The following is a 72,089-nucleotide window of genomic DNA, read 5'->3' as shown; positions in this document are numbered from 1 at the left end:
AACAGGTTTTATTGTAATAATGAGAGGTTTGTACACAAAACATGCTTTATTGTAATAATGACAGATGTGTACACATTTGTGAGTATTCAAGAGATTAGTTGATGGCATTGTTTGCTACATCCTTGGTCATGGTTCTTGTCTTATGTGAAGTAAAATTTAAATGAAGGTGTCTGGTTAAACAGTAAGGTAGAACAGACTACATGCTGTTGTGTTAAACATCTACCCAGATGTCAGTGGAAGGTCATGGAAAAACCCTAACATTTCAACATTTTTAGGACTGGTTTTATTACTCAACAGTCCTGGAGTGCCTTGTTTCTATTACATCAAGGTGCATTGTTAATAATTTGATTGTTGTTGTTTTGTTGACCTAGAACTGTAAGTACTGTGCAATAGAGTCACTACAGTCACTGCATCTGTGGCTTAACAACAGGGCTAGGTCATTTGATTTTGCAAAACTATTGCATGACATTTCCTTAGCAAAATCTCACTTAACAGCTGCCTTCATTGTACAAACAGTCCTGTGGGTAATTCCCTTTTTGCACTTCAGGGCAGTATCTAAATAGCTATTTCTTATTTTCATTTGAAACTCCCAGTAAAGATTGTTAAGTTTCTTCACTAGTGACAGAGTACAGTTTTTTGTTGTTGTCTGTCTCTGATTCATTGCAGTGTTATAGTAATCCCTTCCACTCATAATATATAAATAAATGCATACATACATACACATGTATATACATAAATAAACAAACATCATTAAAACTATTCAAGGAAAATTTGAAAACAGCAGAAATGCTTTCCTTTAACTTACAGCTACTTTCTGGTAGGGATATAGCAGGTTAGAAAAGAAGCAATAAAATAAAAGCAAAAGTAATTGCATTGACTAGAATTATGATTATAAATGTGCAACAAGACAGAGTCTTTAGTTAGTTTATTGAATGATTAGTGTGGGTCATATTATATTTTCACTAGTCAGTCTTTTTTAATTTTAGCACCTTTATTGAATTAACACTTAGGACATAAGGAAACATACATTTATATAAAAGAAAAATCATATTCACATATTCCCAGTTGCAAACATTATACATCACATTGTAGTCTTTTGTATATTTATCATCAATCCACATTACACAAAGTGATCAATTCCTGCCTTCCCTTAAACCTCACTCCTCCTCCAAAACATTATTCTGTATGTTTTGTTCCTATGATTTCCATTTTTTTCCTGTGGCAGTTGCTTCTACCCTTTTCTAAAGATTCCACTTCCAGTTTATTTATCTCTGGTACAACAGTCAATGCTTCAAATGCAATTGCTTTAGACTTTGATTTCAATTTCCTAGTACTCGTTTTTTTGGCAGCAACTAGAATTAAACTTAACAAGGCCTTACTATGTTTAGACAATTCAGATCCTGTATCTCAGCTCAAAAAAAAAATTCTTAATTATACCCATTTGCTCAACCAGTATTTTGACAGTGTGCTCTGTAGATAATATTTAAAGTCTGCCAACTCATCACACTCCCAAAAGATATGTTCTCAGTTATCTCTTTCTTCCCCATCACACCTCCAACATTTGCCATCTATTGAGGAAAAATTCTTTGGAGTCTGCTTGGGGTTTTAAAATACCTATGCAAGTCCTTTCAAACAAAAATCCTAAATCTTCTAGACTTTGTTGCATATTTAGGAACCATTCATATGTCTGTTTGTTGCTTCCTTGTGAATTACTTACCCAGTCTCTCTTCCCTATCTTTTCTAACCTCTTCTGATTGATCCCTATATTTATGGTGCATATTTTATATAACCTACTAATTATCCCTTTTTAACAGCAGTTTTTTTGTTCTAGATTCAATTAAAAACTCTTCCAGAGTAAGTCTTTCAATTAGGATTTCCATATCTGTTTCTCTTTGTCTATACTCAGATATCAATCCCTGATTGGGAAGGCAGTCTCTAGCCTGTAGTAAACATTTCTGCTTGGCTTCTTCCCATCTATTACATTTCCTTATCTAGTTATTTGGTTACAATACTGTGGTTCATTTGCCAGTTTTCTCCAGTAAATTCCAACCCCCTCTTGCCTTTTCTATGTATGCCTAATTGCAGTCATCCCTATTAGCAAAATTTCCTTTCTCAATTCTTGTGTTGGCTTAGTTCTTAGAATACTTTCTGCCACTTATGCTGTTGTTATTCTCCTTAGGGATGTGCATCCAAAATCCCACTCTCTCCTTATTTCTTGAATCCCCCCACTTCATTATCATCCCTTTCCACTTCAAATTATAGCTTTCTGCTTGTGCTATGTATATGACCCTTAACTGTGTAGCTCTAAACTATCTCTTCAAATCAGGTTATCTTAAACCACATTGTTCTATTGGATGGATCACCTTATCCCACTTGACCCTTGCCCTCTTCCCCTCTGAGATAATATCCTTTAACATACTGGCCATAACTTCTCCTCTGGATGGTAAAAATATCCTCGACCTGTATATAAAAATAAAGGGACTAAAACATTTTCAGTGGTTGTATCTTGCTTTCCATATCCAGAAACAAGACCTTCCACTTCCTCAGTTTTGGTATTATGTTTTGTTTAATCTTTTCTCACATATCCTTAGCTACCATAACAGAATCCTTTTTATTCCATATTTCTAAATGCATCATTTTATAGTCTCCCCATACATATGGGTATTGCTGGACCAGTTCATGTGGTAGCACATTGTTTATAGTTATAACCTTTATAATAAATTTTATATCCTGAAAATATTTGAAACTGTCTCAAGATGTTTCAAAAGTCTGGTTTTGTCAGGTACAAAATTATATTGTCTATAAATAAAGCCAAGTTGTCATGATTAGCATACCAATTATATCCTTGAATTTCCGAGTCCCTAATTTTCTTTGGCAATGGCTTTAAACATAAAGCAAATAACAAATGGAAAAGAGGACACCCCTGCCTGGTTCTTCTGTTCAGACACAACATGTCAGAAATCAATCCTTCAACTTTACGTTTTGCCTCCAATCCCTCATATATCCTCCAAATTACCCTTATTATTGTATCAGGGAATACAAATGCTTCTATTGCCCTACTCATAAAATACCAGCTAACCCTGTCGAATGGTTTCTCTGTATCAAGACGCATCAACAACAACAGTATTTTATTACACTCTGCTTCCCTCTGGATCATCATTGTTCTGTTAATGTCAAATGTTTGCCTCCCTTCCAAGGGGCTGATGGACCTTTACCATAGGATCATACGATCATAAGAAGTTATTAGGCTATTGGCCCTGAGGCCCTTATTAGCCTAGCCAAGAGTTTAGCTCATGTATAGACAAATCAGGACCCGATGCCCCTGTCTAGCAGAGACATGGGTGGAATCCCAGGGATGTATTTTCTATTTCCCATCCAGTTATCCAGGATGCACTTAAAAAGGGGTAAAGAGGTACACTGCTTGACATGGAGAGGGAGTCTATTCCACAGATGAGGGAGTCTCTGGGACACAAATCTGTCCCACCAACAAGTCCTATTGAAGTCACAGACCAGGTTGAGGCCGTGTGTGTGGGTTACTCGAGTGGAGCTTGACTTGCGGATATGCAGCAGTCGCATCAAGGCGGGGTCTGAGATTGCCTTTTATGCCAGACAGAGGTCACCTCTGAGAAATCAATATGAAACAGCATAGAGGGATAGGGCTTTTAGCCTATCTGTGTATGGAAGATTTTTGATGCCCTGGATTCTCCTGGTGAGGAACCTCTGTGGTCACTCCAGCTGCTGCATGCGCTTTGCGAGGTACATGCCGAATGGGGCATTGTACTCAATAATGGGCCTTTAAGGGAAGAATAAAGGGATGTTATGACCTCCTTGTCCCTGGATGAGATACCCTTACTTATGAGGTGGGCCATATAGAAAGCTTTCTGTACAATGGAAGCAACATGGTGGTCAAAAGTCAGTTTGCAATCAATCTGGGTGCCCAAATCCCTCATGAATGACTGCGTGCTTAGGACATTATTACTAATGTGATAATTTGTGGGGACATCACTTTCTCCAAAGGGAATGATGATGCATTTTTTGTATTTAACTTGAGGCCATGTTTCTGGCACCAGTCATTTGTTTGGGTGAGACCCTCTTGGAAGATGTCCACGTCACAAGGGGAATTGATGATAGTGCCCATCTTGCAGTCATCTGCAAACTTGGTCAGCCTTAACCCACTGGTTTTGGTCTGCACCTCAGAAAAGTGTATCCCAAATAACATAGGCCCCAAGACTGAACCCTGGGGTACGCCACTCGATATAGGTCTACTGCTTGAGATGGCTTCCCCTATTTTGACCAGGTGCATTCTATCAGTGAGCCAGTTAGCTACCCATCTGGTAATATATGAGTTGATGTATAGTTGCAAGAATTTATCTATTATGCCCGAGTGGGGAATAGTGTTGAAGGCTTTGGCCAGGTCAAGGTAGGCATTGTCCACTGTCTAACCCTCATCCATGGCTTTGGTGACTGTCTCAAAAAAGTCGACCAAATTTGACAGACATGACCTCCCCTTGACGAAGCCAAACTGTGTGGGATCAAGTGTTTAGAGGTTGCCAATGTCCTTGTTAATGAGGTCCATGATAATCCATTCTGTGGCCTTGCAGATCAGGCTAGTTAGGCTGCTGGGTCTATAATTTCCTGGGTCAGTGGATGCTCCTCCTTTGTGTAGAGGGATGACAGTGCTTTCCTCCAATCAGCTGGGACAAAGCCAGTACTCAGGCTTTTGTTGAATAGGGTGCCTAATGGTGCTGCAAGTTCATGCCTGAGTTCATGTAGAATGCAGCCTGGGATGTTATCGTGTCTCATGGAGGCTGTATTTTTTGCCTTTGAGAGTCTTCAATTATTACAGTCACCACAGCTTTCTTCCAAGACGCTGGTGCTTCTCTTCCTTTTAAAATACCTTTAAACAAAACCTTCCAGAGCTTTATCACTTTCTTCCCTCCCAGCTTCTAAGCTTCCACTGGAATACCATCTATTCTTGGAGATTTTCCTGCATATTGCTTGTATTTCACCACTGTTATCCCATCTCCTCCTATCTTAATTGCTAATTGCTGAGCCTCATCTACTTCTAACACTGGTATACCTAAGTCTCCCATAAATATTTCCATTTGTTTTCTTTCTTGATTTCCTCATTTCTTTGCTGTATATAAATTTCTGAAATATCTCTAATACCTTTGCAAGATCTCTGGTTATTTTTCTTGTTATAAGGTCTGTGACTCAAGTTACTGAGCTGATGTAAATTAATCATGTGCTGAATCACAGCACTGTACACTGTGACCCACGTGTCTCAGCTAATGTAAGTTAGCCACGTACTGTGCCCCAGCACTGTGACCCAAGTGTCTCACCTAATGTAAGTTAGCCACATACTGTGCCCCAGCACTGTACACTGTAACTCAAGTGTCTCAGCTAATGTACGTTAGCGACGTACTGTGCCCTAGCATTGTACACTGTGACCCAAGTGTCTCAGCTAATGTAAGTTAGCCACATACTTTGCTCCAGCACTGCACACTGTGACTCAAGTGTCTCAGCTAATGTAAGTTAGCCACGTACTGTACTCCAGTACTGTACACTGTGACCCAAGTGTCTCATCTAATGTAAGTTAGCCACGTACTGTGCCCCCAGCACTGTGACCCAAGTGTCTCAGCTAATGTAAGTTAGCCACATACTGTGCCCCAGCACTGTACACTGTGACTCAAGTGTCTCAGCTAATGTAAGTTAGCCACATACTTTGCTCCAGCACTGCACACTGTGACTCAAGTGTCTCAGCTAATGTAATTTAGCCATGTACTGTGCCTTAGCACTGTACACTGTGACTCAAGTGTCTCAGTAAATATAAATTAGCCATGTACTGTGCCCTAGCACTGTACACTGTGACTCGTGTCTCAGCTAATGTAAGTTAGCTATGTGCTGTGCTCCAGCTTTGTACAACTTACTTGTACTTATGGTGTACACCCATTATTGCCTGTGGTTTCAACAGGGCTGTTACTGCCACAGCAGATGTTTGTGTGTGTGTGTGTGTGTGTGTGTGTGTGTGTGTGTGTGTGTGTGTGTGTGTGTGTCTGTGTGAGGGAGAGACAGAGAAAGAATATCCTAGTGTTGGTGTGAATATGTATGTATTGGAATGGGTGTGTGTCTGCAGGTGCCTTCATTGGGGAAAGAATGCAGTTGCTTTTATTTGTATTAAGTGTTCAGTTTAGAGACATGCCAAGAGTCACTAATGAGTTTTGCTCAATGCAACCACCTCATGTCTCAGAATCACTTGTTTTCATTGCATCATTACAACAGTACAACAAAAAGATTAGTGTCACAGTAATATTTTCTCCGAATGTACAATATTTTTATAAGTACATTTATGAAAGCACTGATTTTTTAATAATACTACATAGCAGATGAAATTAATAAATTTAGTTTTGTTTATTTATTTATTTATTTTTTTGCATAATGTTATGTAATGTATTGAAGGTGTATTACTTTTTAAATATTAAAATACTGAAATCATGCAGGCTTCTATAAGTAACAAGTTGCTTGGTTTATGAAATAGAAATTCTGCACATGTTCATAAATACAGGAAACTATACAAGGTAAGTTTACTGACACTCAGCACCATTTTCTTTTCCAGAATCATGATATTTAACAAAATGTAATTAAAGTATTGGTATATTTATTAGCTGAATTAATTAATACAATGTGGGAATTAAAATGTCAAATGATGGGATGGATTCTACAACAATTTGTAATCACGATTAGGTGCTATCACAAAGCTGTACAAGACAAGTATGGATAGTATATACAAAGGAAAAAGTACACAGACAGTCACATTCGGCACCAAGCACTAGATTCTGTAAAGATGTGACTATTGCAGATGTTCTATAAAACCAAAGATATAACTGGAAGAAAATGGCAGATATTTCTATTGCATTCTAGCAGGAGGCATTGTACAGCAGCTGCAATGCAAGTATTGCTAGGAGAGCAGTCATCAGCTGCTGCTTGCAATGGGGAGGCATTTGGGAAAGTATGCCAGTGATGACTCCATTAGAACTGCTAACGTCACACCCTGACACCATGTGCAAAAATTGGAAAAGGGATTGTGGATTGATGGATGGATGGATGGATGGATGGATGGATGGATGGATGGATGGATCTGTACTCCACTCATGATTTTGAAAAGCCAGTGGAGTGACATAATCCCATTGCAAAGTGTATTATGGGGAACAGTTGCATCTGAAATGCAGATCTATAGCTTGGCTGGTTGGAGGTCTGGGCAATGCTCCCCTTTTAATGTCTTCTGCCTCACCCTAAAATGTGAAGCTGAATATTGAAAAATGGCCTTCTGCCAGGCAACAAAGAACCATTTATGTATCTAGTATGTATATGCAAATGTATACTCATACCATTGCATCTCTGCTATGCAGTAACAGATATCTATAATAGCTCCTTCCAGGGAGGGCAGTGACTATAAAATTAAGTTCGACAAAGAGCTGTTATAGGTTCATAGGTTCATAGGTAGGTACTAGGCTATCGGCCCAAGGGCCTACATAAGACTAGCCAGCAAGGTTCCATAGCTTACACCACCCAAGAAAGTTATTTTCCTGTGCCACTGTCCAGCAGAGACACAGAAGTGATCCCCGGGGTGTATTTCCTATTTCCCATCTACTCATCAAGATTTTTCTTGAAGAGTGCTAATGAAGAACTTTGCTTGACATAGATGGGTAGCTTGTTCCAGAGTATAAGAAGTCTCTGGGACAGGAATCTATCCGTCCAGCGTGTCCTGTTTATTGTGGTGACATGGTTTAGGTCCCTAGAGCGTGTAGCTCGGAGGGATTGGGATTTCTTTAGGTGTAGCATGTCCAACAGCTCTGGGTTTGACATAGCTTTATATGTTATGCAGAGATCACCTCGGAGTAGGCGATATGCTACGGAGTAAAGCTGGAGTTTTTATTGTGTATTAATATAATATCACTTTGCTGAACTGCTTTGCTGTACTCTAATACTGAGTTATGCTAGGTTCTTGCAACAATTGCTAACACTTAAATGCTGGTGGCTGTGTTTAAGCAGCTTAGTGGCACAAATGATTGTTGCTATTGTTTTGATTGACTAATTGACACTACAACTACTTTGCTAATCATGCCCTCCAAACAGCTTGTACCAAGGGCACCCACCATCTTTTCCCCACCCTTGCTATGGCTTTTGTAGAATATTCCAGTGCTTTAAGTGACACCCATAGGATTTTCACAGATGGCAACCTTCCAATTCTTCTAGTAGTTCATGGTTTCCATTTGTCAGGAGGCTGAGAACCATATTAAGTTCCTAAGAATATTATCCCATATTATTGTAGCACTTTTCACATTTCAGGATACACTATTTGCACCTTCTTGAACTCCACAAAACACATAAACATAGTAATGGCAAACTTCTCTTACACCCTGTAATATGTATGTGCAAGAACGAGAGAATTTAGCTATTCTTTCCAAGTCAAAACACAATCCGCATTGCTCTTCCTGAATCAAAGGCTTAACTCTTGGGCAATATTTTCTTTCTGGCATACTGATGTGGGCTCTGCCAGGGAAACTGAGGAATGTGATATCTGTATCGTTGAAGCATACCCTCCTGTCCCCTTTTTGAAAATAGGGATTGCTCTCCCACTTTGCCAATTCAGAGGTATTGTCCCAGCTTTTCATGCAACATCGAAAAGGCATGCTAACAGCAGAAATTAGAAATCATCCACTTCCACACCCTCACTGCAGTGACCTCATCTACTAAAATTAATTATTTTTGATTGTTTGCTTCTAGTATTATTAGCTCAGAGGAAGGCATGTCCATTGCTTTCAGAAATTCCTCAGTGTTTGTTTTACCTCTTGATAATGGTCCCAGTTGAAACCAATGCTGCGAACAGCCTGGGAAATATCCTGCCCTCCCTTCTGAGTCACCAGATAGTTTGCCAGAATCTCTTTGAAAGTCTCTGAAAGGCATTCTCCTTGGCTTTGCAAAATTCTTGAGATACCCAGACCTTCATATTGGTAACTTCTGCACTTAATTCTTTCCTAGCTTGTCAGATCCAGTCAGTCAAATCCACAGGTTCTTTTGTCAACATTGAATGGAAGGCCTCTTTTTTTCACCTGATATCTTCCTTAAATTCTGGTGTCTTACAGGGTGCCCTAAGATTATTGCAGTGACAAGCACCAGCTACCTTTTGGCCATAGCTGCTTGCAATCTCCTCAGTTATAGATGTCTTGAACAGAATTCATTTCAGACTCCATGTCCCTTCGTAAGATATTTGGCAGAAGCTCCTCTGGGGATGGGAGTTGAACTTTTAACACATTGAAGCAACTACTGAGCATATTTCACTGTGTTTTTTTTCCAGCACTGGTCAGTCGTTTGACCCCACTGACCACCAAGTTGCAATTTGACATCTCAATATCTGTGTTGACCTATGTATCAATAATATATGGCCTTACATCTGATGACACAGCTAGAGTCAATTTTTTTACCTTTGGTGTAAGATGCTATGGTAATAATTATGCTTATGCGCTTTCTTGTATTGAGACATGGCATTTGTTACCGACAGTCTATGAGTAGAACAGACATCATTCAGACCTTTAAGTTCACAGGAGAAATAAGTGATTGGTGTGATGTTCAAAGCCATGAACAAGATAGAATTTGGTGGGAGATTTTATGCTTCAGGTAGAGAGTATTACTTTATTTTAGTTAGGATCTTCACAACTGTAATATGAGAGCCCTCAGAGCTCATTTAGGGAGGCGTACTTCAGACAGTTACTTAAAGAACTTGTCTTTGAAAAGGCATCAATAAACCTAGAACTGTTGATAACAGTCAGCACTGTATGCATCATTCAGACCATCAGTGGTCGACCAGTGACATCTGCATTGTGTGGCTCATTATATATGTGCTTGCACATTCGAGCCACACACTGACTTAACAATGGAGAAACAACTTGAGAGGGTAAGACTAAAACATAGACATTCTGAAGGTGTGAAGTCTTTGAGATGGACAGACAGAGAACAGCAAGAATAAAAACTAACCAAGTCGTTTTGTCAAACTCTGACAAAATGATAAAAGGCTAAGTAAGCACATAGCAGTCAGGAAATTGTATAGCAAATCTACTATGCATTTTAGCCTCTTCTGCATGTGTTAACTTTAGTTTTTTACACATTTGTAAGGGGAAAAATGCTATAGGAGTTATTACAATAATTTAACAAACACATCAGGATGAAAAGAGGATGTGAAAACACAGGAGACTACAGCTGTTTCATCTTGTTGTTAAAACTATTCATTTAGGAAGTTGTTCAGTTTTGAACGTATTCAGGCAAATGGAAAAATATAAAGAACAAAAAAAAATTAAAAAAATAAGTCTTATAATAAGGGAAAACATGATTTTGTTTATTCATTGGATAAATACAGATGATATGTAGATTTCAGTTTATTATATTAACATAAAATTTAATTTTTTATTTATTTATTAATGATAAGTGACTTTTTTGTATATCTCATTTAACCTGGAGGAAATTACTCCTTTGATTTAATACAGGCCAAAAAGTAAATTACTATATTGTTTTTCTTTTATTTTTTTTTCTTTCTTTACTGGAGCAGGATCATTGAGATACAAATGTGCAAAATACACATTTGTTCAAAGTGAAGCATTCTATATGCACTACAGTACCAGTGGTTGATCTTATGTCCATAAAGATTAGTACAAACTTTTATTTTCCCCTTCCACAGGAGCACAAGGCAGTTGTCAGTTCTGTTGTGAACATTTTGGGTTACATCTTTCAGTGGCTGAAATGCTATTGTCTGAAATGTATAAGATCCAGAACTCTGGGCTTTGTTATTCGTGACATTTTTAAGAGATTCCATCCTTAAGTCCTTTATGGATGGAAACAGAAAGTTTACCCTGGGGATCACTTCAGTGGCTGTGCTGGACAGAGGCACAGGGAACTAATCTAAGGGGGCGGCAACAGCCAACACATTCTGGCTAGGCTTATAAATGCCTTCAGGCAGATAGCCTAGTACCTACCTATGAACCTGAGTGTCATGTGGTCATGGAATTTTCTGGAATTTTTCGGGAATTTTTCTGGCATTGCACAACTCTCTTAAATACTTGATTTCACTGACTGCAGCCACACAACAATAAAAGCCATTCCCTTGTCATTGCAGAGATGTGTATTTACCAGAAGGAATGGCAGTCAATGTATTGTGAAGCACTGCACATGGTGGTGCACAGCATAATATTAGGCATGGTGGTCTCCTAGTTGAGAGTTTTGAGATCTGCCTTCACATTTCAGAGCACCTGAACAAGAGTGTCTATGGAACAATTTCACAGATGGCATAGGAAGTAGCTAGTGATGAACAGCAGCAACATGCTGGAAGGCAGCATGCAGTGTGGTCAGTCATACCTGACATGACGATGTCTGGTACATACTTATGTATGATGGCATGCCAGGGATTCACACAGCAGCACATAAATAGTATGTCCATGCATTTACAGTTTCTATGACATTACCTACATGGGTCAATTGGATGTGTTCATGCCCTGAATATCCTTAACATTCTGTAGAACCATAAATTTAACAGTGTCTTACTGTTACATGTTTCAAAACTGCCGTCATCTGTATGGGTATTAGCATGCCTAAAGGACAGATTTAGGTGTACACAACCATTAAGAGTAAGAAAAATATACCACAAAATTTACAAAGGTTACTTACATGCTGCAGAATGGTACGGTCACCCACATCACGTATTTCATGTAAATGGGATGTACTACTCAGATCCACCTCTAACATGTCTGCAGCTAAGAAGAGGTTCAGCTTTCCTATTTCCAGAAATCTGCTGACATGAAGAAGTGACTAGGTTTGGACTCACTGTCTGTAGGTATGGGTTAAGGGACACAATCCAGGTATAGATCTTAAGGGCTGGCCACACTGTTGGATGGACAAGACTGGGTAAGAGACCAGGTATTGCAGAGACCATGGGCTCAACCACTTCCCCAGGTACATAATTAAATGCATGCTGGGAAGTCCAAAGGTCATGACCATACACACACCGACCACATTTCTGACCAGCTATCAATGCACAAGCCAAGTTGTGAATAGTATGTGCAAAAGATGCCAGACGGAGGTGTTGAGACAGATGGCCTAAATCTAGTCAGATGGAACAATTCAAGCCTACTAATTTTAATGGAAATGTATTAAATGATGTTGAAATTTAGTTAACACAACACAGCTACATCATTAAGTATGTATTATAAATAGATACAATGTCAATATGCTATATAAGAAGTTGTTTTGTGGTCAGGCCATATATTATTATCATAATTCCTGTTTTAAGCACTATAAATATTTCTTGTTGGAGACATGATATTAAAGTTTCAAAGATATTGAGTATGTATTGTCCAACATAGGTGAAATTTATATCAGCTGCTTGGGCCAAGTTGTGGTTGGAAAGGATCTTTTAAATAGTTCACTTACCTGGGTAACAAAAGTAAATAAATAAATACACTGCTGGATAGTAAATAAATAAATACACTGCTGGATAAGCTGCTTCATTATTTCATGTATGGCCATAAATATACTTTTTAATCACCATCGTCTGTAATTGGGAGCATACATAGCATATCATGTAAGACCTCCATAAAACATGTAAGGGAGCCCATTATATCCATTATGGAAGGCAGCCACTGGATGGCTTAAGAATGTGCATTATGAAAGGCATTTCACATATCCCAGGTAACTCCTGATACCCATGTGTTCCTCTCCCCCCTGCTTCTTCCCCAGAGGATCACTTGCTACAGAAGGGACACAATGTACTGCTGTATCTCCCCACCCTGTATGTTCACATATTCATCTTCATGGGGGATAACTGAACACAGATACCTGCTGCATTTCAGTGTCCTCCAGACCCTAACAAAGTATGTTAAAAAACATACATTCTAGCATATACTGATACTTCCTAGGTATCACATGTAGCATTCTTGAAGGCCTGGCAATTACATGTGTACATACGTATTCACTCATTAAAATGTGTACTCACACAGCAGTAAAAGTAGTAACACTTAATGAGAACACATAAATAAATACATATTACATCATCATAATGTGTTTGAACACCATGGACCTGACTCCTTGGGTCTGAGGAATGTGCAGATCATAAGATCATAGGAAGTTATTGGCCCTGAGGCCCTTACAAGCCTAGCTAAGAATTAAGCCCATGTTCTGACAAGTCAGCACCCGATGCCCCTGTCCAGCAGGGACACAGGTAGAATCCTAGGGGTGTATTTTCTGTTCCCCATCCAGTTATCCAGGTTGTGCTTAAAAAGGGATAATGATGTACTCTGCTTGACGTGGAGAGGTAGTATATTCCATAGAAGGGGAGTCTCTGGAACACAAATCCGTCCTGCCAACAAGTCTTATTGATGTCACAGACCAGGCTGAGGTCATGCATGCGGGTTACACAAATGACGATGTTGATGCATTTTCTGGCTGGCACTAGTCATTTGTTTGGGTGAGACCCTCTTGGAGATGTCCACATCACTAGGAGAATTGATGACAGTGCCCAGCTTGCAGTCATCTGCAAACTCAGCCATGGCCTACTGGTTTTGGCCTGCACCTCAGAAAAATTTATCCCAAACAACAGAGGCCCCAAGACCAATCCCTGGGGTACACCACTTGTTACGGGTCTACTGCTTGAGGTGGCTTCCCCTATTTTGACTAGGTGGGTTCTGTCAGTGAGCCAGTTTGCTACACATCTGGTAACATATGGATTGATGCTTAGTTGAGAGAGTTTATCTATTATACCCAAGTGGGGAATGATATCGAAGGTTTTGGCCAGGTCAAGGTAGGCGGTGTGCATGTCTTTCCCTCATCCATGGCTTTGGTGACTGTCTCAAAGAAGTCGACCAAGTTTAACAGGCATGACCTCCCCTTGACAAAACCAAACTGTGTGTGATCAAGTGTTTGAAGGTTGCCAGTGTCCTTGTTAATGAGGTCCATGATAATCTGTTCCATGGGCTTGCAGATCAGGCTAGTTAGGCTGATGGGTCTATAATTTCCTGGATCAGCCGACGCTCCACCTTTGTGCAAAGGGATGACAGTGGCTGTCCTCCACTCAGCTGGGAAGAAGCCGGCAGTCAGCCTTTGGCTGAATAGTGTGCCTAATAATGCTGCAAGTTCCTGCTTGGGTTCATGTAGGATGCAGCCTGAGATATTATCAGGTCCCATGGAGGCTGTATTTTTTGTCTTTGAGAGGGCAGTGATGACTTGCTCCCTAGAGATAAGGGGAAGGGGGAAGGTGCTGGGGATGTCCTGATTTACTGATGGGGAAACAGTTTTTGTTTTTGCTGAACCTGTCTGCCAGCAGGTTGGCTATATCTATGGCGTTTTTGCATGTGGTGTCCTTGACCACCATTTCTGAGCAGATCTGAGTGCTTCCCTTGAGATTGGGGAGATGTGTGAAGAAGGCCTTATGATTGTCTTTAGTAGATGTGGCCAGTTTGGACTCAAAGTTTGCTTTGGAGGATTTCACTACTGCTCTTATTTGCTTGTTCAGGCTAAGGTGAGATTACTTCCAATTAGGCACCTGCACATTCTTGGTCTTAGACAGCAATTTTTTCCTTTTGTTATAGAGTTTATTTATTACAGATGTCCACCAGGCCAGTTTACTCTTCCTTGAAGAGGAGAATTTTGTCCTGGCAGGTATTCCTGATTCCATGCAGCTATATAAATGCTCATATAGTACTTTGGTGTAGGTTTGGACATCTGTTCCAGTTCCTATGGAGAGGGAGGGGGCTGTAAAGCTGTTACCTTCCCTCAGGAGGTTGTAGTCAGCTTTGGAAATGTTTTTTTTGTTTGAACGTAGCTGGGGAGGGGGGGGGTCAGAGGGAGATGGTAACTTCAAAAGTGACTGCTTTGTGGTTGGATCTTACCAAGAAGGATGAGACTGAAGGGATGGTGCAGTGGTATTCATGTTGGTTAATACCAAGTCCAAGATATTATCACCCCTTTGTGGGGGTGTCAACAAAATCAAGGTATCTCTGGCCATTTGTGGGTTGGCATGAATAGTTCTTCCAATCTATGGATGGATAGTTAAAATTGCCCAGGATCAGGGTAAAGGGTTGAATCTTGATAGATATGACGAGGAAAAGATAGGTGGAGTGGGCATTTTGAGTCAAAGTTGGGGGCCTGTAGCTAGCTATGATTTGAATAGGGGTCCTGTCAATGGTTAACTGCACCTGGACTGTCTCGTGCATCATACTGTGTGACCAGCCTGGAGATGTGTTGTTTGTCTTTTATATATATTGATTCTGCACCTTCTTTTGCTTTGCTGCCCACGGTTTGGAGTCTGAATGTATGATAAGATGAGTAACCAGGTAAGGCTGTATTGCTCTCCGCAGCTTTGAACCAGGATTATGTGACTGCACACATGTCAGCATCTTCCAGGGTTAAGAATACTTGCAATGTGTGCAGTTTCATGCTTAGACTCCTCTCCAAGTGTATAGCAGCATGACATTTAATTTGCATTTTGATAACATTTTCATGTTGGTAGTTTTGACCTCATGGCATAGCCTAAAAAGCACTATAGGTGATCCAAGAGCCTTTGTCAGAAGCCTGAAGACCAAGGGAGACAGATGCAGACCATCTCTGGTAAAGCATTGAGGTCTATCGATCATGTCTTCTCATGCTGTCAGGTACTGGATCCCCTTTCAATGACACCAGAAACTAAGCCAATTGTTAAAGTCAATCATTTTCTGTTTGTATTGAGGCATCATGTTGGGTGATGGTAAAATGCTGCTTAAAGCTAGGGGCACACATGCCTGGGACACATATTCAGCCATCTCATTCATATCTTTCTTCATATAATCCGGGGAGGTACGTCTCAAGTCATTCACGCCAACATGACTATGACAGAGTCATAACAGTACCTGTTGTTGAGAGACTTGAGTGCATGTGTGATATGGTGGATTCTGGCACCTGACAAACAACTAACCATGACTTTCTCCTTATCCTGCCTGGTGAAGGGCACATCTGTGTGTCTCACAATGGAGTCTCCTATGACTAATATGTTGGGTTTATGGTTAGGCCTTAGTGGTTGTGAGACACAGGTGTGTGGACTATGTGTGGTGTGTGGTGTGGTGGGCTGTGGAGTTTGCATGTGTTTTTTTATCTCTGAAGTCTTTTTTGTTTGGGTATGTTTTTGTTGAAAACCTCCGCATATGTGGGTGTGTGTTGTGTAGGCGTGGGTGGTGTCTGAGGTGTGGTGTTTGTATGGACAACCTTTTCAGTGCCAGATATACTGGCCAGTGAAGGAGAGAGCATAGACTCTATGTTTTTAATGTAATTGCATCTCTCACAAATTGTGTTCCTAGGTGGTAGGAGTAGAGGGTTGTCTGTGTACATGAGGCAGTTGCTACACTGTCTCAGCATGCCCATATCTATCAGACTGGCAGGAGAAATCATAGGAAATTGTCCATACATATTTGTCAGAATCTGAGAAAGAGAGGCCAGAGAGAGCTAAAGGGGTAAAGGGTGGAAAGTCTAAGGTGAGTACTACTAGATGATCACAAAAGTACTACTAAGGGAAAATTTGTAGCTGGAATGCCTTGCAATGGATTAAAAACAGTGCAGCTGTGGTGCATGACTCACAAACAAGCCCAAATTAGCTCAAATGTGGGGTTTAAATACCTCAAGGAATAGAAGATTCTAGTAACACAGAAATCTAGCTAATCCTGCTAGCCCCTGCTCTCTTTACCATTCAGCCTGTGCTAAACAAGATCCAGGCAGCCTTGCTACTCTGACTAGCAGAGAGGATACGCCCCTACCAACACAAGATGGCTCCCAGAAACACATTCGGCAAACACAAGATGGCTGCTAGGAACACAGAAGGGAAGAACAAACAGCTCTGGATGCAGCAAACATGTATCCAGACTATGCTATTCAATGTAAGGGTTAAGAACACAGTAAAACTCACAGAACAGCACAGATTAACCACTTACAGACAAAAACAGAACTTACAGTATGAAAAAAATACAGTTGAACAGTAATGAAATGCAATAAAATGCAGTTAAACAATAATGAATTTCAATAAATAGCAATGAATGAAGTACAATTAAACAGTAATGAAATGCAGTTAACCAGTAAACTGCTTTAAAACAGTACAAATGTAATAAATTAGCTATAAGGCACAGATACAAATGATAGGCAAGTGCAAATGCAATAAAATAAGTGAAAATAAAAGAAAAAACACGTAGACTGATCTTGGAGCCTCAGGAATTTTGTAAAATGTCCCAGACATCATGCACCTCAGCAGAGTCTGGCTTAAACAAGCCCAAACCAGCTCAAATGCGGGGTTTAAATACCATAAAAATAGAAGATTCTAGTAACACAGAAATTTAGCCAGTCTTGATAGCCCCTGCTTTCTTTAATAATCAGCTTGTGCCAGACAAGGTCCAGGCACCCTGCTACTCTCACTAGCAGAGAAGATAGGCCCCTACTAACACAAGATGGCTGCCAGAAATGCAAAAGGCAAACACAAGATGAAGTAGCCAAATATGTTATGGATACATCAAAATGATAAAAACTAGATAATGCCCATGTCATGTGATGTATAATTACATACCTGATTGTATAGGTAGAGCATTCATCACAGTGTAACTATCTGGAGTACTACATATTGGGCCATAACTGCCCAGTGACACCAGAAAGGAGTCACTGAGTATAAAAGGGTAAGGTTGTGGCCCTCCCTGTACCAATTGCCATGCCACTACACATGTCCACAGTGATGGCAAGCCTGCAGTGTGTGGCCATGATCTCCCACCGCATTTACCCAATGGCCAGTGCCCTCCAACAGGTTGTCACACTGTTGCTGTGATCCATGCCTTCCCACAAAACACAGATAATTCTGCATGAATATTTCAGCAACATTTCATTCTACTCTGCAGAATCATTGTCCCAAAGAAGATGTTCTGGTCTGAAATCCTAAAAATATATAGAAAGACAGAAAAACTGTCTAGCAAGATAACCCTACATTCAACATGTTCAGCAATTCAATGGTAGATATTAGTAAGCAAAAGTGCACTCAGTTTGATAAATAACAGTATGTATATGAATAACAATACCATAATCTGAATAATATGACCATACAGCCATGGCTACACGTGATCTGTTTATGTAGTTGTATTTGTTGTCTGGGCTAGAGTGATGACCCAAAATGAGTAAGCAGATGTTTGCCATGCATAGGTACACACAGTGGTATATGTATTAAGAATATATCTTGACCAGGGAAACTAATCCACATATACAAAAGACATAAGTGATAAATAATAAATAAACAAAATACACAACAAATAGGAAAAATATTAGAAGTTATATTACAGTTGATTTGCTGGACTTTATTCACATTCATTGCATTCTTAAAAATATGACAATATTTTAATCTGTATGTCAGCATATTGGTAAGTGTTGTTATATATGAAGCTAGTTTTTCAGAAAAATTAAATATGGGTTTTCAGTATGTATGGAAATTACTTTAGAACCATTTTAATCAGTCACTGCTTTTCATGAGATTTCTAATGTGTCAAACAACTATTAAAGCCAGGCAACGCTGCTCACCAGCATCATGTTGTGTCATGCAATGTGTTTCTGTAAGTATGCTTTAACTAATCCCTGTTGAAGTTTCTTTTGAACTCATCCGCCTCTGGCCTGTCAGTTTGTCTATTAAGGTTAGTGCTATGCCTTGCTGACGGACTTCATCCTTTAGTCCTGGGTTTGCCTTTCTCAACCTCCACTTGCAATCCATGTGATTCTGATCAAGTCACTTAACCAGGCCATACTCCTATGTCACTAATGAAAAAGGACACTTGCTTGTAGTGGGAATCCCTTCTCAAGAAGTAAATTAAGAAAAGCCTTACAAATACATCAATGCCAAGCATTTTATTACAGTATATAGACAAAGTGACTATATGGTAAAGCAGTAACACTAATTTTTTTTGTTGTATGCAATATATGCCCTTTGCTGATAACCTAATTATTAATAATATAGGTTACTGCAACTTTGTGCTGCAAAGATACATCAGAGTAGCTTATTATGTTCAGGGGTTCAGGGGATAACCCTGTTACTTCAAAAGATCTTGCTGTCCTAATAACAGCAACACTTAAAAAAGAGTATATGTCACTGTATTTTTCATTATGTAACATGCAATCTAACATCTCTTATGGTAAAAATTCATTAAGACCACTGGTGTCATATTTAACTGAATATGAGAAATGAGTTTTTAATCTTAAAGGCTGTGCTTTCCAAAAGTTAACTACTCATTTAAAGAGGTGCTTGCTACAACTAAAGGAAGATCTATGGGGTATGATCTAATTACTGGAAGACTGAAGAGGATTAGCCTAATATCAGACTACAGGAAGCAATTCACAATATTTTTAGTTTCATTTCTTGTCCCTCTAAAGCAGTAACATACCTCTCAAATATTCCTCATCATGAGGAATGTTCATATTTTATTTTTACAAAGTCCATGTTCAGATACATACCCGAAGGGGGTATTACGCTCTATAATGGGTCAAATGAGGGCCGGGTACAGTGATATGGTTACTTTTCGGACTTAGTTGCCATGCCCTTGCTTATAAATTGAGCAACAGAGAAGGATTGTATTACTACCTTGGACATCTGTTGGTCGAAGGCTAGGTTACTATCTTCATGAATTACCAGATCCCTGATAAGTGAATCAGCTTTTAGGGGTGTTTTATTGATGACATATTTACCAGGGGTGGCTGACTTCCCAAAAGGTACTATAATGCATTTTTTGCACTGAGTTTTAAGCCATGGCTTTGGCACCAGGTGTTTGTCTGTGTTAGACATTCCTGAAGAATGTTCTCATCTTGGGTAGATTCAATGAATATTCCCAGTTTGCAGTCATCTGCAAACTTGGTTAGCCAAAAGCCTTTGACATTGGCTTTCACATCTGAGAAGTTGATGCCAAAGAAGGGTGGGCCTAGCTCAGAGCCCTGGAGGAGTTCACTGGTGACCAGCCACTTTTGGGGGCTGGCCTCACTGATTCTAACCTCCTAGCTATCCAGCGTGTTTGAAAGGGGGTTATACCTAATTCCATAAGTGTGTTGACAATGCCCGAGTGGGGTATTGTATCAAATGCTTTAGCCAGATCTAGGTTGGCAGTATGCACCATTTTCCCCTTATTCATTGCCTTTGTGACCTTTTCAAAAAAGCCCACCCATTTCAGTAAGCATAACTTTGCTTTTACAAAGCCAAACTGAGATGGATCCAGTGTTTGGTGATCTCCATTGTACTTGTTGATTATTTTCATGGCTTTGCAAATAGGATTAGTCAGACTAATGGTTCTGTTGTTTCCAGGATCTATTGAAGGTCCTCCCTTATGAAGGTGGATGACTGTCGCAGTCCTCTATTCACACAGCATAAAGTCTGTTTTAAGGCTATAGTTAAATAATGATTGCAGGGGTCCTGATAAGTCATATTTTACACTGTTCAGAAGGCATCCTGGGATATTATTAGGACCTATTGAGGCCATGTCATTGGCTTTAGTGAGCAAAGCCAGTATATTCTTTCTTGTTATAGTTGGAGGGGCTATATTTGAAGGTATTTTGGGGGGATGGTTGGGGGTGAGAGGGAAATAAAGTTGGAATTGAGTTTGTCGGCTAACAGGTTTGCTATATTGCAAGGCTTGGTGAATGTGGCATCGCTACTACCAGTTCAGCACATTGCTGTGTGCTGCCCCTGAGGTTTTTGACATAGCTGAAGAAGACCTTATAGTTATCATTCACCTGGGAGGCTACCTTAACCTCAAAGCTGGCTTTGCTTGACCTGTTTAGCCTTCTTAGTTTCCTATTTAGTTTGTTAAGAGTTTTTATCTTTATGCAAATTACCCTTCTAGATTTTTGCCATCATTTGTTTCCTTTTGTTGTGTACTCTGTTTAATTTGGGATACCATTAGGGTGTTTTAGTCTATAGCTAGTCCTGTGCTTACCTCTGGTAGGTACAGAGCCTCTATGTAGCCACTGACATGGTTGTACAGAGTTTCTGAAAGCAATTCAGCATAGGTTGCTGTGGTCTCAGGGTTTAGAGGGGCATTGAATTTTGACAAACCATTACTTAATAAAAGGTAATTTGCCTGGGAAATAGTTCCTAACTGTTACTGGCATTAATGGTATTAGGGAGTTGATTTTGAATTTGAAGAAGAGAGCTTTATGGTAGGATCATACAAGGGAGGACAGGACATTGGGTGGGTGTGTGTGCAGTATTTTCCCATATTTGTGAGCTGTCCATTATGCTGGAGCCTCTAGTGGACATATGCACTGTTTGGTCAATGGTGTTTGTATTTACAAAGTCCAGGAATCTCTGTGCCTGTAGATTTGAGGCTGTGCAGAATTACCAGTCTATAGATGGGGTAGATGGGGTAATTAAAGTCTCCCAATGTAGGGTGTTAAGTTGGATGATAAGTGTCTCCAGAAGATCTATGGTATGCGTCGGGAACTTCCTGGGACATGGAGGGTGACCTATAACTGGCTAAGATATGGTACAGGATTTTGTCTATGGTAATCTGCACATGGAGGAACTACAGCATGTCATCCTGTTTCACCATCCTAGAGGTAATCTTGCTACTGATGTATATTGAGACACCCCCAGCTATAGCCCTCATTTGTGCAGCTAGTGGACGAAAAGTGTGGAAGGCACTGAAACCTTGCACTGCTGGGGTACTCTGAAACACTTTAAACCATGTCTCAGAAACCGCATAGATGTCTATATCCTTGAGGGTGAAGATGGCTTTGAGGAAGTGTATTTTTGTTATTTAGACTTCTGGCATTGAGCAGTAACACCTTGAGGTTCAGTTGAGCTGGTTTTGCTATGTTGGTAGGTTTGTTTACTTGGCATTGCCAAAAAAAAGCCATTATGCATGGGCTAAAACAAAGAAAATAGTCTGTGTAACACTATGCAGTTATGAATGATGTTCTCTTTAGTAGCCATCAACACTCATGGTGAAGTGATGCCGCTGTGGTGTCATCACTTTGTAGCTGCTGCATGATGTTGCCAGTGCATATGATGTCAGAATGCATAATCGCATTGTAATTCTTGGTAATTTGCTCCTACCTGTATTCTGTGGCTGCTTTACTCTTATGTGCTTCCACTGGAAAAGAGACTTGAAAATTTCCTCACAGCCTCTTTGTGGTCTGTGTGGTCATATTGCTGGATCTGTGGGATAAATTAGCCCATTGCAGTGTGCCTTTTCTTAATTGAATGACTTTCTTCCTACTGAATATTTTTTCCAGAACTTTCTGCAGTACTGCCTTACTATAACCCTAGTGTAAAAAGAAATGAGGTACACGGTTCTTACTGGTATATTTGCAATTAGAGAGAGATTGCCCTGCTATAACTGAAATACTAGCATGTTCTTCTTTCGGCTTTTTCCCGGTTAGGGGTCGCCACAGCGGAACTCTGGTCTGCCAATTATTGTCAGTAGATTTTTTTACGGGTGCCAAGGTGCCAACTCGATGCCCAACCTTCAATGTAGGCATGCCCATTCTATGCATGTCTTTCGAATGCCACTTGACCGCGAGGAGGACATACAGACTCCACACAGAAGATGCTCCAGCCGAGAATTGAACGGGAGAACCTCTTGCTGTGAGGCAAAAATTGCTACCGCTACACCACCGCGGCTTACAACTGAAATACTAGCATACAGAGATGATTCAGTATATATTGCTTTTACTTATCATTACTGAGTTGCAACATGGTTAGGAAAGCAGTACAACTGATTACTTCATGGCACATTGGAAAACTCTGTATACAGCTGTAAATGTAGGAGTTGTGCTTGCTATATGATGGCACCTTCTTAACTCATCTACAGGATGGGTGCCCCTTTTAGATTTTGGTGAAGTATACAAACAGCTGCATTGCACCTCACTCATCAACCTTATAATATTTCTCAAAGCTCTCATAGAAGTGCAATGCTGAAAGGTCCAATTTCTGCTAGGAAAGAAAATGAGTGGTCACACAGTGACTGAAGTGGATGTTCATTTCACATGATATTTTGTTTAAAAATATACACACGTTCCACATAATATAATCAACCAGTACTTGAGATCACCAGTTGGTAATGTCAACTGCTATAACTCAGTTCAGTTAGTTTTTCTCAGAAGTTACACTGAACAGGAGTCCTATTGCACATGTAATGTTTGTAACAAGTATGAGACATCAAACATGCAAATTACATACCTGTATTTCCATCCAGAAGGAGGAGGTATGCTTCAGAGTGAAATGAAACATTGTACTATGGAAGGCGTCCAAAGTGGTTTGATTTAGGGGTGGCAGGTGGGAATTGTCCTTTAAGGATGGAAAGGAGCTTCACTGTCGTTGGATGACCTGAGCACAAGGACATTCAGTATGTTGACAGAAGCCACCAAAAACTGACATGCTGATGCCATTTTGCATTCTAACATCAGCTGGGGGCAGACACTTCTTTCTCCTCTTCTTTCCTTTCAAGGGCTTGTGACAACATTGTGAAAAGAGGTGCAAGTGGTGTTCATGAATGTCTCGCATGTGTTTTATCATGGCTTTCCATTTGTCAACAACCACTTTCAGAGTGCATGGGTTTGTGGTGACTGCAACCTAGTAGACCTGATTCATTGCACTTATAGGTTCATAGATTAGTACTAGGCTAACTGCCCTTGCGAGCCATTTTAAGCCTAGCCAATTACCCTTGTGAGACTCAAACCCTGTACCTTGTGTTTGTAAGGCAAACACCTTAACCAGTAGGCCACCCTCCCTTTTTTCATTCATTGTCTGACAGTTTCCATTTGTTTTACTTTTGAGATGGTGTCAGTCTTATTTTGCTGCCCTAAACAGTAGTGAAGTCATGGGATGAGCAGTCATAGACATTGGTGATTTACATGATGTCTCACTTTCTGCAAAGAACAACAACGATTAGCAGTAACAATACACCTAACAAGCGATGGCGTTCATGAAAAAAGTTACTTTAATGGACATTCTCTGCAATTCTTGAATTCACACAATTATATAATGCAGCCATACTACAAGTAAATGGATGACCACTGCTTCAGCATTTACTGTCCCCTAACCCTTCAGTTTGTACAAGACACGCATTAATGGAATGCATTCTCACTCTTGCTGTACTATACTTTTATGATTAACACACGGACTTTAACCATATTACATAATATTACAGAAATATTGATTCCTGTAACACAGATACTTTACGACCGCATCACCTTTGGCTATGTGCCACACATCATAGTAATGAAAGGCACCTCCCATAAAGGTAGTTTTTGTGGGCCAAGCACAATGATGATTCTTTACAAAGGAATCTACTTTCAGTCACTGATCCTCTACATGGCATTTAAGGTACCTTCTAAGACCTTAGATCTCTTTGTTGAAGTTTTTTTTTTACTGTTTTAACATAAAAAGGGTTTTTGAAAGAATTATGAACTGACCACTGCTGGGGCTAAAAAAGAAACAAGAGTTTTACTATGTATAGGCAAATTTGTGAAATTCCTCATCCAGTTCTAACGTCAACATGACTGAAAGAATCAAGCTTTGTAGAGTGACCTAGACTCTCACAGTGACCATTCCATGTAGACTGTAATGTACAAGGCAGTGACCACAGTTCATTCATCATGGTCTGTTGATTGTAAATCTTGTGTTGTGAAACTGTAGAAAACAGAATTTCTTTTTGAATGATTTCGCAGTTGAGTGAATGCTAAAGACATGCAGGTAGGTGCATGCACATGTGGGTGTTCCTTCTTTGAAGGTTGGGTGCCGGGCTGGCAACTCGACACCATAAAAATCCACTGCCCATCATTAGTGGACCGGTGATCTGCTGTGGTGACCCATAACCGGGAAAAGTCAAAAAGATTTTTTTTTTTTCAAAAGTACTTTGTATGTTCAATGTTAATGTACTCGATTCATATTCTTTTAGACACTGTATGTCCATAAAGAAGAACTGCTGCAGGCACTGCAACATTGCCAGGAAGGTACTGGCCACTATATGCATACCTCTCAACTGTACAGATTTTTGCAGAATGTTCAGAATTTTGGCTTATATTTTTGGCCTGTTTCTATTTTTTCTTGGCAAATCACTGGGATGATCTCAGGATTAAAGTCACTATATAATGACATACATCTGAGTTTCAGAAAATGTATTGTAAAACAAATCCTGTTACTCTAGCAACTTTCTAAGTTTATAAGAGCAATATTTAAAATATGTCCATATTTATACCCCCATTTTGTCAAGCTTTGTCCAGATTTTTTTGCATTAAGAGGTTGAGAGGTATGACTATATGGCTGACCTCATCAAGACTTCTGTTGTCTGTCCTGCCTGCACTCTGATGATACCCCTAGGACAGAACCATGCCATCCTAAAGGATCATCTGTAGAGAGTCACAATTCCTGCAGGTTTGCTCAAGTTGCTCAAGACAGATCCTTTATGCATGGTAACAGATATTCATCATGTAACACACACACACACACACACACACACACACACACACACACACACACACACACACACACATGACTGCATTCAAAAAGTGATGAAATACTATGTTCATTCTGCCCACATGAGTATGCATTGGAAAGTAGTCATCAGTGTAAATTAGGAACACTGCAATGTGGTCTCAATGGTATTGAAATCATTAATAGAAATATTCCATCCATGCACAACTTGTGTGACTGATTTTCACTACACAGAAAGGAAGCACTTGAGAGTGCTCTCCTTGGCACAAGGCTGACATCCTGGTAATAATTGTATAGCTACCTAGATACCCAGTAGTAGACATTAATGATGAATGAACTAAATAATGAATGAAATTTCAGGGTAACTTGTCCAGTCATCTGATGTGTGCAAGTGTTTCATTCTATGCTTTTATAATGGACTCATCTCCAGGTATGTAGTCACAAAGTCATCCTTCTGATGTTCCCATTCTTTAGGAAAGGTAAGTCCTGGTGGGTGAAGATAAGGGTCCTGAACTATTCGGTGGTGAACAGTAATGATCATCATGTCTCTCAGCTGGAATAAGGTTGCACTGCTTGCTGACATTGTGGCATCTAGGCATCAGTCTGCACTGCACTCTGAGCTCCCTCCTACAAGGTGTAGATGTTTGTGTTTACTCTCAAGCACTGATTCACTGTGTGTGGTGCTTTTCCTTTTCTCCATGGTTGTACAATCATGGAGTTTGCTCCCCACATCCAACTTACTTATATATGCTTAGTCCCCCACAGGGGTGTGCAAGGGTGCTATCCCCCCTGAAAAAAACATGTTTTTGGGTATATTTATTGAGAAATTTTTTTCAGTGAAATGAGTTTCCAGTTTTATGAGTTTTCAGTGAAATGGGTTTGACCATTTGGGTTTCTGCAAAATGAGTTTCCAGTGTTATGATAGGGAGCCATAACCAACACAACACAGTGCAAAATGGTAAAAGGATAACAGTAGGAATTTGCAATAAGAAAGTGCAGAGAAATGATCTCATCTGAACTGTTATGTACTCATAACAAATACCTTTGTTGGCTTCGAGAAGACTTCCATATTACTGAGTTCTGTGGTAATAGGCTGTTGTAATATGCAGTACTCACTGTGGAATCAGAACATTGAACGCATGGAAAGGCAGTGTTCCAACAAGGCTCTGAGCACCACAAGTACTCCACACACTGGGACTGCTGTCATTGTCAACTTCATCAACCATGTTCATTGGTCCCTGAATTGGCAAAGGGTGCAGGTCATGCAGCTGGGACAATGGGTTGTCATATCCCTGAAGAAAGAAAGAAAGAAAAGACAAAATCAGACATAGTAGCTAATATAGGCTAGTACTTCTCTCAGTAGCATGCAAGCCAAAACTATGATTGAAGCTACTACTCTGTAATGCTGTGTATAAGCACAAATGTACATATCATGCCTGTGGTGAGCAGTCACCATGTTATTCTAACTCTACTGGTAAGCATTATTGCTTCCTTTATCAAAAGGTGGGACACACAGTGCAAATGCATGCAGATGATTAGGGCATGGCCAGACACCACTACCTCAGGGATACACAGCGCAAATGCATGCAGATGATTGGACATGGTTAGACGCTACTATCTTATACAGCCTTCTATCCAGTACTCCTGTCTGAAATCTGTGATGAAATATGGAGAAGAAATAAGAAAGTAAATGTTATATACAATGATGTTCATTTTTGTTACAATATGCTTTGCAGAGTACATCACATGATAGAAAATTTAACAGTGAAGACATCTCAAGTATTTAGAAGTACATCAGGTAAGACAGTTCAATTCAGTTCAAGGTCAGGATGTATAACTTATCTCTGTATGCACATACATATAGATATGCACTCGCACATACATATTTAGTTATGTTACTGAATAAATATACACGTGCAGCTGTATATACCCATATGTATATGCATTTGTATGTAAATACATACACATTGTACATATAAAAAATAAATACACATACATACGCACGTGCACACACACACACAAATGTATATGAATGTGTTTGTGTATTTCCTTATGTATATAATTTTTTGCATAGCTATATACATGTGTAGCTATATACACGTGTGTCAATTTCTATGTATGTTTCTATGGCTTACGTGTCTGTCTGTGCATATATTTCACTTCATATTCAGTATCAGGATGCTACACGTTTTGTTTGGTACTGCAAACACACAAGTAGATGATGCAATTCATTGTCAATGTTCAATAACAGAAATTGGATATTTCCCACTATAGGTAAATGACTGCTGGATGATGACCTGTCAGTTTCTCACACTTTCACCACTTGATGTGGATGACATCACCTATGCTGTGGGCTCAGAAGATGTTCTTTTCTGTGATTAATGTGGTCTGATACCTGGAACAGCAGTATACTTCATTCATAAATACTGAACACATTTCAATCACAACTGCATTCATTTTTCAGAATTGTCGTCAAAAAAATGAACTGATCAAACATGAAAGGGATACTGCAGACTGCCATTCCCATTCCTGTCAGACTGGAAAAAGTGCACCCAGCAGTGAAAACCCTCTGGCAATCTTTCTTTCTTTGGCAAACTTGAAGAGAGCAATGTTATCACTAGATGTGTTTTTGCAGCACCCAGCCACACAGTATGAGACCATTGTTGCACCTGTATGTCAGGGCCCTCATCAGTGTAAAGTGAAGTATTGGAGGAAGGTACTTTTCTAATGACTGTTTCATGTGTTCAGTACAAAGATGCTTGACTACCATGGAATAATTATGTGTATTTGTACTGAAAAAATCAGTTCCAAGTGAATGATTGCTATTTAGGATCTGTTTGACATCTAACCTGTCCTGACAGGTATCTCCCTAATGAAATAATGATGTACTAAACCTGTGTTGAGTGCATTCCTCAGTTATGCAACTTCAACCAACTATAGACATGTCAGTACTGCAAAAAAAAATTCAGGGATGAAGTAGCTTGATAAGTCAACCCCTCTCTCATGACCACCATGTGAAAAATGTTGTGAGAAAATGGTATTTAGCACAGTTAATTGACAAAAGAAGACATCCATCCTGGAACGAGGTAACCACTCTCAAGAATAATCACAGCAATTACTTAGGAAAATATCACATTTTGGATTTATAACAGTACAGACAGGAACTGATCAAGCTATTAAGAAAGGCTGGAAGCTGTATGCATTTATTCAATGTGAACTGGACTTCTGAGGCTAGACCTCACCTGTGTATCTCCTAGACCATGTAATTACATAGCTGGTGTACATGGGCCTCCAGTAGCTATGTAACTGCAATGGCTGCACCATTATCTCAAGCAGAGACCTAACTCTTCAGCAACACATAAGTATTAGACAGTAGAAGGACATGTGGGCAACAAATCAACTTCTTAACTGAGATATGATGAGTTACTGCAGCTCTACTATGGACTGACTGGTATGGTAGTCATGCATAAAAGAGGTGCTGCCTGCAGAAGGCACCTTCCTTAAAGGTGGCCTTCAAGACCCATACACTGATTTGTCTATGATGATTAGTTACAAAGCAGTCCACCTTCAGTTGCTGATCCCTTACAAGGTCAATGTTGTTTCAGCTTTCACCTTATTGCTCTAACACAAAAGCATGTTGTTGAAAAGGTTATGAGCTGACCACTGCTGGAGCTAATAAATAAACCATATTGTTTAGCTATATACTGGAAAGCTTACCTTTACAAAATATACTGAAATTACTTGTCCAGTTTTAACCTCAACAAAAAGTCAAACCTTGGAGAGTAAATTCTACTGTCACAGAGACCATCCCTGAAAAGTATAACCTGCCAGGCACTCACCACAGTTCGCTAATTATAGTCTTCTGATTGTCAATCCAGACTTGTGAAATCATAGGGAATAGAATTTCCTTCTGATTTTTTCAAAGTGTAAATGATCATTATGTACAATAGTCTTGGCATACCTACCACACACGGCATAAACCTACCAGTGTCATGAATGACAAGAAATACAAGTGTGGATTTACAGGTATACATACATACTCTGTTTCTGATCTTGATCTTTCTACTTACTGTACCCTTCAATGAGTAAATGACATGGTCACACATATATGATACTACCAAGCGTAATGTACGAGGCATCAGTAGACGTATTGCATGAAGCAAGACTGCTGCAAATGCAATGTCATCACTTCATGGAACATTCTGGAGTTTAAGTCACTCCTTAAAAGGGTGGGGCATGACACTGACATGCAGAAAAAGCATCCCCTCCAAGGATAAATCACTGTCTAATGCAGGCATATTGCTTATATAAAAAAAAAACAAACAAATGAAAAAAATGATCATTGTGCTTTGCCATTTTTGATTTGAGGAAGTGTATAGCTGGGCAGGCACCAATGGAGTTTGACACATGCTACTAAAACAACTGTAGAGGATGACTAGCACCTGACAGTAATTTGGGGGGGGGGGGGTGAGAAGTAAATACTTAGCCTGAGGAGTGAAGTATTATCATAAAAATTCAGAAAAACACTGGTTCAAAACCTTGTTTTCAAAAGTGCAACCTGGCTCATTCAATGCAAAGGAAAGTAATAATAAACACAATGCACATACGTACTAAAATATATGTAGGCTGTCACACACAAGAAAAACAAAAAAAACCCATGAATAATGATCGTAAATGCACAGTCATTACTCAGAGATGCATTATATTGTACTTCTATTTTTGTTTGTTGACCAGGTAAGCTCACTGGACAGTTTCCCTTTTCTAGGGTGACTCAGGAGCACTCTCTGGTTAAGAAACTTGCCCAAAGTCACACAAGTGGCAAATGATGGTAGAAGGAAACCAGCCCTTTACCATGATCACAGCAAGCAACTCACAGGAAGCAACTTGTCAACAGTTGAAAGCTTTAGTCCTTTGCGCTAGCTGGCAGACATCATATGAGTAGTTCCACAAAGACAGTAAGTAATAGTGCTGCTTTAATGATACGTCCAAATCAATAAAACAAATCTTTGCCCTGCTCATGCTTCTGCTGTGCACGCCAGCTGTTTACTTGTATACCCATCTGTTATCCAGAGGAATCAATGGTCATGATATACACAGAGTAATGTTATTTATTATTTATTCACTTATTTATAGTTGTTAAATGCATTGAAAAACAATAAACACAAGAAAACAAAAATATTAACAAACAAGGAAACAAAGCACATGAATATGTAATTGTTTTGGAATAGTAAGGTGTAATGTGAAAGCATTATCATATTCGTTTATTTACATAAAAAATATAAGTAAAAGATAAAAAGAGGGAAAATAAGTCAGAAAAAGTGGATAAAAGTATAAAGAGAGAGGAGAAGGTTTGAAGAAAAAATGGGGTTCCTATTAGAATGATGAAAACGCCGACATTTGTCGAATGCGTTTTCATCACCACATGTAGGTCGAACAGGCAAAACAGCAAAGCGGCTGTTCAGCGAATTCTTTCCCTGGGAAAGAAGTCACTTGACCGCTTTGTTGCTTTGCCATGTTCTGAAGTGTAGTGTGGTCCCTTGTCCGGTATAGGTCTCGAGTGTGAATGTGCAACAGTTACTGACCTTAGGGTTAGGGTGCAAGTTAAGGTAAGTGCATATGTATGAAAGTGTTTACTGTTTTTTACTTTGCGTTAGATGTATGGTTGAGTTACATGTGTATGTGTTTTCAGCTGTTTACTTTTGTTTTGGGAGGTAGAATTGGGGTTAAGGTAAGTGTGTATGTGTTTGGAGCTGTTTATGTAAATGTGCGAGAGTTACTGACCTTAGGGTTAGGATGTGGGTAAGTGCATATGTTTTAAAATGTTTACTGTTTTTTTCGTTAGATGTATGGTTGGGTTACGTGCATATGTGTATTTAGTTGTTTACTGGTTTTTGGAGGGGGTATAATTAGGGTTAGGGTATGTGTGTATGTGTTTGGAAGTGTTTAATTTTTTGGGGGGGGGGGGGTTGAAACAGCGATTTCTTTCCCTAGGAAAGAAATCGCTGTTCTGTGGTTTTGACATTTTCAGCTTTTGCTGAAAATGTGTCAGTGAAACATCTTTCGCTGTTTTCAGTGTTTGGTGTTTCAATATAGACCCAAAAAATGATATTTAGTGTTTTGATGGAATAAGAGAGGAAAAGATAAAGTAAGTAAGACTGAGTGTGTTACAAGAGAGAGGATATGGTCGAGGCAGTCAGTATGTTAAAGGAATAGAAAAGGAAGGAATAAGCCAATGAGGATTAACTGTATTACAAGTTAAATGAGGTGGGTTTTGTGCCTGTGTGTGTGTGTGTGTGTGTGTGTGTGCGTGTGTGCGTGTATGTGTGTGTGTGTGTGTGTGTGTGTGTGTGTGTGTGTGGGTTGTGCGTGTGCGGGTTGTGTGTGGTCAGTCCTTCTCAACTGAAGGAAATGTGGTGGATGGTTTGGAGATACAATGAGGTGATTAATATTTAATATGAAGTGAGGGATGTGTACTAGGAACGGCGTAAGCACAGGCCATTTTAGTGCTGGGTACATTTTTAGGTTGTTAAGAAAAGTGATTAGTTTCATTTATAATGTAAACTGGAATGCTCTTCCATAATTTGGCTACATAGACCCCTTATAGTGAGTCATCACACTGGTTGTTTCATTTAGTTACTAGTGAGAGGTTATAACTTACAGATTTACTCTTATTATTAGTATGGAAGCCTATATATCTGACAACCTTGTGGTTGTATTACCCACTACAGTGACTTACAGTGTCTTGTAAATCAAGTCCAAGTGTGTCTGTCATTCATCTCCCCCCACACACCTTCACTGCTTCCTGGCATACCTCACAACTGTCCATGATTTAATGTAAAAATATGCATATCTCCACTGTAGTCTGCAACGGAAAGCAGTTTCCAACCCTACCTCTCAAATGACGCTGATCATTAGGGGCATCCTAGACTGTGGCTAAAAGCTTACACTGCCACTCCTAATCCTTCCTTAAACTGTTGGTTTTGGATAAAACTGTGGACGATTACACACAAAAAATGATATTCACTAACACATACACTAAGTGTACACAATTCTGAGTGAACATTCAACACAAGCATAGCACACACATTCTTCCTCCTAATTTTAGTTTTCCTACTGATGTTCTTCCAGCCATAAGTAGTAAGAGGAATTCATAAAGGTTACCACAAAGTACAGACCACGTGTACACTTAGTGTAATCTTTCTGAATGACTAAAAAGCACAAAAAATGTGGTAGGGATGTTCTTGAAATCAGATTGTGTACACTTAGTATAGACATTAATGAATCTGGCCCTAATGCTTTATTATTCACATTTTATTCCTATGTTAATTTGTAAAATGAATATTTGTTTATTTATTTGACTTCGATTACCAGGAAAATCCAACCAGGCAAAGCTCATTTTTATTGGAAGGCATGGGGGTGAAAAGATCCACATTACATAAATTTTAATAAGCTGTTGATACGTTCAGAGTTATATAATTTAACAGCTGATACCATGTTCCATACACCACATAATATTTAAGGGATACATCTCTAGCTTGGGTAATTCACACAACAATAGAGCACTCACCACTTTTTGCAGAATATATACATCATCTCAATGTAATATTAGCAGACAGCAGATAACTTACATGCATATTTTATACAATCAGTTAAAGTCAGTCGATAGCCATAACCAGGAGATTGCTATTCTAAATGACAGACAATTTACTAATATTTAGTTGATTACACTGCACGATGTAGAGATTTGCTAATCAGGATAGTAGAGAGGCAGTACTATTATACCAACAGGTATGATTTCATTAGGATAACATTAATGGGATAACAGGGTCTTGGTTATGAGGTTGTTACAAAATGCAAGACCATTTGCTTGAGAGATACATCTTCAAAGAGATTTTAAACTGTAGATAATTTGAGATATTTCTGGTATTGGGTGGGATCAAGTTCCAGAGTATATCAACCAACACAGTATTTAAACAGTGATCATTATGATTTCTGGAATTTTGGGTAAGTACTAAGTGTTGGTTTACAGAGCATAGTTTTTGCAGCTGCATACCAGTTTAATAACTTTTGGTGTCAGTTATCTATCTGGGGTATGCAGGAGGTTGTAAGCAGCCATGATATGAGGAAAAAGCTAGTGGTTAGATAGCACCAGACAGTTAAGGGAGAGAAGTGTCACATAATGATGTATTCAGTTAATGTGGTTACTTGCAAACTTTTCAGTCCTATTATTAGATTATTCCAAATGAACTGAGAGAGCTATAGTTTAGTCAAAATCAGTGGCAGCTTGTGACTCAAAGCATGGGGGGGCTGTAAGAAGCAAATTAATGGGTGGGGCTAATTGAAATGGGGTGTGGTGCTATTAAGACAGGTCAATGACTATTACTTGCACTGAAACAATAGATGGGGGTCAGTCACTTTCATCTACAGACTGCCAAAGTACCCACTCATCATAGCTACTTCATGGACTGCATGCACCTCAGGTATTTGATGACAATCAACAAGACTAGCCGTAGGTAAAATGGAGCCCTAGACAAAGGACTCTGTTAGCCTCCATTGTACATTGGCCTGCACCTCTCCAGTGCCTTTCTCTTACCCTTCCCAATTCCAGCTCCATACAATCCAGTTTGATTTATTCTTTCATGTTATTTTAAGGTTTGTCTTCCTTTTGAGATTTTTCCTCCATCCTTTTAACACACTCTAACTGGCATGACAACACTGTAATAGCTGTGCAGGAAGTAAGTGTATAAGCCATAAGGTTTCTAGATTCTTTGAAGTGCACCTCAAGAGATTTTTATATAATGTTTTTATAGGATTATAGGATCACAGGAAGTTACTAGGCTATTGGCCCTGAGGGTCTTATAAGCCTAGCCAAAAGTTTAGCGCATGTTTAGACAAGTCAGCACCCAAAGCCCCTGTCCAGCAGGGACACATGTGGAATCTTAGGGGTGTATTTTCTGTTTCCCATCCAGTTATCCAGGTTGCGCTTGAAAAGGGATAATGAGGTACTCTGCTTGATGTGGAGAGGGAGTCTATTCCACAGAGGGGGGAGTCTCTGGGACACAAATCTGTACCGACAACAAGTCCTTTTGATGTCACAGACCAGGTTGAGGTTGTGCGTGTGGGTTACTTGAGTGGAGCTTGACTTGCGGATATGCAGCAGTCCCATCAAGGCGGGGTCTAACATTGATTTGTATGCCAGACAGAGGTCACCTCTGAGAAGTCTGTATGAAACTGAGTAGAGGGACAGGGCTTTTAGCCTATCTGTATAGGGTAGATATTTGAGGCCCTGGATTCTTCTGGTGAGGAACCTCTGTGGTCTATCCAGCTGCTGCATGTGCTTGGCGAGGTACATGCCGAGGGGGCGTTGTACTCAATAATTGGCCTTATAAGGGAAGAATACAGGGTTGTTATGAACTCTTTGTCCCTGGATGAGATACCCTTACTTATGAGATGGGTCATCTAGAAAACTTTCTGCACAATGGAAGCAACATGTTGTTCAAAAGTCAGGTTGCTATCAACCTGGGTGCCCAAATCCCTCATGACTGACTGCGTGCTTAGGACATTGTTATTAATGTGATAATATGTGGGGACATCACTCTCCCTAAAGGGGTTGATGATGCAATTTCTGGCATTCAGCTTGAGGCCATGTTTCTGGCACCAGTCATTTGTCTGAGTGAAACTCTTTCGGAGGACGTCCACTTCACTTGGGGAATTCATGACCGCCCTCAGCTTGCAATCATCTGCAAACTTTGTCAGCCATAGCCCACTGGTTTTGGCCTGCACCTCAGAGAAGTATATCCAGAATAACAGAGATTCCAAGGGTATCTATTATGCCCAAGTGGGGAATAGTGCCAAAGGTGTTGGCCAGGTCAAGATAGGCAGTGTGCACCATCTTCCCCTCATCCATGGCTTTAGTGACTGTCTCAAAGAAGTTAACCAGATTTAATAAACATGACCTCCCCTTAACAAAGCCAAACTGTGTGGGGTTGAGTGTTTGGAGGTTGCCAATGTCCCTGTTAATGAGATCCATGATAATCTGTTCCAAGGCCTTGCAGATCAGACTAGTTAGGCTGCTGGGTCTATAATTTCCCAGATCGGTGGATGCTCCACCTTTGTGTAAAGGGATGACAGTGGCTATCCTCCACTCATCTGGGACAAAACCGGTACTCAGGCTTTGGTTGAATAGGGTGCTTAATGGTGCTGCAAGTTCATGCCTGAGTTCATGTAGGATGCATCATGGGATGTTATCTGATCCTAATGATGCTGTATTGTTGCCTTTGAGAGGGCAGTGATGACCTGTTCCCTAGAGATATAATGGGAAGGGGGCAGGTACTGGGTATGTCCTGATTTACTGATGGGGGGGACAGAGGGGTGAAGTTTTCACTGAATCTGTCAGCCAGTAGGTTGGCTATATCTACAGCATTTGTGTATCTTTTGTCCTTGACCACCAGTTCAGAACAGATCTTGGTGCTTCCTTTGAGACTGTGAACAAATATGAAGAAAGCCTTATGATTGTCTCTAGTAGATGTGGCCAATTTGGTCTCGAAGTAGGCTTTAGAGGATTTCACTAGTGCTCTTATTTGCTTGTTTAGGCTAAAGAGAGATTATTTCCAATTGGGCACCTGTTCCTTCTTTGTCCTGGACAGCATTTTTTGTTCTTTTGTTATATAGTTTATTTATTGCAGATGTTGCCAGACAGGTTTACTCTTCCTTGCAGAGGATGATTTTGTCCTGTCGGGTATTCCTGATTCCATGCATCTATATAAGTATTCGTATAGTACTTTGGTGTAGATTTGGACATTGGTGCCATTTCCAATCAGAGGGGGAGGGGGCTGTGATGCTGTTTATACCATCCCTCAGGAGATTGTAATCAGTTTTGGAGAAGATTTTTTTGTTTGCCCCTAGATGGGGGGGGGACGACGACAGGAGATGCTGACTTCAAAAGTGATCACTTTATGGTCGGATCTTACCAGGGTGGATGATACTGTAGGGATGCTGCAGCTGTTACTCATGTTGGCTAATGCCAAGTCCAAGATATTATCGCCTTTTGTGGGGGTATTGACTAGCTGTTCCAAGGCATTTGCATCGATAAAATCAAGGAATCTATGGGCATTTGCATTCTGGCATGAATAGCTTTTCCAGTCTATGGTTGGGTAGTTAAAGTCGCCCAGGATCAGGGTAAAGGGTTGAATCTTGATAGATTCAAAGAGGTCCAGATAAGTGGAGTGGGCATCTTGAGTCAAATTTGGGGGCCTGTGGCTAGCTATGATTTGAATAGAGGTCTTGTAAGCGATTAACTGCACCTGGAGTGTCCCATGTGCATCATGCTGTTTGACCAGCCTGGAGGTGTGTGTATCTTTAATATATATTGAAACTCCACCTTTTTTGGCTTTGCTGCCCACAGTTTGGGGCCTGAGTGTATGATAGGATGAGTAACCAGGTAAGGCTGGGGAGCACTCTGCAACTTTGAACCAGGTTTCTGTGACTGCATAAATCTCAGCATCTTCCAGGGTTAAGAATGCTTGCAATGACTGCAGTTTCATGTTTAGACTCCTAGCTTTTAGCAGCATGACCTTTAATTTGCATTTTGTTGAAATTTTTATGTTAGTTTTATTGACCTCAGGACTTTTCCTAAAAAAGGCACTAAGGGGGAGGCAAGGGCCTTTGCCAGAAGCCTGAAGCCCAAGTGAGACAGATGCAGGCCATCTCTAGCAAAGCATCGTGGTCTGTCAATCATATCTTCCCAGGCTGCCAGGTACTGGATCCCCCTGGAATGACACCAGAAACTAAGCCAATTGCTAAAGTCTAATAATTTTCTATTTGTATTGAGGCATCATTTTGGGTGACAGTAGAATGCTGCTTAAGGCTAGGGCCATACCTGCCTGGGACACATATTCAGAAAGCTCAATCATGTCTCTCTTCATGTAGTCTAGGGAGGTACATCTCAAGTCATTCACCCCAACATGGACTATGACAGAGTCATAACAGTACCCGCTGTTAAGAGACTTGAGTGCGTGTGTGATATGGTGGATTCTGGCACCTGACAAACAACTAACCATAACTTTCTCCTTATCCATCCTGGTGAGAGGCACATCTGTGTGTCTCACAATGGAGTCTCCTATGACTAATATGTTGGGTTTATGGTTAGGCCTTTGTGGTTGCAAGACACTGGTGTGTGGACTATGTGTGGTATCTGGTGTGGAGGGTTGTGGAGTTCACGTGGGTTTTTGTGTCTGAGGTCTCCTTTGTTTGGGTATGTTTTTGTTGAGAATTTCCACATATGTGGGTGTGTGTTGTGTAGTTGTGGGTAGTGTTGTTTGAGGTATAGTAATTGTGTTGATAACCTTCTCAGTGCCAGATATAATGGCCTGTTAGGGAGAGAGCATAGACTTTAGGTTCTTAATGTAATTGCATCTCTCACAAATTGTGTTCTTAGGTGGTAATAGTAGATGGTTGTCCATGTACATGAGGCAGTTGCTACACTATCTCAGGTTTCCCATATCAACCCGGTTGGCAGGATAAACTGTAGGGAATTGCCCATCCATATTTGTCAGAATCTAAGGCGAGAGGCCAAGGAGAGCTAGGCGTAGGCCTAAAGCCCAAGTGCTTAAACCAAAACTGAGAGGCTTACAATAACACAATTTAAACAGGCTAAAAACAAGCATTAATAAATGCAGCTGAAAAGATGCAACTGAACACTTTAGAGGACAAGTAGCTGAAAAAGCAAGATGAAGTAACAGAGTAGGAAACACAAATACTGTAAAAGCAGCTGAGAATTTTTTTTTTTTTACTTTCATCCCAACCTAACACCAGAGGATGCCTGAACAAAATAGTAAGGAAAGAAATTCAGTTTTATTGTGTTTATTTCACAGAGAAATAAGTTGTGTTTAAAGCTTAATGTTCAAAGTTAGCAACATAGTTATTCACAATAAATTTAGATGATAAATACTTGCAAGGATATATACATCTTATCTGGAAAAAGCGCTTAACCCCCTACCCTTCCAAAACAGGCAAGTCGCTTTCTATGTACCCCTCTTGTGTTAGGTTGGGATGAAAGTAAAATTGTAAATTGTCACACTTATGCATTATATACCCGAGGATCTGGGGGAGGAAACCATAGCACCTGGATAAAACCTACATACAGACAGGGAGTACATGCAGCCACCACTCACAAGAATCATGATCAAAAACTCAACCAAGTGCTCTGAGACAGCAATATTACTCGCTGCACCACTGTGCCAGTGATCAGCTGCTATAACACACATCCTGCCTAGAGTGCCTCAGCCCAAGCAAAAGCCTCTGTACCCATCAATTAAAGCCGTATTTATTGACCAGTATACCTTAAATATCAGAGTACAATAAAATAAAACAACTGCCCATAATTTAACATACACAAACATGACTATCAATTATAGCCATTTGAGTTACTGTGACTGTACACCTCAGATGTTTGATTATGATCAAACAAATGAATAAATATATAAAAAGCTGCCATAGAAGAATGTGTCTTCGCAACTCAGTGCTGTCAGACTACAGTGTGCAACCCACTTCAGCCCCACAACTTACCTCTAAACATCAGCTCAATAATCAAGAAGAAAACCAAAAGGCAATGGGACAAATGACCAAAATCTGGGACAGATATTGCCCTTAACTTAGAATGTTGCTAGAGCAAAAAAGTTTACATTAGCATGCTTTTTCTGAAGGGTATTAATTCTGAAACTCATGTGCCAGTCATTCATTATTTATTTTACTGCAATTCTTGCTGATTTTCCAGGAAAAAAAAAACAAATGTTGCAAGGAGCAGACCAAAATATGAGGCAAAATCAGAAATATTCAGTGAAAGCAAGGACAGTTGAGAGCAGCTATGACAGCCTCACCACATATATATATATATATATATATATATATATATATATATATATATATATATATGGGTCCCTATGACTTCGTCGACAATTCATTTCACTGACACTCATTTCGTCGACAGTTCATTTCGTCGACAGAAAGATGTGCCCCCTTCCCCAATGTTAGGTGGGGGGCTTCACCCCCCCCCCACACCCCCCTTAACTATATATATCAACTCCAGGGTTGCACAACATTGGGGAAGGGGGCACATCTTTCTGTCGACGAAATGAACTGTCGACGAAATGAGTGTCAGTGAAATGAATTGTTGACGAAGTCATAGGGACCCATATATATATATATATATATATATATATATATATATATATATATATAGGTCTACCTGATTTAACCGAAAGCTTCAAACGCCGACAACAAGAACACCGACTCCAGAAGATCAACAATGGAGAAGACCGAAAGTTGAAAATCCCAATGCTGAGAACACCGACATATTATGGTAAGTGTGCAGTAGGGACGGACGTTAGGGTCAGGGTGCGGGTAACGTAAGTGTGTGATAGTGATGGATGTTAGGGTTAGGGTGTGGGTCAGGTAAGTGTGAGATAGTGACAGACTTTAGGTTTATGAGTGGGTTAAGTGAGTTAGGGTAGGGGTGCGAGTAAGGTAAGTGTGCGATGGTGACGGACTTTAGGGTTAGGGGAAGATTAAGTGAGTTAGGGTTAGGGTGAGGGTAAGGTAAGTGTGTGATAGTGACAGACTTAAGGGTAAGGGGCGGATTAAGTGAGTTAGGGTTAGGGTGCGGGTAAGGTAAGTATGCGATAGTGATGGATTAAAGGGTTAGGGGCGGATAAAGTGAGTTAGAGTTAGGGTGCGGGTAAGGTAAGTGTACGATAGTGACGGACCTTATGGTTAGGGTTTGGGTTAAGGTTAGTGCATAGATAGTTGTGTATGTAAGGTTTAGTGTAGGTTTGTAAGGTGTTTGGTGTGCATGTATTGTATGTGTGTTTTTCGGAAAAGGTATTTTTTGTTGATTGTTGGGATTGTGGTTTGTCAGGCATGTGAAGTTTCGTGTTTTTGAACTTTCGGTTTTGTGGTGTCAGTTATTTCGTTGTTGGTGTTTTGGCATGTCGGCTTTATCAGGTAGACCCATACATATATATATATATATATATATATATATATATATATATAGATATATATATATAGATATATATATATATATATATATATATATGTATATAGAGAGAGAGAGAACGAGAGAGAGACCGGTAGATTACACACACACACACACACACACACACACACACACACACACACACACACACACATATATATATACATATATTTATATATATATATACATATATATATATATATATATATATATCTATACATATATATGTGTGTGTATAATGTGTGTGTATATATATATATATATATATATATATATATATATATATATATATATATATATATATATATACACACACACACACAAACAAACACGCACAAACGCACATACACACACACACACACACACACACACACACACACACACACACACACACACACACACACACATAATATGGTTTACCTTTAAAATGTCGCAACACACATGTGCAACTCTTCATATACCTGGTTCATAAGGTTGAATCTTGAAAAGACCGAATCTGCTACCGAAAGAAACTCGACACTCCAGGAATGTAGAATTTCTTCAAAACACCCATCATTTCCGGATGTCTCCTAAGACACATGAATTGAGATGGTAGGGAATAAGATGTGTATAACATTACTGGAAGGACGTTATGATGGGCTATCAGATATGTTCTACAACAGTGCTGTAACAAGTGAAGTCCAAAGATACATGTACTGTCATGTGTCTGACAAGTCACAGGTGAAGTAAGTCTACAGAATGGAAATCACAAAGGCAATATTAATGGCATTGAACAGGAAGGTGTTAGATAACAGCATACCTCTCAGCCTGTTAACACAAGAATTCTGGACAAAGCCTTAAATGATGTAGGGATAAAGGCCCAAAAATAGGGACAGATTTTTAATATTACTCTTATAAACTTAGAAAGTTGCTAAAATAACGGGATTTGTGTTAGCATGCATTTTCTTTTTTTTTCAAAACAGGTTTATTGTTTTAACATATAAGAGAAATATCATAACAATTTTATACAAGTAATTAAAAATAGGTATTATTATAATATTCAACAAAACAACTAAAGTATTTACAAAGACATCCACTACAATCAGATCAATTAATTAAACTAAAATACCGTGCTACTGAAATTAGAATTTTTTTAACAAATTTTGTAAATTATCCCATACAATATAATATGATGTTTTTCTAGTTGTTCTCATTCTAATTGTGCTTATTTCCATATGGCACATTATATTCATAACATTTTTAAATTCATTGAACGAAGGAGGTGTATCTGAAATCCAATTTCTAGTTATTATTTTCCTGGCCACTGCTAGGATAGACCATAACAAGGGAAGCTTAATCTTTTTAACACATTGAGGTACAGGTGTGTTGAATAATATATATTGTTTATCTTGTTGAGTTGATGGGTCCCCATTAATAGAGGTGAAATAATTCCAGTATGAATCTACACTGTAAAAAGTTTCTTGTCTGATAATTTTATGTATATATGAAAGTTTACCTTTATAAGAAACTTTATGCTGTAAATTTAATATCAAGTAATCAATCAGTTTTGGAATAGATTCTTTAACTGTTATAGACATTAGATCTATTCTATCAATGAGATGTTGTCTAAAGATCTGAACCTCTAACCAGCAAGTTTCTCTTAGATCAAATTCTTGTTTTAAGAAATCTAGATTTTTAACTTTATTATCAGATATCAGCTGATACCAGTACTTTAGATCATTATCTATAGCTAAATGAGTTCCTTCAGAAGTAGATGACATAAGCATACCCTGAGTATACATTATAGGGAATACAATAAAATTCCATTCCCTATACTTAGGGTGCATGAATATAAAGTTACGATAACTAATAATAATATTTAATGGGTAACAAACCATATGTTTAGGTGTAATAGGTGAAGTACAAAATTCCTTTAGCAACCACAACATGGAGTTATTTACAATCATATTTTTATGTGTTAAGGAGATTTTCATGAAGTGCATACTAATTAGCTCCCAATAATCTTTCCATTTTGCGATATATGACTGATCTATTAATAAAGTAATAACTTTTATAATAGAAGAGATAATATGTAAATTAAAGTCTGGAAAAGAAATACCCCCTTGAGACCAGCTATTAGTATGTTTCTTTAATGCAATCCTAGGTCTATTAGGTGCCCATAAGAAATTTAACATTAGTGTATTCAGTTTCTTGATAATTATTTTTGTAGGTGAAAGTATTATTGATTGTATTAAGTATAAAATCTTGGGGAATATTATCATTTTAATAATTGTAAGTCTCTCCTCCATAGTAAAAAACATATTATTCCAGGTATTAAAAGATTTTGTATATTAAGAAAACAGGTATTATAGTTATTATATATAATAGATTTAATATCTTTAGATAGTATTATACCTAAATAAGTTATCTGACCTGAATTGGGTACATATTTAGTAAAATCACTAATGAGAATATTTTTCGTGTATATATAGGTAGTATTTTAGTTTTTCTTCATTGAATATTAAACCAGAAATACTTTTAAAATTCATCATTTTATCAAATAAAGACTGCATAGAAGAATTAGATCCTGCTGATGTAATTAGAACATCATCTGCAAAAGTTGAATTTTTGATGTTGTATTTTCGTCTATTTCAAAACCCTCTATGTCAGTACTTTTTCTAATCAAATTAGCCCAAGGCTCCATTACTAAAGTGAATAATAGTGGAGAAAGTGGACATCCTTGCTTTGTACCTTTAAGAATGGGTATTTTTGTGAAACATATGTTCCTACCTTAATATAAGCCAGCGTTCCTTTGTATAAATGCTCAATTAAATTTACAAATGCATCAGAGAAGTTTGTGCATTTCAGTAAGGTAAACAGATAGTCCCAACTTACTGAATCAAATGCTGAACCTATATCAAGACTAATAAGTGTTAAATCTTTCTTTTTCCTATTTGCAAAATCAATTAATGTTAAAGTTCTTCTTATATTATCAAAAGTATTTCTATTTACAATGAAGCCCGTCTGATCTATATCTATAATGCCGGGATGATTGTCTTCAATCTATCAGCAAAAATACTCATAAACATTTTATAATCAACATTAAGTAATGAGATGGGTCGATATGAAGAACATCTAGTTGGATCTTTATTAGGTTTTAAAATTGGTGAAATAAATGTATATTGCCAAGATGGGGGTTATTAACTCAGTTTGGGCCAAAATAAAACCTTATGTATTAATGAATATGTAGTTTTAGAAAGGATTTTATATATCTCTGGTATAATACCATCATTACCCGGTGCTTTGTTTGATTTAAGCTTATTTATTTGTGTAATAACTTCTGTATATGAAATACTCTTGTCCAATAGTTTAATCTGTTGTTTATTAAGCTTTTTATTCATGTTTGTGGTTATAAACTCCTTTATTTTATCTTTAGGTTCCATGTTAATGTTGTTATGGTTAATCTTGTGAAAGTGATTTCTAAATTCATCCAGTATTTCTGGTATACTAGAAACATTCTTCTTTTCCTTAGAGAAAAGATTTCTTTGATATGGTTTTGTATATTCAATCTTTTGTTTTATTTTTAAGTCTATGTAAGTATTTGGGGCTTATTGAATAAGACAAAACTTATATTTCTCTAAAGTTATTTTAACTTTATGAGTTAAAATTTCTTTGTATTTCTCATTTAGTTTGTTTATTTCTTCAATAACTTTCTTGTCCATAATATTTTCTTTATTATTATGTTTATAAGAGTCTAATTTACTTTGAATATCTAACAATTCCTTATCCCAAGATTTCCTTTTATTATTATACCATCTGATACTTTGTCCATATAGATATGATTTTAAGGCATCCCAAACATAGACAATGGAGACTTCAGGAGTATTATTTATGTCTAGAAAATGTTGTACTTCTGAAAGTATATATTCTTTATAGTCTTTTAGCTGAGTTAAGTATGCTGGTATCCTTTTGATCTGAACATTATGAGTATTTTTATCATGAATTCAAAAACAATTGAGTTATGATCAGATATAGGACATGAAATGATTTTGGAATTAATTAAATCTGTTACCATCTGGTTAGAAATAAAGACCCTATCTATTTTTGAATAAGTTTTGTATCTGTTAGAAAAAAGGTGTATGGTAATGATTTTGAATCTATCTGATTATTAATATCATTCAAATGATAAGAATTAGCAAAATCATTTAAATGTTTTGCATTAGATGTAATTCTTCTTTTCCTTATAGTGGTAGTATCACTTTCATGTAGTATACAATTAAAATCACCAGCTAAAATAATATCCCTATAGAGAATGATATGATCTTATCAATATGATGTTTCACTGTATTAATACCAATTCCAGGTATCCAATATACATTAATTAAAGTGTAAGTCTTCCCATTAATTTGTATTGTAACCATACAAAACATTCCTTTGTCATCCTGATAAGACTTAATGGTTTTAGGAATGGGCATACTTTTATTCCATAAAATAGCCACTCCTTTTTTTCTGAGTGTGCTCTGAACTAACCAATACTGTATACTTATTAGTGGCTAGTTTATCAATATCTTTTTTTCAAGAGATGGGTTTCTTGCAGGAAGACTAGATTGGCCTTGTGTAAATTAATGTATCTTATTAGGCTTGCCCTTTTACACGGATTATTCAATCCATTAATGTTTAAAGAAATTCCTTTTAAAGATGTCATTTGGCATTTTAAAACTCAAGAATCTTATGATCGAAATAACAAATAACAAGATAAATAATGTTACATCTCCTCTTTTAGGTGTACCTTTAAATATAACTGTATTTATTAAATCTCTTATGGGATTTTGTATAGGATTCAATTTTGTTTGTAGTGACAATGAGTGTACAAAATATATTGTGGATGTCAAAACTATATACATATAACAATGAACAAGTGAAAATAATGTAAGGATTAAACCTTGCATCCAGCCTGGAGTTGAAAACTCCAACTTAGAGTAGTATTTACTACTCAAGTTAACCCCCTACCCTAAGCATCAGTACCTCAGCTACCACCTTATCAATTTAATACTAGTTATATTTAACTGAGGTTAACAGTTTTCAATTCAATTATCTATCAAGACAAAACTACACATTTGGTAAAACAGCATCATATAAACTAAAATAAACTTTTTTTTTTTTAAACTGTTCATACTACTATATAGATCTATGTAATATATAACACTTGTATTCAAATAGCATTCAAATAATCTTGATGTTAGAAATCAAGAGGAGAGAAAATTAGGTTCTAACATTCATTTAAATCAAAAACTTTGGCTAATATGATTCAGACATTACATATATTAAGATGCATCTATTTTCTGTCATGTGAATACTATTAACAGCTTCCAAAAAAAAAAATCTTGAATTGTTTGTATATGAGCATTTACTTAAACTCATTATTGTCAATAAAGTAAAATATTGTATTCATAAAAATTATTATAAATCATATTGCATAGTTATGCAAATTCTCAGAAACACTTGCATTATTAAAAAAAAAGCCATCACACACATACACACAGACACACACACACATACATACACACACACATACACATACACACACACATACACACACACACATATATATATATATATCTGATCTCACTGAGTTGTGTCTTTGTTGAGCACTATCCTACTTGCTGTCCCTAGAATAAATCTGTCTGCTTTATAGAAAATAATGCACAGCAAACACATTTTAGTAACCAGATTTTACAATCATGCTAACCTACTGCTTTAAAATATATCACATGACATTTCTTCCAGAATAGAATTATAAAATTGTTTATGCTTGTCAATCAGATGAATCAAATGAATTATAATAAAGTATATGTTTTGAACAGAAGTTTTTAACACAGATTATTATGCTGCTGTTAAGTAGATTTTCAAAAACATTTAAATAAATGTTTCATTTTCTATGCCTTCTAAAATAAGACATTTACTTACTACAAGAAACTACATCATTTAAACTCATTATAACTGACATATTTTATGAATAGAGTATTTTTCCTGAATCTGTGGTGTGTCAGTATGATAACTAGGTCAGAGGTTATACTAACTGCTTTCAGTTTCTCTGTGAGAATTCTGTGTGTTGAAGCTTTTGAAGTAGTTCATGGATACTGTGCATGAGACAGCCCACATCCCAGATTGTCTCCCTTAACATTTTGGCGGGAAACTTATTAAAACTTGTGACAAACATTCATTTTGTCAATAGAGTAAAATATTGTATTCATAGAAATTATTATAAATCATACTGGATAGTTATGCAGATTCTCAGAAACACTTGCATTATTATATAAAAAAAAAAGCCATCACACTCACACACACACACACACACACACACACACACACACACACACACACACACACACACACACACACACACACATATATATATATCTGATCTCACTGAGTTGTGTCTTTGTTGAGCACTATCCTACTTGCTGTCCCTAGAATAAATCTGTCTGCTTTATACAAAATAATGCACAGCAAACACATTTTAGTAACCAGATTTTACAATCATGCTAACCTACTGCTTTAAAATATATCACATGACATTTCTTCCAGAATAGAGTTATAAGATTATTTATGCTTGTCAATCAGATGAATTAAATGAGTTATAGTAAAGTATATGTTTGGAACACAAATTTTTAACAGATTATTATGCTGCTGTTAAGTAAATTTTCAAAAACATTTAAATAAATGTTTCATTTTCTATGCCTTCTAAAATAAGACATTTACTTACTACAAGAAACTACATAATTTAGACTCATTATAACTGGCATATTTTATGAATAGAGTATTTTTCCTGAATCTGTGGTGTGTCAGTGTGATAACTATGTCAAAGGTTATACTAACTGCTTTCAGTTTCTCTGTGAGAATTCTGTGAGTTGAAGTTTTTGAAGTAGTTCATGAACACTGTGCATGGGACAGCTCACATCTCAGATTGTCTCTCTTAACATTTTGGCGGGAAACTTATTAAAAACGAGTGACAAACATTCATTTAGTAGTGTAAATGTATGTAAACATGACAAAACCTTCACAATGTATTCCACAGACCATTACAGCCTCTTACTTCTTTTCAGAAAGAGAAACAAATTGAATCACAGCTTGCCATTAAATCTTCAGATATTTTGACTGGTTATGAAACAAAACATTATAACTGACATATTTTATGAATAGAGTATTTTCCTGAATCTGTGGTGTGTCAGTGTGATAACTATGTCAAAGGTTATACTAACTGCTTTCAGTTTCTCTGTGAGAATTCTGTGAGCTGAAGCTTCTGAAGTAATTCATGAACACTGTGCATGAGACAGCCCACATCTCAGATTGTCTCTCTTAACATTTTGGCGGAAACTTATTAAAACTAGTGACAAACATTCATTTAGCAGTGTAAATGCATCTAAACATGACAAAACCTTCACAATGTATTCCACAGATCATTACAGCCTCTATGTAAGTGAAATTAAGCCCAAAATTACCAACAAGCAATAAAACTCAACATTCTTCTCCCAACTCAATTTTCATACAAATCCTATTATTCACTGTGCCCACACAATCAAAAGCATTTCTATATATTAATAAAGAAAAGAAAAAGAGAGTAGAAAATAAAAGGGAGTGAGGCAGAAATAAAAAAATATAAGCGAAAGCTGTAAGAAGTATATACAATGGAATGTTACTTACTGTTTATATTAACAGAGTTAAAAATAAAACATATTATTTACTCTTATTTAGTTCTGATTATTATTAGTTAAATCATAACAGATTATTTACAAACAAGCATAAGCAGTATAATCAAGAAAGTATAATTAGAAATAGCATTTGAAGAACTTATAAAAACTTTTACAAGGAATAAATATGTTATTATTCTATTAATGATATTTTCATTACTGTTCACTCCCTGTCCTCCCCCACCCTTTACCCACTACATAATCTAAATAGAATGTAATTGTTTAAACAAAGAAAATAATAAAAGGAGAAGGAAAAAAAAGGTAAAGATAAAAAATGTATCAAATTACTAACCTTACTTCTTTTCAGAAAGAGAAACAAATTGAATCACAGCTTGCCATTAAATCTTCAGGTATTTTGACTGGTTATGAAACAAAACATTTCTTTGCACATAGAGAATAACTTTGATTAAATCTTTTCCAAAATATTTGTGGCTTTCTGGAAATGCAGGAACTATATTCAAAAAGATTAATAATGAACTAAAATGATGAGAGAGAAAAAAAACATATAACAAATCATTTGTTTTTAGTCTCTTCTTCTTCTCTGAAGTCTTCCACGAAGCTTCAGTTGCCAATCTCTTTAATGAAGAACTAGCCCATTCCATTTCTTCTATTTTATCCAAAATCCTTTTTCTTTGACAAACAGTAAAGCAGAGTCTAAATCATCGAAAACCTTAGGACCATCAGGAAGGAAGATTTTAAGCTTGGCAGGAAACAGAAGGTATGTTTTAAACTGTGCTTTTTAAGCTCCCTTATTAGTGGCAGAAAAACTTTTCTTTTAGCTATTACCATGGAAGAATAGTCATTGTCAAAATGCACAGTTGTCTCATTAATCTTAACAGGAGCTTTAGCCCAAGCAGATTTAAGAACCATCTCTTTATCAAAAGATGATAGAAATCTAACTATAACTGATCTAGGATATTTTTTGTTAGAGTTAGTATTAGCTATAGATCTATGTGCTCTTTCGATACCAAAAGAGAATGCTTCTGTTAAGTCTAAAGTTTTAGGGAGCCAAGTTGTTAAAAAAGAAGTAATATTGTTACCTTCATTATTTTCTGGCAGTCCAAAAATCCTAATGTTATTGCGCCTAGATCTATTTTCCAGGTCATCCAGCTTTGTTTCTGAAGGAAATGAAGTCTGAAACTCAAATGTATGTCATTGTTTAGTGGCTTATATCCTCAGTGATTTCCTAGAAAACTACAAATTTTATGAGGAATAGAGCAAAAATCTGGAAATTTTGTAAAAACTGGACTGTTGAGAGGTGACAGTAACAGCTGTTGAGTGCCACCCATGCATTCCTGACTATCAAACTGAAGATCGGTGCTTTATGTCTTCTTGCCATTACGTCTTGTGTATGTGTGCATCAGTGAAAATTTGCTGTTAAATGTGTATGATGAGCAGGATAACACTAAGGCATACATTCAACTGATGTTACTATTGCACTCATTGATATCAGTTTGCAAATATGTTTGTACGTGTGTTCAGTGTTCAGTAAATATGTTTGTACGTGTTCAGTGTTCCGTTGTACATACTGTCAGAATGGGAAGGACAGTGTGAGAGAATCCTACTCTCAGCTATGTACATGACACCAAGTGCATTGGAAAGTACTTCTTATATCATGTATACAATAAGCCAATAAAATATCTGTAATTATCAGAGGCCGCTGTTATCATTTCCATTATTTCACAATTGTTTACCAAACAACAATGGTGCCAAATCTCAGTTGCACAACCAATGGCAAAGTATTAGCGCACATGGAATTATGTTATGAGTTTTTGCTATTAGAAGAAAAATAGCAGTAGTTCTGCTGCAAAATGTAAAATGTTGCTCAAATGCTGAGAACAGAACTAGATATTTTTATTTAAAAGCCATTTATTGCCATGTGTTTGTTTGTGTCTTTCGGCTTTTCCCGGTCAGGGGTCGCCACAGCGGAACTCCAGTACACTAATGATTTGCAGTTGATTTTTATGTACTGGCTTGCCAGGCCTGACGCACAACCTTCAACGAAGGTACGCCCATTCACGCATGTTTCCACGCAGAAGACTCTTTAGCTGAGAATCAAACCGGACAGCGTCTTACTGTGAGGCGATGTGTGTGATGTGGAAATCTATTTTGGTCAGATTAAAAGTGTGAAATGGGGTTGGTAGGACAGAGGTGAAAATTTGGGTCAAGCCGAAGGTAGGGCTCTGGGGGAGTAATTAAGGAATGATCAGGATGGTGGTGGGATAGAACCATATTTATCTACTTCATCACAAACTAAGATTGTATATGTACAAATAATTTGGTAAATCTGGATACTCACATCAAATATGATGCGTGACAACAACTAAATAAAGTTGTGTGACCAATGTGACCAAATCAGGTGTGTAATACACACATGGGCAAAGTGGAGAGTTACGTGTGGGATGTAATTTTTTTGCTGGGACAGCTGCCCTTATTTTTTTAAAGAGAGAAAGGAACATTGGAGAAGCTATTAAGGAACAACAAGGGTAGGTATGTAAGGCAGGTTAGGTAGCAATGGCAAACATTCAGGACATACAAAACAGACAAGGATGGTAATGGACACAACATGAAGGGGAATACCATGATTGGGTTTAGCTATTGGATTTCATAGCTGGATTCCCATCCACTGTGAACACAGTGGGAATCTAGTCCTCAGTCTCAGAACTGTCACCATTGTCTCCTGTTGCAGGCACATGGGGCAATGCAGGCTAGAACAGTGATTTGGCGATCTACTGTAGCATTCTTTTCATATGACTAAAGCGGGTACCAAGACCCCTCCATATAATCTCCTGCAACAGCCCTGTTAGCTCTTGTTGGGTAACATAATCATCACCTCCATTGCCACTACTACCAAATAGTACCACTGCACCAGCCTCTGGGGCAGAATTACCTGATGTAGGTGGTGCAGGTAGTGTAGGGGTCATGGAGGTGACACTGACAGGTTGTGAGCTACAAGTTCTGGGTGCCTCTGCTGCCCACGGTGGTGTTATCATGGCCACCTGTGGAAAGACTTTGGTCCAAGCTGCTGTGGTTGTTCTATCTTCCTGGACTGGTGATCATGATTAAGCAGAAATGAACACTGCAATGCAATGAAAGATAAAAAAGAATATCAGAAATAATAACAAGAAAAGAGGGTGGGGAAGAGACAAAAAAAAAGAATATCATAAATGTTCCGTTATGTTAATGTCGCAGTGATGATATATTCCACGTTATATATTCCACACACATTTTTAAGATTATTTACAACCTAGTGTGAATGTGTGAGGCCATAAATTACTGGAACACTAATGTTATCACATCCCTGGCACGCATAATTAAAAACATTCTACAAAACGTCTAATTATATTGCAACTGGTTTATGGATGATAATGATTAATTAAATGTGTATTTAGCTTGACTATGTTAGCTTAAGGTATGACCCCAGCTAGGTAATACTGAATTATAAAATGCATATCAGACATATTTTTTGTTGTCTGTGATAAGCCCAAATACAGCTGTCTTTCATTAATAACTGATTAGTTCAAAGCTACATGAGCTGATAGTATGAGTCAGAATAGTTTGCAAAGGTAGAGTATACATACTGACAAAGTAATCTGACAACTACCTGTGGCCTTACATCCAAATACTTGACAACCTATTGTTAAAATCAGTGATATTCTGGTATGGAAATCCATACTTACCTTGTTCCTCTCTGCGGGATTGCAGTCTCTCTCCCGATGCACCTTATGGTTTTCTTCAAACTCTGCAGGGGTAGGCATAAGAAGGAAGAAGTAATAAAACCTTGTGTGCATTTCTATGTCATGGTATTGTGCTGCATGGTTATGCATGTATGTATATATGTATGAATTTTAAAGGGTACTAGTAACTACTCCTGGGTGGGTGGGATAAATTTACAATACTGAGTTGGTGAATAGGACCTATAATGTTCCTCCTGTCAGCTAAGGAGGTCCTATTTTTTCTTTTCATAGGTCACTGTAATGGTGGTGGTACTATTCATCCATTTGTGGGATGCCAGTAGCATGGATGACAGCTTTGCCTAAACTATTCCAGGCCTCAACCTTGTAATGAGACCTGGTATAACCACCCTGCAGCAGCTACCAGCTGCAATTTCTAAGGATAATGGCTACAAAAATGTAAGATTCTTCCTCACATCACCTCTGTGTCTAAATGGACCACTGTCCCCACTACTGTCTGCCATGTCTATTCATCAAGGATGTCAGGAAAAATGGTAGGGGAACTGGCACTCAAATCAGCTGTTGTGTTTTCCAGCCTGTGCACAACATGTAGAAGTGTTTTTATACAAGCGATGACCAAGAAATGGCTTAAAATTAATTGTATTCCATTTCAGATGAAAAGCATGGCAGTGACAGATGGCCATGTATACTCATCAGAGTATATATATATATATATATGTGTGTGTGTGTATGTATATACATGCTCCACAGTAACGCCAGGTCAGGTGGGATACTGTTGATATCTCAGTTACATTTCACTTGACATTATTCCACCAGTTGGCATGAGCTCAGGGATGGTTTATAACACACATATAATTAACACTCTTACACACACACACACATGTAATTGCCTGCATGATATTGCTGTTTGTCTGTCTTGTCATTATGTACATTATGCACATTGGAATCAAAAGCATGTAAGGTCCCCAGGCCTACCTTCTTCATATGTGCTAATTCTAACCATAACCCTAACTGTACCCCTGCCCTAACCCTAACCCTATACATTATGTTAGTAATAATCTTTTCCCTAACAGTATCACTGTCAAACACAATATTTGGTCTGGGTTTTGTAGCTGGGGTTTACTGACATAGGGCTTTTTTTAATGGGAGAGATGTATTAAGTGCTTTGAGATTCACTTTTATGAGTAATTCAGTGTTTTGTCATTCTCTCTTTTTTGTTCTACTATTTGTGAATTGTTGTGCATATTTGTGATTGTGTGTGTGTGTGTGTGTGTGACTGTGTGTACCCGCATGGTGGAGTGGCTGCACAAGATATCTCACTGAGTGGCTAAGAATATATAACTGTAGATACATGCCTTCCTTGCTGGCTTACAAGCATCTTACATACATGCATGTGTGCGTGTGTGTGTGTGTGTGTGTGTGTGTGTGTGTGTGTGTGTGTGTGTGTGTGTATGTGTGTATATATATATATATATATATATATATATATATATATATATATATATATATATATATAGACATATAAACATACATATATACATATATACACAGATATAAGCAAAGGACCTTACGAGGCCCAAAATTCCAGGCATACTAGATTCGACACACTGTCTGCCAGAAAATTATGCAAACTGACTTTAAAGTCATCCAAAGAGTTTGTTTCCTTTATTTATAGTAAATCATTCCCAATCAGAGCAACCCTTTCCATTAAGTAGCACATCTTTTCAGTTGTATTGTATGAGCTCCTGCACAGAATCTGCCTAGAACACCCACATTTCTATCTGGTGCCTTATCTATGGCCAGAAAACAAAACAGTCTCTCAAACCTTGATATAACATAGTAACATCACTCCACACTCTGATATAAAAGGCACAAAATATTTAGTTTTGCAGTCTGGTTTTGATTCAACATAAAGAAAAACTCATCTTGTCTAGTTCATATCTTTTGCATTCTTTCCTGTTTTTATTTCAGATACGTCTTTTTTGGATGTCTTAAATGGATTGCAAATTGTATGCATAGAGATTACCACAGACACTAACTTCACTAAAATTCTCAGCAGGCATCTCACCAGGTGCTTGTAAACAATCTCGAGTATGAGGTTTTAAGGATAATTTGGCATAACTGATTATTCGCTTGGCTTTGTATGCACACTGACTTTATTAATTCCTCTGCTGTCCCACTCATGAGAACTGCTTTCTTTTTATAAAACATTTGGTAATAGAATTTCCAGCATTTATTATCAGATCATTGTCATTAGCCTGCATGTTACAGACGTCCAAGCTATTCTGGACTGCCAACTAACCATGACTTAATGCTATTCAGTGGGTAGCTTTAACATCCTCAGCATGTAACTAGATGTATTATCAGCTGAGAGAAGTACAGATCAAGTAAATGATGAATGTAAGAGAGTTAAAGTGGGTTTCTTCTCTTTTGTTGTTTAAACGTTGTGGTCTGTTGGGGAAACATATCTTAATCCATTGTTTACAATAAACTATTCAAGACCAAAGAATCAGGGTTTAATTAAAAAAAATAGCTCAATGACCAAGTCAAAGGCTTCATTCATATCAATTTAAATTATAATCTGCCCACAAATCTACAGTTATGGCCCATTATTGCATAATCCAAGAAATGTAACAGGTTGGTTACTGTTGAGGAATATCTGCAAAAATGTTCCTGAATATGCCTGTATGGAAAATGCTCTAAATTTATCAGCCAGAAGGAAAGTCACCTGTTTATTCCATGACTTTGGCACATTACTCAAAAGACTTACAGACCTTATTAACTGCACCGAATTGAGTTACCTATTCCTTATAAACATTTTACCATGGTATATATCTAAGATGTGGTTACCTCTTATTCCACCAGACGGTCACTGAAAATATATGTCAAAACAGGAATTAGGATCATGTTTAGAGATGTTACATCTTTATTAGATTTTGAATCCCAGCCAGGAGCTTTATTTTAATATCTGCACCCAGCAGTAACCTATTAACCCATTCCTTGGTTATTACAGTTCAAGCCTCTGTATCCAATCTAAATCATATTGACTCAATAACATTTAATTTGCTCAGACCTTTTGTTAAAGTGCACTATATCTGAAAGGTGTCTAGTAGATGTTGCTTAGGTAAAGGTTCACCATTCTGTAAACAGATGTAAATCCTTGACTGGGGCCTCTACACTGGTACTTTCTAAACTGTCATCACTGTTGTCTAAAGACATGCTTCTGGAGCATGTCTCCCCGGGCCTCCGCTGAAAACAGGATCTGTGGAACCTAGTCGGACCTTCCCGGTCAACAAATGTTAAATAAATAAATAAAATAAAATACTTTATGAAAAAGTGCTACCTATTTCCTTGTCCCCATGAATCTGTACTAACATTTCCTTGTGCCCATGAATCTGTGCTAACATTTCCTTCTGCCCATGAATCTGTGCTAACATTATCTAGCCTGGAAGAAAAGGTATCTTTATTTGTGTGTGGTGTTGCCCGTATTCCAGCGTTTCTGCATGCGAGTGCTTTTTTTCACAATATGTACGATTTATTTTTTTACTGTTTATTGCATTTTAATGCTGTTTCTTTCTTCAGATTATTTACCTGACTGACCTTTGTTTTGTTTTTGTTTATCCTTTGTTGACTAGGTTAGTCTCACTAGGGAAGACCCAGGTGGTACTGTGCAGGACATCAGGGAACTTCCTCTACTCGGTTTGATAGGTGCTGTGGGATCTTTTGCATCCAACTGACCTACCACCAACTCAAGCAGATGGGACCTTGGTTTAACATCTCATCTGAAGGATAACACACTGAGGAGTGCAACCCCCCCCCCCCCTTTATGCTACACTGCAGTGTCAAAGATCCATCTGCATGGGGTGGAATAGAACCTACAGTCTTCTGCACCAAAGACGAGTGTGCTACCTGTTGCATCACTGACACTGTTTTCCAGACTCTGAGAGCACAAACTGTGCCGTAACCTGTGTAGAGTATTAGTTATGATATTCCAACATGATTTCAGGCCACTTGGGGACATATCCAGCTATCACTACTATGATACAAAAGTATTAATCTCCGGAAAATCTACCTGTCCTCTGTTATATAAATGGGGCTTGTAACCAAATTAATATTAAAGGCTCTTTTACATGGACTTAGTAAAAGGCTAACTGAAACTACATCACCCTTGCTGTTTAATAGGGTGGTTTCAATTCTTACTGTGTAGAACCAATTGGATACATTCAACAACACCAGCTGTAAAATGGAATTACCCCCTTTTTAGTTGTGGGACTAATTGGCTGAGGCCATATTTGATCATCAGTATGCTGACGTTTTCAGTTTTGCCTGATGATTGCTGACTTTCATGTCTACATTCCCTCCATGGCAGATTTAGTCACTGCAAATGATTATACTGCTAATAATACATATATTTAGCCCAGGAACTGACATTATGGTGTCCTGTATACAGAGTTCCAACAAAACTAGTCCTTTAACTTCATTAATGCTTTTTAGCTGGTGATTATGCTTTTCTTCTGGACAAAATCATCATCATCAACCCTTTTTTAAACTTTTTGTACATGGTGTTAGCCTGTCACATGTAATGACACCACCTGCTTTGTTTCAGTGGCACTCTCCTACCATCTTCAATAGTCATGCCTGACTGTGGCAGGTCTTCTCTCATAATAGTCATCCATCACTTGGCCAGATATCCTTGTTTCCTCTTGCACCCAAAACTGAACAGAGTCATGGGTAGTAGCACAAACTCCAGGTGGTGCACGTCTGGGGAATAATTGTGAAGACCAATAACTTTAGGCATTAACTGTGGTACACAGTATCCCTTAGACAGGAGAACATGGATCACAGACTCTATTACCATGTCAGTGCTAACCACTCAACAGTTTAAAAACTGGCTCTAGTTGACTTGGTCTCATTGATTAATGTCTTCTGCAGAAAATATTAAACCTTAATGTTAAATAATATACAGCAGCTAAAGTGGTGTATTCTTGGCTGCATCCATGCAAGTCTTCAGTTATTTCTTATTGGGGTTGCATATTTATATAGGGTCTATAGTAGCACATTGAAAGCACAGCTCAGCGAATGCTTGGTCCCCAACCAATAAACAGTGAAGTGTCATTTCTGCGAATGGCCACTACAGTGAATTTTTCCTGTTTATTGGTCGCTGAACAGGCGTTCACTGACCTGTGCTTTCGATGTGCTAATATAGATCCAGCAGAATGACATGCTTAACAATATGAGGTAACAAAATGGTATTACAAAATGTAGATGAAAACTGCAAAGAATACTAAAGTGAGAAGTGTGGAAACATACTGAAAGCAGCAAATATGTGTCTTCAGCTACTGATCAGGGAATAACAAACAGTTCCTTTGCCAGTATAATCATGGTTTTAATAATACATTTTCAGTGGTTTACATTGCTGTAGTTTGGTTCATATGTGAAATGAAAGGTAAAAGTCTAAGCAATATTGTATCCTGCATTAGAGCGACATTACCTTCAATAGACTTCTGTTAAAATCTAAGAGCCTAAGTATTTCCTCCATTTGTCTAAGCTTTCTGTTTCTAATAATAAATAACTTTTCCTTTCTTTTCCTCTCTCTCTGTAGCATTAACAAGGACTGGCTAGTAGCCTAGTGATGCAAATTGTCTAAAGGCTTGTTCTGCAATTGTTTTTTTCCACTATTAGTATTACACACATTTACAACCTAGTAAGGGATGTTGAAAATACATTTTTATTACACAAAGTGCCGAGTTTCACTTTAATTTTCTATAAACAGTACTCTGCAATACCATGCATTTTAACTTACCTGGTTAAGCATCTGTTTTCCGGAGCTGAACATTGCACTGTCCAGATCATTGGGGAATAGGAATGTATGGATGGATATGCAGTACAATTTAGTCTTTTTCAGGACTATGGCTTTGCAGATGTGATATATATTTCTCTCTTCAGCTTGCTATTTTTTTATACATTTTTGTGCGCACATGCATGAAGTTTATTTAGTCTAGTCATGGTGAATGGGGAGAGGTGGAAAAACACACATGTAATGTGAATTCATGGGTTCATACTGGGATGTCTCAGTTTTTTCCTTTATTGTTCCATACTCATGCATAGTCAAGTACACGCATGCATACACACTCACATGTGCACAAGTCAACACACACACACACACACACACACACACATGCACACACACACACACACACACACACACACACAGTTTGAGATGGAGAAGCCCTGGTACCGACTATCATGATGTGTTTTGTTTTAATTACTGGCGATATATGAGTCATTGGATAAGATCAAGCTAAAATATTTTGATAAAAAATTTTGATTTAAAGCATAAGATTGTTAGACATTTCAGAGTTAATGCAGAATCATAATTCTTTGATTCTAAGGAATGCTGGAATGAGAGTATATCAAATAAATGATCAGTAGATGACTGCATGTTATCACCAAAGGTATCTAATAACTTGTGTGTAAATGGTAACTATTATACCAAAATCTTTATTTTATTTAACTAGATTTCTTTACATCATTTTCATTTGTTATGGTAATATTCTTTAGACTTTTCATATAAAATGCTTATTCAGCCGAAAATAGACGTGGTAGTCTATTAAATGCTATATTCATATTTCATAACAATTTGGTTTTAATTTCATATATCTTTCACTGACTATAGTCCCTGCTTTTATTGTTGAAATGCAACGACAAATATAAGTCATTAGTTCCATTCCTGTTAATGGTTCTCTTTCCAAATGACATCTCTGTCTTTTATGACATGTCATTCATTTGTACAGCAACATGCTGTCATACTGTAAGCAGAAATATGAGGGGTCATTTGTACATTAACAAATCAATCCCGAGGAAATGTGATTACTGTTATTCATGCAAGGATCCCCACTAGTAAGGAAATAAACCGTAATACTACACTATAAGCTCAAAGCATAATCTACATTTATGAAGAAATTGTTTTCACAAGACAGTCAGATACTCCTTAGAGAAATTACTTGTTTCTATATGTTAATGAGTTTGTCTTAAGTTACTAAACCCTATCCTTAGCTCTGTCCTGTTTGAGAAGTGACAAAAAATTATATGTATGTACTTTTAACTGCAACTAGAGGTCTGGTGAAGTCTGATTGTAATTCAAATGAAATGGGTTTGACTACTGAGCCTAGCATCTGAGGAATCAGCTGCAAGGAACAGAAATGTAGACGTTATGGTCGTGCATCCTGGGTAAAGGGGTGGAGTCTTACGCATAGGATGATTGCTTATGTGGTGATACTGCAGTGTACATCCTGGGATTACAAGTACTGGGGCACTGGCTAACTGACATTCTCACCTTAATGGCTTTCATCATTGTACATTGGGCATGGGGACATGAAATGAGTAGGCATAAAATAAACAAACAAAACATTCATATGACCATGATTATGAGACTGTAGGGAGATTCCACAATTTCCTGTCAGACAATGGGAGAAGTACTGGATTAGGTCTTGAGGTTCAAAACTGACTCCTGGTATTTATGTTGAAGGAGAGGCTCCAGTGGCTGGTAGTCTGTTGTGCAGGGGACAAACCATTATTAAAAAAATACAGCTCTGTTTGTCTTTTTTCTTTTTTTCTTTTTGTCACATGACTAAATATGCATTGTTTTAAAAACTACATAGGATATCTATAAAGCTAACTATCTTCTGAAATTATCAGATACACCTTCAAAAAGATGTTATATCAATACTTTAATGATCAAGTCGTATTCAAGTACTACAAAGATCTCCATCCAGGGTTCCTTCCCAACCAACTACAGTCTTTGAGCTGGCATATATTTTCTTCATGCAAGTAGCCCAATTTGATTATTGCTCTTAAATTATTTTAGTGTAAAGTTGTAAGTAAATATCGATAGCCATATTCACTTCTCTGATTTCCTCCAGATACTAGTTTCTTCAGCCAGATGCTGTTGCCCTGTATCCCTCCAAAAAAAGTCACCCTTCTACCAATATTATACATGTATAGGTATCACACACCTAGCTCCATAACCCAAATCCAGTTTTTCCATTTCTTACCTCATTATTTCTTAATATAAAGCATTCAGGTCACTGTAAGTACTAGCCCCATATCTTACAGATGTAGTATATAAATTAACATATCCTCCTTGTTTGAGCCCAGGAAACTATCTTCTCAAGTGATCCACCCTGTAGTATTGTGATTCAATACAATGGAAATCTCTAAAACCTGGGAAAATACAGTACTGGCACAGGCAGAACAGAAAGTGCTCACCCCATTGCCATTAGTGTATTATAGCAAAATACACAGAAAGTCTAAAGGCATCACTGCATTTCTATAGGATACTGGTCTAGTGAGCCAGAATATATGTACAGGGTCATAGGTTCATAGGTAAGTACTAGGCCAGCTACCCTTGAGGCCATATTAAGCCTAGCCTATTTCCATTTTGGTTGACCTATCCTGTTTGGTGTATAGTGACCTTATCTATCCCATGGTCGGTAATTATATATCATCCATAGTGAGAATCATTGGGATTATACTATAGATAATTTAGGGGACCCATAAATTGGTTAAAGCGTTTAGGAGCTTCCTCTGATCATTAGGAGGAGGAGGGCAGCACTGGGGTAAATTGTCTGTTTTCCATCCAGAGATCCAAGTTGCTCTTGAACATGAATGAACTTTGTTTTACATTGATGGGATTTCTGTTCCAGAAAAATGGTTTCCTCATCAAGATATACTTGTCCCTCAAAACTGTCCTGTTAATGTTGCAGAAGAAGTTTAGATCTCTAGACTGAGTATTTCTGATGTCATTTGACTTTCTGATGTGCAGTAGGTCCATCACTATTTGTTTGAAGGATGCCTTGTATGCCTGACACAGGTCACCTCTTAGTACTTTATAGGATACCAAGTACAGTGACATGGCTTTGGGTCAGTCCATGTAGGACATATTGTCTAGGCATTATATCCTTTTAGTAAGGCATTTCTGTAGGCATTACAGTTGTTGCACTTGTCTGGGAAGATACATGCCGCTGGGGGCATGATACTCAATGACTGGCCTAATGAGGCTGAGTAAAGTGGGGCAATGACATCCCAACATGTAAAAATAATCCCTTTGTTTATGAACTGTGCAATATAAAAGGACCTTCTTACGACAGTGGACACATGTTGGCCAAAAATTAGGTCACTGTCCACATACATTCCCATATTCCAAACAACTGGGTTAACTCTTAGGGGTGAATTGTCAATGTGGTAGTTCCAGGGGGTAGATGACTTCCCAAATGATATGATAATACATTTTTTGTATTTAGCTCCAGATCATGATTTTAGTACCAGTTATGTATTTGGGGCAAACCTTCCTGCAGGATGGCTAAGTCATTTGGGATTCAATGACTGCTCCTAGCTTGCAGTTATCTACAAATGTAGCTAGCCAGAGCCCTTTGGTATTGAGTTTTATTTCAGAGAAGTAGGTGCCAAATAGGACAGCTTCCAGCACAGAGGACTCCACTGGTGCCTGGTCTCTTTGTAGATGTAACTTCCCGAGTTTTATTTCTTCTTCCTATCCGTGAGCCAGTTGGACACCCCTTCAGGTTCCCTGTGCTGTAAATGAGCTGTGAGGTGGCACTGGGTGTGCTTGTACTGCCTTCAGTGGTGCAACATTGTGCTGTTAACTTTGACTGCCTAATAGTAGGATACAAGCCATAAAAGTAAGGGGCATTTCCTTATTCCTTTCTGGGCCACCTAGATAAGAAAAATGACATCTACTTTTTATTATTATTATTATTATTATTATTATTTTTATTATTATTATTATTATTATTATTATTATTATTATTATTATTATTATTATTACCACATCTTCATTTGCCAGATACTTCCAAACAATTTGTCTACCAGCAAACATAATATCCCATTTTATATGGAACAAAGAGAGCCTCTTATTCAACTGTTCATTTACATTCCTTTCTAATAAGCAATGGTCACTGCATATACTGCACTTGGTAGCTATACCAGACAACGTTTTCACTGGATTATCATCTGATCCTGGACCAGTTGAACTGGGGATTATGGTCACTGGATTATCATGTGATCGTGGACCAGATGAATTGGGGATTATGGTCACTGAATTATCATCTGAGCCAGGACCAGTTGAACTGGGGATTATGGTCACTGAATTATCATCTGAGCCAGGACCAGTTGAACTGGGGGTTATGGCCTCAAATGTTTAATAGTATAATATTGTCTTGTCATGGAATGGGGTTATTAAAGAGAGGTGCAGTGCTATTCAACCCTGGGTAAATTTGTCCAGAAAAGTTCATGTTGATAATGTTATGGATATTTAATTTTAGGGAAAGTTCAGAAGAAAGGTGAAAGTTCTGCATTAGATTCCTAGAATTAATGTCATGTGAACCTAATTAATTCTGGCACTGTAAGGAAAGAGAACAGGGGATGGCACAGACACTCATTGTCATCCTATTTCTGGTAGGGATTGAAGAGTTAGTTGGGAGACTGAGAAGTATGTTATAAAACTGGAGACCATGGTAGCTGGGGAAAGCTACTGTATCCTTTTAGTGGACAACTGACTGGTGTTGCTGAAGATGTAGGGAATATACACCTGAAGAACCTTGAGAATATGAAATGTTGTGGAAATACCACAGGTTTGCAATATCACTTAGTAACACCTAGTCTTGTACCTTTTGCAGATAAGAGGAGAAGGATGATGAAGTTTCCAGTGGAGCTTAATGAAGCAAGATGTCCTGTGGCAAATCAGAATACCACGGTGACACGAAGGGTGGCTAAGAATGGCGATGAGTGGAATCACAAAGCTACGTCACAACTGACTAACTTAACCAGGTAAGGAAACTTGTTAAAAGGGAAATTACTTTTATGACAGTTCTTTCATAGTTCCTATACACCAATGGGTACCCCAACAATATAAAACATTATTAGACATGCAAAGGCTATAGAAAAAATTTATATCAAAGAGAAGAGAGCAGAGACCAGAAAAGGTAAAATGAGACTGAAGCCATAAGGGGGGGGGTGCATTTTCCTGAGACATGAAATAGCAATGAAAAGATGTCAAAGTGTAAAAGGAAAAGCTAAGGCAGGCTAGAACTGGGTTCTCAGACAGAATACCAGTTTGAGCAACGTACTCACGTACGGTAACGTGAAGAAGGTGACGAAGAAATGTGAGATGGAGTTTTGCTGGATAGATAGCTTCAAAACTGGTGAAGACAGATAAGGTTTTTGGAATAAATGTTTAAGATGAAAGGGAGATTCTGAAAGGCAGAAAGTGAGGGAACAATGGAATCTTTGACATGGAGGGAGTAAAAATGAAACATGGGAACTGGTTTAAGATGTCTGAGGAACTTAATGATGATGTGGGTGGCAAATGGTTTAAGTATATGTAGGTCAAAAAAAATGAAGGAGACCTTGGAAAGTGGGGCATAAGGGGGGATGAAAAGAAAGAGGTGCCCTGTTGCAGTCTGATCCCCTTGAATTGGAGGTATAATCTGGACAAACATAGGGGTATCCTTAAAAATGACTTCTTCACCATGTGTGTTTCGATGAGATGGAATTCACTGCCTATAGAACAGTTAAAGAATGAAAACAGACGTATTTAAGACAGAAGGGTCAGAGGGACGGGGACCTATGCAAGGGGTAAATGCAAAGATGATATTATTTTCCAGTGACACAGATCTTTTTATAGTATAAATCTATAGGGGACTGGGTATATTCAGGAAAACATGGTAGGCAATGCCCGCTTAGGGAGAAATGGGGAAAGGCAGCCAATGTTTGCAGCTGATTTTGCTTGTCTTAGGGGGAGGAATAGAAGGAACAGTAAAATTAGGATAGGAATATCAGGATAATGTTTGCAGATGGGTGGGTGAAAAGGGGTGCAGCTGCTAAATGGGAAAATATAAATGTATGAAAATTTACGGATGTGATTAGACAGCATGTGACCTAATTAGGTAAGCTAAAAAATGTGGTTAAGGGAGACAGGCTATTGAGAAACATAAAAAAATGCCAAGGGAATACAGTGAACAAAGAGGGATAGAACATGAGGTATTTAATTGCATGGAGGAGGAAAAGATACAGAAGAGGGTGCAGGGTAGGGGTAGCTTTCTTTTGGAGTTGAGTAAAGATAGGGAATATCTAGAATATATTGAGATCAAAACTGACATAATACTTGAACACAAGCTAGAGGTAAATCTAACGTTTATGGTTTCATTTTTCCAAGTGCTGATCCTGAGTATTATGTTGTACTTATGGACCTATGGATTAACAATATATTTCTGTGTCTATAGATTGCCTTGTGACAAAAATAAATAAATACAATGAAAATAAAAAATCTAAGAAAAGTTTCCAATAGAAGTGGATAGTGATCAATAAAGTTTCAGAATTTGTTTGAAGGCTTGATGTCTATTGAACATTATTGGAAGGGAAGCTGTAAGTTGTTTTATAAGGACTAGAAGTTAATATTAGGCCCACAGAATGAGTTATATTGGTAAAGTAATACTTTGTTGTAGGTTTATTCTCTGTTTCACATATATATTGACTTATCCTGTAATATATTAATTTTGTTATTGAAAGGACTAATTTACATATCTGAAGACTATAACAGCAATGCTGGCCATTTACTCAAAACAAAAACCTGTCAACAGAGAGTTGTGCACACTAGAAATAATATAATCTTTTGAGCTTTGTCCAGTGCTGCATCAAGCAACTATGCATTTATTCCATCCATACCTCTCAACCTCTTAGTGAAAGAAATCTGGACAAAGTCTAAAATTTTGGTTCGACAAAGGCTCAAAAATAGGGACAGATTTTAATTATTGTTCTTACAAACTTAGAAAGTTGCTAGAATTACAGGTTTTGAATTAGCATGCTTTTTCCAAATGGTATGACGTCTGGAATTCAAATGAATGTCATTGTTTAGTGACTTCATTCCTCAGTGGTTTGCCAAAAAAACACTAATTTTATGAGGAACAGACTAAACATATGAGGCAAAAATCTGGACATTCTACGAAAATCTGTCCACTTGAGAGGTCTGATTCCATCCTTACTTTCCCTCATCCAGCTGACTCATGTTGTTTTGAATACTTGTGTTGTCAGTCTCTAACTGTCACACTGGTAGCGAATTCCATGTCACCATCACTCCCACTGTGAAAAAGTCATTTCTATTAATACCATTAAATATAGTCCTCTTAAGCTAGCAGTAATCTGCACCCAAGCTTTTCCTGTCCTTTCTTTTGATGTATATTCCTTTCATTAGTCTTAGTATTTTATGTACCAACATTTATTTCCTGACCCGTCTCTCTTCTTTTCTTAAATGTGCAATACAACCTCCTGGAGACGGATTTCATAATGTAGCTGTTGTGTCTCCTCATTTCTTTAGCTGCTATCCCTTGTACAATTTCTGCTACACTTTTTTTCATTTCCTTTATATTGTAATACCATCGCTTTACTTTATTCTGTTCACTGTGTAACCCAACGTTTGATTTTTCATCATCACTGACCCTTTACACTGCTTGGAATGTTTAAGTCTTAGGGTCCTAATGAAATTTAGGTCTTTCTGATCTTCCACCTTCTCAATCATTGCATTTTCTTTCTTGTAATACCACTGTTTGTCAGTTTACTGAGTGAATAATATCCTATAATTTTCATTTTGAAATATACTTGTTACTTTCCTGCCCACCCTGCAGATCTCTTTGCAGTTTCCTCTCCTTCTGCAGGAACTGTCTCACTTCAGTATCCACTACAGATGTACCTTACACACCATTCTTGGTGTACCTTAGTCACAAATAGGGTGACCTGCCTTAGCCCCAATGGCATCAAAATAGACAGTTGTAACTAATCCAACCGCTTAATAACCATGATCCTCTGTTTTCCATTTATTAACTATCATATGACCTACTATGCTAATCTCAAAGCTTCAAACTTTCCTATCTATCTTCCATAAAAAACCTTGCTGAAATCCATGGACACCACATCCTCATAGTTTCCATTCTCAAGGCTGTGGTAACCTAGTTATTTTGATTATATTTGACTGGAGTAACTTTCTTTTTGAAAAAAAAAACTATGCTAATACTTGTCTGTGACAGCATAATTTATTTTTCAAAAATTCGATTAACCTTTCTTTTACAATTTTCCTCTCATTCCTCAGAAAGGATGTAAAGCCTGTAATTTCTATACACTTTTTAGACCCAGCTCTAAGTGAAGGCATTAAGTTTAATTACCTGCAGTTACCTGTTACCTTCCTGAAGTCAAAGACTGGACAGATGATTTGTAAATTGACTTAGTATCTCCTCACCTTCTACACTATTATTGGAGGTAACTTTCAGGATCCGTTTACTCATTTGTCACATAACCTTATGATCTGCTTCTTTTCTCTCATTTGCCACATAACTCTATGATCTGCTTCTTTTCTCTCATTTGCCACATAACTCTATGATCTGCTTCTTTTCTCTCATTTGCCACATAACTCTATGATCTGCCTCTCTTCTCTCGTTTGCCACATAACCTTATGATCTGCTTCTTTTCTCTCATTTGCCACATAACTCTATGATCTGCTTCTCTTCTCTCATTTGCCATGTAACTCTATGATCTTCCTCTCATCTCCTCCTTTTGGGACTGACCCATTTGCATCTGTCCCCTTCCTAAACCACCCTGTAATCATGGTAACCTTCCTTCTTTATGTGCTTTGAATGATAAGGCAAATGTTCCACTTACATTTCAGTCTGGTCTTCTGTCCCATCCAATGCCCAAGCCTGGTTTTCCACCTTCTCCTATTTTCACTTAAATGCATGTCATATTTTATTTATTTGTATTATCTTTACATTGATTCACCAGTAGAGCCCAACTGGAAACCAATCTTCAAAGTGAGCCAGTCTATTGTACAAGTGTTGTTTGTGTGAGTGATGTTACTGTGAAGGAATATCACAGAAAACCACATAAAATCATCAGTGAGCTTGCAATTTTCTATAATGTTATGTGGTAACAGAGTTAGTATATATGCTGGAGAGGGAGTGGGTGGTCCCTCTCCCCACATGGAAGGTACAGGAAAAAATAGTTTATTGCTGAAAGAGTTTTTTTTTTCAGGGATATGAATTCTGTATAACAGTAATCACTGAAATTATTGTCAGCGAGTCAACATAAACTTGTCTCAAATGGGTATAAAATTACCATGGATTGTATTAAGTGCTTGGACTAAGGAACTGATAAATTAGAAATTATATTACATACCCTTCAAAGAGAGGCAGCTTGTATTAAATGTAATATACTTTACTGATTATTACTGAACACACTGCAGTTGCTGTGAGATAAAGTCTGAGACAAAGATTACAATGAATTACTGTTTGGCATAGCAGTCTTTCTCTTAGCACTTGTTACCTGTAGCTATTCATTCAGGATTAAAACAGGGCCTACACAATCTAAAAAAAAAATCAAACGATCAAAACACCAAGAACCAAAGATAATCTTCCAGAAGAAACAAAGTAGGCAGAAAAGCAAAACACTGCAGATATAATCTACTTTTTTAAACTGCACCAATGTGCTCTCTAGTCATTTATTGTAATGGGACCCTCATAATATTATCTTTCTTTTTGAGTGACACATTCTTAGAATTTTAAGCCTAGAGCAACCTACTAGTTAATGACAGGGATTCTAATCTATATCATACATAGATAGTTGATAGATGGACAGTGTGGTCTCTACTTTTGAGTTGATTGCCAGTGGGTTGATGTCAGAGATGTGCTAAACCTTCTTTTAATCCATGTGGTATTTATATATGACATGGGTCAGAGATTCAAGATCTGAGTATCAGGCCATAACAGTAAACCTCTGTGTGTACCATTGTCCACCCTTTATAAATCCCTTTTCAGGAAAGTAATTATACACCTAAAGTATGCCCTGTAAACACAGAAATGAGTCTAGTCTAATCTTTACCACATTACAAAATGATTGACTTGATGGTCAGTTTTGTGTGTCAGGACAATAAAATAGAGCAGCAACTGAATGAGGTGACAACTTAGAAGCATTTGTACATTAAAACATGTCTCAACCTCTGAACATCAAAAGTCACAGCACTGGCCTTTAAAATCATAGCAGAGGGTTAGAAAAGGGGCACTTTGTTTTTCACAATAGAAAGTCTTTATTATGCTAGACACTATATTGTTAGGGGAAAGGTGTCTTTGTATAGGTGTAGTTTATTTATTTAATAAGTTATGTACCAATAAATATGTCTAATTTTATGAGGAACACCAGTAAATTCGGAGGTACAAGGCAAAATTTGAGGGCCTAAATCATAGCAGTTGAGAGGTATGCATTAAATTAATAAAGTAACTGCATGTAAAAGACAGCATTTTAGTCATTAAAAGTGAACATCTAAAAAAAATATACCAGAGCCACAGCCATCAGCAGACACTTGTCGGTTAGCTTCTTATATATTCAAACCCTGGATAAAAGTGAAACTGCCTGTTATGGTTGAAGTCATGTTCATATTGGAAGAGCACCATATTTGTAAATTGAGTGGCATAAGCCAGTCAGCAGATATGCAGAGCTAACACAGTGCTGTGAAGGGCACCATCTCAGAGGAGCCTAAGTGAATATTAATGACCAATAAGAAGTCTTTTAGTCATTCTGGTATAACGGACCTTTACCAGTCTACATGGGAGGCATCAGGTAGGTCAGCAGAATAATGTATTGCTGCTCGTCTCTTGCAGAGTTATAATACATCCTGCTGCTTTATGCACTGGAAGCTGAAGAATGACATCAGGAAGTGTCAGTGCCCTCCATATTGTTTGTGGGAACTCTGATTATTCACACTGTTACCTCCTGGGTAAACACTGTGGCTAGGAAGTCAGAAGTTGGAAGGGTGATTTCTTTTTTATTTTTAATGCTGCATTCATCCTGACAACTCTGTTGCATTTGCTCTCACATCTCTAAGGTTATTCAAGCATCAGAGGCAGGAGCAGGGTGTATTTAGATGGATTAAAGCCTGGAAATGAAAACTGCTCCTTGGGACACAGAATGCTACATCAGTGCAGGGTAGTTGAAAAGTATGCTCTAAACTGAGTTGTTTTTTACCTTGACATGCAGTATTGATTCTGGAACCAGACATCTCGAACATGGAGAGGAAGAACAAAGGTAGAATTCAGGTGTTCACAAGCTCCATCTGGTTGTTGTACAATATGAATTTGTGCCAGTAAATAATAGAGTCACATCAATTTGATATTAAGATGTAAAAATAAAACTCAGTCTCTCATTTCCTCACATGCATCTAACAGCTACACTGATATGCGTCCTGTTAGAACCTACTGATTCTTTAGTTCTACTAGAAGACTTGAATCTTCACAAGGAAAATGATGGACATATGTAGAAGGACAGATTGGGAGTAATGGTTTGCTGGATCTGTATTCAAGTGTGATTTTTTTTTATGGATCACTGTACTAGTTATAGATTGTCCAAAACTCAGTGTTCAAATACAAGGCTGATCATAAATGTAGCAGGAACTATATGCCAAAGGTCAGTGAGGTGTGCACTGTATCTTTATTATGTGCTGATTATACTGTCCTCTTATCCTCAAGTGACAGTGATTCATGGCATGCATTGCAGTGAAGCTCATTCTTCTTGACAGCCCTGGCATGCACTGCAGTGAATCTCATTCTCCTTGACAGCCCAGGCATGCACTGCAGTGAAGCTCATTCTCCTTGACAGCCCTGGCATGCACTGCAGTGAATCTCATTCTCCTTGACAGCCCTGGCATGCACTGCAGTGAATCTCATTCTTCTTGACAGCCCTGGCATGCACTGCAGTGAATCTCATTCTTCTTGACAGCCCTGGCATGCACTGCAGTGAACCTCATTCTCCTTGACAGCCCTGGCATGCACTGCAGTGAATCTCATTCTCCTTGACAGCCCTGGCATGCACTGCAGTGAAGCTCATTCTCCTTGACAGCCCTGGCATGCACTGCAGTGAATATCATTCTTCTTGACAGCCCTGGCATGCACTGCAGTGAATCTCATTCTCCTTGACAGCCCTGGCATGCATTGCAGTGAAGCTCATCTCCTTGACAGGGTGACAAGAACAGTGAGTGCAGAGAATCTCAGAGTACAGCCTCTGCTCTAAGCTCAGGAGACTTGATCGATACAGTATAGACAACTGTGAGGATGCCACTAGGCACCTTAAGAGATACCAGGCATGACCCACTGGGATGAGGTCCAAGGCCAGACTCAGGATATGTTGAAGGGATTATAACTCTTATCTTCATTGAAAACCTAGAGAGATCCCAAAGGATGAATAGAAGATTGTTGCTTGAAATGGGTAAGTCCTACTTGCTTTGCCAGGTTTGCTATTTCCATGACCATCATTAGGAAGAGCAATTCAGAAACTGGATAGACGAGTTAATTTATCTCTTTTTTTTATGAAAAAAATAAAGCACTTATTCCATTTTTTAAATCTCAACACTTCTGATGCAACCCTTTTTACTTACACATTTTAGCTTCTGATATTAAATCATAACATTTATGTAGCTAAAGATGAGACTATTTATGCTCTTAAAGCACCCTCCCATGACATTCAGTGGACTCTGTACTGAAATGGGCGTTAAAGTAATGTCCAGTGGTGTATGCATGTTTTTTCCACACAAATACTCAAAACACAAACACACACACACACACACACACACACACACACACACACACACACACACACACACACACACACACACACACACACACACACATTCACACTCGCATACTGATTTCAGCAACATACAGATACATCTTTAAACATATTTAAAGCTCAAATCAACAGCAAACATTATTATTTATAGGTTGGGGTAGCTTTACAAGAACTGCCTTCTTATAAAACTAAATTAAATTAGCAGCATCAATGTGGCTGATATTATCTGACATTCTTACTTGAGTGTAACATATTCTGTCTTGAACTAAACTCATGCACAACATATTCCTTTGTTTGGTGCCCTATATTTAAGTTTTTGAAACACCTGCTAGCTACCTTATCTCAAACAATTCTGAACTTTAAATTCACTAAGTAAATCTTTGTTTATCTTCATACAGTAGCAGTGGTAGCTACTTAATTATGTACTTCTGATGACACTTGTCTGCAATAATTTTTCTCTCCATCTCTGACATTTCATCTATCACTATTGTAACATCCTAACATGCATATTGTTTTCTCAGTTTTCACCACTGTGTTATAACTTTTTTTTTACTTCGTATCATTAACAGGCTTGATAGGGCTTTCTGGTATTTAAGAATATCAACTGCCAACACATGACAGAGCACACAGGCTGTTCATTAAATCAATTTGTCAATTGAATACCTCATTTAACATACCGTGTAACACTGTGTAACAACCTCTGATTTTATGTTATATCTTGAATAATTCAGTTTGGATAACTTGTGAATATTATATTGTTATTCTTCTTCTTCTTTATTTCATTTGGATCTTGATTCAGCACCATCCATCTGTTTAAATACTTATAACCTTTTCCTGGTTATGCAACCTCAAACTAGGTTATAGTAAGTAAGAAAGAGTAAGGACAAAGCTCCTATATATAGGTCATAGTGGCTTATGTCATCTACTTCAGCTTGCCGGCTTCTTAATTCTTCTTGCTATATGATTGGGTATGTAAATATGCCACATTTCCATCCCTTTGTCTATAACACTACAACATCATAAGGCTTTTGTCTGTGTGAGCATCTTTCTTTTCACAGTGGAGGTTCGGATTCAGGGATAAATATGATTTCAAATAGCATACGATCTGTGATTATTTTAAACATATATACATTCAGATGTTAATCCTCAATCTAAACTATGGGTAGTGGTTAGTTTTCAATCTAACCGTCATTTTTCTACATCTGTGTGTGATTTGTTTGCATAAATATCATGGATTTAAAGTGATCTATGTTCATGTCCATTACATCATCTTACTTAAACTATTACGATTAACGTTAATTTCTTCTCTTTACAGGCCTCTGCTAAAAATGCGTTTTCCTTTTTGTAAAGTCAGACTTTTCTGAATCACCAATTGGAAATAAAATAAAACAAAATAAAGAAATAATAGATACATATTTATGCTTTTGAATTAAAATATCTCCTAAACC

The sequence above is a fragment of the Protopterus annectens genome, chromosome 11.part0, assembly GCF_019279795.1.
Source record: "Protopterus annectens isolate FY-2018-M chromosome 11.part0, PAN1.0, whole genome shotgun sequence".
NCBI lineage: Eukaryota > Metazoa > Chordata > Ceratodontiformes > Protopteridae > Protopterus > Protopterus annectens.
The sequence above is the reverse complement of the archived record's forward strand: the minus strand, read 5'-3'. Positions refer to the sequence as shown.